The 72,089-nt window shown below is 40.2% G+C and overlaps 2 protein-coding genes across 3 annotated transcripts; one reads left to right on the top strand and one right to left on the bottom strand.

Annotated features, from left to right (window-relative positions):
- Nucleotides 1–17,795: 17,795 nt before the first annotated feature.
- On the bottom strand, nucleotides 17,796–40,514 carry LOC133461900 (RAS guanyl-releasing protein 1-like). Of its 2 annotated transcripts, XM_061742908.1 has the most exons (17): nucleotides 40,367–40,514; nucleotides 39,290–39,471; nucleotides 31,601–31,708; nucleotides 30,246–30,306; nucleotides 30,025–30,156; nucleotides 29,459–29,612; nucleotides 29,107–29,280; nucleotides 28,232–28,348; nucleotides 25,733–26,008; nucleotides 25,401–25,481; nucleotides 24,091–24,195; nucleotides 23,807–23,916; nucleotides 23,356–23,500; nucleotides 23,216–23,252; nucleotides 22,742–22,873; nucleotides 20,982–21,292; nucleotides 17,796–20,220 (listed from the first exon to the last, which is right to left on the bottom strand). In XM_061742908.1, exons 1-17 carry the CDS (start codon nucleotides 40,501–40,503, stop codon nucleotides 20,086–20,088), a joined length of 2,397 nt encoding a protein of 798 aa, XP_061598892.1. In that variant the 5' UTR covers nucleotides 40,504–40,514; the 3' UTR covers nucleotides 17,796–20,085. The 2 variants fall into 2 exon arrangements, with proteins under 2 accessions (XP_061598892.1, XP_061598893.1); XM_061742909.1 differs by lacking the exon at nucleotides 31,601–31,708 and having other exon boundaries at nucleotides 30,246–30,297.
- Nucleotides 40,515–46,191: 5,677 nt separating this feature from the next.
- On the top strand, nucleotides 46,192–58,215 carry exd1 (exonuclease 3'-5' domain containing 1). Its single transcript, XM_061743298.1, has 11 exons — nucleotides 46,192–46,321; nucleotides 46,414–46,479; nucleotides 46,581–46,617; nucleotides 46,708–46,784; nucleotides 47,770–47,840; nucleotides 47,950–48,036; nucleotides 49,491–49,595; nucleotides 49,685–49,771; nucleotides 49,895–50,038; nucleotides 51,703–51,894; nucleotides 57,595–58,215. The coding sequence occupies exons 1-11, from the start codon at nucleotides 46,192–46,194 to the stop codon at nucleotides 58,213–58,215; spliced, it is 1,617 nt and encodes a 538-aa protein (XP_061599282.1).
- The last annotated feature ends 13,874 nt before the right edge of the window (nucleotides 58,216–72,089 follow it).

A 72,089-nucleotide genomic window follows, 5' to 3' on the forward strand; every position in this document is an offset into this window, starting at 1 on the left:
AGAGATTTACTGTAACTTCCACACCTATAGCGCTGCTTTCAAGCCCTGTGTTTACCAGCTCCCCCTATTTAGTCCAATTCAATTCAATTCAATTCAATTATATTCAATTCAATTCATGTCTAGCAATGCTCCATCCATCCATGAATCTCTGTTGATGTGGGTTCAGATCATATAGCAGCCTAATCAGAGAGCCCCAGACTAATTAACAGGGCTGAAAAAAAAATAATGAAAAACTCCATTGAAAGCAGACTCAGGGAGGGAAGCCATCTGCCTCGACCAGCTGGGGGTGTGATGATGACGATGATCATGATAATGTCTAAAAAAGACATCATCTGGGTCGAAGCATATGTTGTTGTAAAACATTATATTTCAAGGCATAAATATTTCCTTCGCAGATGTGCAAGTTACTGGTGCCGTGTAAACGAATGGATCCTTTCACCATCTAAAATTACGCTTTTTAATGTAAAAATGGTTTGTTAGATCACAAGACAATTTTCTACTTTTTTCAGTCTCTCTTTAATGAGATTGAAAAGTTTAATTTCCTTGTTTTGTTTTTCACCACGTAAACCAAAAGGTTCAGCACTGACTAAATTTAAAAGGAAATTGTTTCGCAACTTTTCCAAAATCTGATATAAGACTCACTTGCTTGTTCACCCTAACATGGTCATGTTTTATTTGTTACAGGACTATTGTTATTCCCTTTCACTAAGTAATTGTTAAGCAAATCAACAATAGCAACAGGATACCAGCATAGTTATGAAAAATAAAACAACCTCATGATATTAAAAAACAATTGTAAAAGTGATTATTGAAATTTTCTGCATAAGTTGAGATCACTTAAGACAATTCATGAAAACATATCAGCAGCATAATTGACATTTCTTTTGCTCGTTAAACAAAATAATAGATGCCTTGATATGCACAATTCATTGTAATGCAGTGTTTGTTTGACTATACCCGTAATTCAGATTTATTGGTGTGTTATTTATTCTCATTGTCGAGAGAGGAGCAGAAGCGATCTGCAGGATGTTACGAGAATATTACAGGCACAGGTAACTGGAGCCTGTTGACCCACAAAGGAAGTGTCACACAGATTTTGTCCTCACTGACTAAAGTCTCATTTGAACATTTGTGACTTTTAGTCGACAAAACAGACCTGTGCACCCACTAAACACTTTATTGGGGATTTTAGAGAGGGAGCTGAAGTTAAGCCACTTTAAGACCAGGGCCTGCTGGGACTATACATATTTTATTGGCATATCCATATTTTATTGAAGTGCTCATTAAGGCTGAATGATGTCTCAGATGGAGATTTAATCAGTTCCTGTTTAATCTCTCATCCATTTTATAATAACCTCTTTTTCACATGACATTGAGTGTCAGGGGGTGGGGTGCTGTTTTACTGTGGTCTTGTAAACTGCCAGTAAACTTCTATTAGACACCAGCATGTCCAATTTGCACACAAAAATATCAACAAAAAAGAAGAAGAAGAAAAAAAACAAAGAACAGGGACAAACCCCAAGAACTTCTTCATTTCAAGGAAATGAGAGTCTGAATTTGGCCAGATATCAACAAAAAAGTTTGTTTTTTTCCAACTTAAACTATATTCAAGTAGCTTTTGTTTTATAGCGCTTTGGTTAGATGCTGTTACTATTTGCATAACCAACAAGTAGCATCATCAGGCATCACCCTTTAAAAATGTACACAAACCTAAAGCAGTTTTATGACATGTGCATGAGCTTAGATCCACACATGTTCACAGTGATGATAATAACATCCAACTTTTAGTCTTTGCAGTCATATTGTGAGTTTTCCATATTTTCCTGCAAAGTTTTCTTGTCAGCTGTGGTTTTTCTTGTGTTTGTGTTCCTGTGGCTGTGTTTCTTCTGCATCAATATAAAAATAGCGTAAGCATCACTTAACATAGAGTACGGCTGTGGCTGATCGGAATGTTATCAATTTTACATGTCTGTGGTTGCGCTGAAGCCATAACAACACATTTACCAAGTGTGTGATATTCTATTCAATAGTTGTCAATGCAGTTCTGTAAAAAATACAGAAGGGAAAGAGATGTAAAAAGCCCTAATGCTTCATATCCTGTCAGCCATGAACACAGTACAAACAAAGATGTTGCTATAATATCATGTGCTATACATGGTACTGTTATATCTTTGTGTCCACCAACTTCTGAAGGACATACCCATTCCTTGTTATGCCACAAGTGATAAAATCTGCATCAGAGCCCGAATTTTGACAGCTGTGTTTGAATTTGAAGTGTCATAATGAATAAATAAATAAATAAAAGGGTAATGCATTCTACCTTAAAGAACAAATCCATCCAAACATCCACCCATTCTCCAGCCATCTCCTCATCAAAAAAATAAAGAAAAAAACCTGAAGAAAATGGGATGATGTGCAAACAAAATCTTCAGTGTTAAATGGTAATCTCTGTGAGCGACATGTGCAGCCAGTGTCGCATGATGGGCATGTTGTGTTTACTCTGTATGTGCCATAAACAGATTATCTGCAGTTACATAACTGAAAAATCAGGATGACCATCTGAGTGGCTTCTTCTCGTGTAAATGTGTCACTGTATAAACAGTTTTTTGCAAAAGGTTAAAACAAAAAACAAAAAAAAACACGACACTAAGGTAACCGTAGTAACAACGAGGAGGGAGGAAGGGGTGAATGTGAACCTGAAGAGAAAGCCAGAATTCAGCAGGGATGCTTATATTACTTTGCTGATTGTTACTGCTGAGGAAATTAAAATCAAAATTAAAGCCACTTTATGGCACAGCTCCATGTAAAGGTTCCTGTAGCTTGCCAAGTTGTGATGCCAAGCAAGTATGTAAGAAAATCAGAGACAAGAGGCACATTTGTAAGTGTTGAGAGACGCAAGGACAAGAGTCAAGGGCAGAAGGAGGATGGCATGAAAATAAAATAAAAAGTATAATCGGGAGAGGTGAGCTGCTATGAAACTTGCTATAAAACAAAGAGCGTCATTTAATTTTCAAGTCTAAGCTATATTAGGGAAATAAAGAAAGTTGCAATTTATCCAAATGACCACTGGGGGCTATACCTTATGAGGTAAAACGCATATGAAATCCTGGCAGCTGCATAGGCCAGCTGAACCCAGACGTTCAGGCGCAGGCTTCGTCTCATAACAGGAACTGAGTGTACCGGTACTCATAAAGAACTCAGAGTGTGAGTGAAATAACAAATTTCCATCACGGTAGCTGAGGTAGGTGGGCACGTTCCAGCGAGGAATCCAGCCGGCTTGCTCTTCCTGCCCGTTTGCCCATTTCTTGATTAACCGGGGTCAGACGGAGTCAGCTTTTGCCAAAAGGGTGTCCTCCAGAAGTGTGGAGAATGGACTTCAAAGTCAGCTTTCAGGAGCCTATAAACACGTCATAGAAGGGTTTGTCTAGTTCTTTCTGTGCAGTCTGCAGCATGAACCAAGAGCAAACACGATGGAGGCCAACAAATGAAACCATGCATGATGCAAACACTAAAATAACATAAAGCAGTAAAGTATACAAAAGCTAAAGCAACATACATAAATCAACCTTGAAAAAACAAAGACAGAAACATCTGAAACATTTTTAAAATATATATACACCGGTATATATATTTTGTGCTCACATTTTTGACAAATCCTAAAATGGAGAATTATTTTAAAAAATTAAAAGGAGGTGAAATATAAAAAGAAATGATGTGCTATTTTGCAGAATAGTCACAAGTAGTATTGTGAATTATAGTTATTGTATCACTAATCAAGGGACATCAGACCTAACAATAATATGACAAGATGAGATTACATCTTTGAAAGCAATATCTTCTACAAAATAGAAGAATTCCCATCAAAACTTGTTTGAGAGAGGTGTTCGTACTTGTGTTATAAGCAAATATGTAATGAAGAATTGTGTGTCTGTTTACAAGTGACAATCCAGAGTTGGCTGCAGACTTCTGCAAATGCTGTTGTAAACACAGAGATGGCACTGTGACCTTGTTTTGCTCATTATGCTGCTTTTTGCTTCCTGTCCTTTTTACATTCCAGTTTGTTGCCGTATGTGTCAGAAATTCCTGCAAGTTAATTACATTACTGTGCATGTCCAAAGTTACACCCCTCCTAGAATAGTTATCGAAATTACAGCAGACAACAAATAAAAGCACTGCAATTTAAAGTAGGTAAGGATGCACTCTTTGCCCTCTCTGCCCTCGTGTCGGTGCATCAATCCCCTGATTCCACTGTGTGCTGAGAATTTGAGCTTTTCTGACATGACGAGAGAGGATCCTGAGCAAAGCGATTCATAAATGAAGAACTGCGGCAGCATTGCGCGGAGCTGTCTGCTTATATTGTCTGTGCACATGCAGTTTCTGAGGCACAGAAGGACTGTGGGTCTGTCACGTTTCTGAAGCGATATGTCCATCGGTAGAATTAACCTTGAGAACAGCTCTGTTAATGACAAAGATGCCTGACTGAAGAACAATATGGGTCCGTGTCTGTTTTATTTTCTGCTTCAAACCTAAACATAAAGAGATAAAGATGAACTTGTTCCCTTGTCACCATCCTGCTCTGACAGAAGTGGCACCGGTGCTAATGGACAGTCTCCTGGGACACCTATAGAGATGAAAGCATCAAATCACATTTATCCAAACAGTTGGCTGCTCCCTGTGGGCTGACTGCTCACAGATGGTGGAGAGTTTATTTAAGGTGTGTTGAACTTCTCTGTCAAGTTAACCTAAATTAACTTTCACAAGTCATACTGTAGACGTTTGGGCTCAGTGGGATAATATTTGATGATGACAGTGAATCATGGACCTACAAATAAAACCAGTCATACACTGTGGTGTTGCACTGATACAAGCTATTTTGGTCTTTACACATTAGACAGACAGACAAAGCGTATTATGTGTTCAAAAGTGTTGCAAATTCACCTTTCAACAGATGTACTAACACATTCTGAATAAATAAAAAGAAATGCATTTTACTAAAGCTGATTAATATAATGTTTTTCCTCGTAGGGAAAGCAGCACCACGAGCTTGACAGTAACTCTGATTCACTTCATTTCACGGAACAAATCGACATCCACCTGCTCTCTGAAATCTTTGTCGACATCTGTCTCTCAGTTCATTTGTTCCAAGGACACATAATAATGCAAAAGCTGGTGTTAAAACTAAAATTGCTACATTCCGATTGCACTTGGATTCATCCATCCTGCAGCAACGCGACAGCCTGCCTTTTCCACTTTTTCTACCCACAGGCTGACCTTTAAAGCAGCTGCAGAAAAAGAAATGATAGAACCATCTGTACTTCTGACCTTTGAGTGATGCATTACTTCTGCGCCGTAAGTGATATCAAGGGTTATGTGCAGTTATGATGTGTCAGGTTCATAAGTTGCTGCACCCTCCAGCCATTGAAGCGAAACCACACTGAGCTCATCCTTGTGTCTCGGATCATTGCGGGAAGCGATAGAGAGTTGTTGACCGGCAGCCGCTAACGGCCTCTTAAAACAGCCTTCTGGCCATCATTAAAGTCATGTGGCTGTTTCAGCCAGCCATGATGGACAGCTGTGGGCAACTGATGGTGCGAGTAAAGGGACAGTCATGCACTCTCACTGCAGTAGCAAACCGCTTTTTATACATACACCAGCTGTATTGGAGCGCCGTGGGGCTTCATTTAAAATGATCAAAACTCGCACATAGCGGTTGAGTTTCAAACGCTTTTCCTGATTGGAATCTGAAACTAGTTTGGTTTGATGGTGGCATTAATGCTCCATATGAACACTACAGGCCCAGTGGGGTTTCTAACTTGAAATTTGACATCAAAACATTATGACATATATCAGCCACCTCCATCGATATCAGAGAATAACAGAAACATAGAAAAATACATGCACAGTCTGCTCCCTCTATGTCCTTCCTCTAATGGTTAAGTGCTAAATCCAATTTATACGGGCACTTTTCAAAAAGGTGCATTCAGCCGGCGTTTAGTTGTTCTTGCGTATTATCTTTTTTTATGTGCTATCAAACTGTGCTTGACGTATTAATGTAAAAACCACTGCTCCAGCTATTAAATATATCCTCACAGTTTTAAGATTATGTCTACCTCTATAAAAATCCCATTAAATCTCTTCCTGCTGGAATGCACACATTTGAGCAAACTAAAATGGTTTGGAGATATACTGTGCAAAAGTGCCATCCATAAGCAGGTATATATGAATGGAGAACAGCAGATAAAGAGGGCTGGCTTAAAGAAAAACAATAAAGTCCTAACAGTACAAGAGTGATGCGAGAAGAATATTAATTTAAAGTCAATGTTCATTTTATTATTGAAAAAAACCTGGTCCCAAACAGATCAAAAAGTTGTGTCGAACATGGGAAGAAACAGAAATCCATTATTTTCAAATGATTGAACCCAACGATTAATCCACTAAACTGAAAACTAACATTGATTTTTCCTGATTTTCAGGCAGCAGAGAACAATTCTGCTGCCAAAATCTATGCTTAGGCTCAGAAGCGTGAAAACCTTTTTCCTTTTTTTGGGTCCAGGCGTAAGATTAACAGCAGTGACTCTTTCCAGAAAAAGTGCAGGCCCCCTATGGGACAATTCTGTAAAACAGGTCACAGAAAAAGACAATATCATGTCACCAGGTGACAATGAGGCCAAACAAGCTTTGAGTAGATGCTTAGAACAAATCAATGAGTGGACGTGCCATAATTGTCATCAGTTTAACAAAAACTAAATTGAAGTACCGGTAGTTGTTTTTAGACCGAAGGAAGAGCTTTTAAGAGTCAGCACACAGCTTTAGTTATCGTAGCCACAAACCACTGATAAGGCTTGAAATCTGGGTGTAGTCGTGGTCTCGGAGCTGAACCTTCACGCACATCAGGACAGTTACAAAGTCGGCCTTCTATCACCTGAAAAACATCTCCAGGATCAATGATAGGACCTTGAAAAACTAATCCATGCGTTTATCTTCAATCAAATTGATTACTGCAACAGTGTCTTCACAGGTCTGCCTAAAAAGTCAATCAGACAGCAACAGCTGGATCCCTGTACTTCCGAGAATATTAGAATAGAAGTGAATAAATCACTGAATGGTTTAGAAATAAAACACATCGGAAGCTGATGGTTGCCATGTCAACCACCCAGACCTCCCAGGTCTTCTGGTTCAGGTCTGCTCTGTGTCCCCAGAATCAGAACCAAACAGGGAGAAGAAGGATTCAGCTTTTATGCTCCACAGATCTGGAACAAACTTCCAGAAAACTGCAGGAATGCTGAAACCCTCAGTTCCTTTAAATCAAGGTTAAAAACTAATTTGTCTACAGCTTCCTTTCATTAAAATTATTGAAACTTTTCTGAATTTAACTAACACCTACAACTATTTCAACCACAGCCTTTTCTTTTTCTTCTTTTCTTCTCTTTTTTGCATGTGTATGGAGTCGCCTGAGCACCATACTCTCTGGTTGAAAAGATACAGGGACCATCCATCTTATTATCAGACAATAGTGGAGATGCATTATTGCAAATTACATAGTCCATCAACGCTGAGTGAGATATAAAAGGTTTTGAAGACTCATGCTTGTACTACAGCAGGACAGTTATGTAATGAAGCAGTCTAAACCTGGTGAAGGTGTTACTCTGGCTTCCCTGCAGTCCTCATTTATCACTAGCTGAAAACATTTGAAGCACCGGCAAAGAAAAAAACTGTTGCTAAGCTAATGTACCGACAAGCCATTAAAAAACATTTCTCTTTTAACGCTACATCTGTTCATATCCTCAGTTCTCAACATGTTAACAGCAGAGGTGAAGCAACGCAGCAATACATGAGCCCCTGCAAAACCTTTTAGTTAAAAAAAAAAACATGGTTTGCCTCAAGTTAAAAATGGCCACACAGTTTGTGGAAAACTGTCTGCAAAGCTGATGAACTGCCAGTTGTCCATTGTCTTTAGTGCTGCTAACCAAGGAGCCACAACGCCACAAAGCTGCTGTGGCCAGTCTTATTTACAATGTTTAAGTACTTCAAAATGTGCAACGTAAAGAGCATTTTCAAGTATTAAGTATCCTGCAAGTTTGCATGTTCTCCCTGTGTTTGCATGGGTTCCCTCCGGGTACTCCAGCTTCCTCCCACAGTCCAAAAACATGCATAGTAGGTTAATTGATGATTCTAAATTGCCCGTAGGTGTGAGTGTGAGTATGTCTGGTTGTTTGTATGTATGTGGCCCTGCGATGGACTGGCGACCTGTCCAGGCTGTAACCCCTGCCTCTCGCCTGAAAAATGAGCTGGGATAGACTCCAGCAGACCCCCGAGACCCTGCAAAGGATATACTGTAGCAGGTATGGAAAATGGATGGATGGAAGTATCCTGCAAAAGTTGGACAACATGATGTTTTTTTCAGATTTCAGTCACGTGTGCTGTATCTTCTGCCTTCATATGAATTGAAGCTTAACCAGCGAGTTTCAGGAGCAGGACCACGCCTCAACCACGCCTCTTCCGGCATACCTTCAAATACTAACCTAACCCTCAGTTCCTCTTCGCTCTCATTCTCTGCACCCCTCCCCCCCACCCCTTTTCTCTTCTCCTTCTTCCCTCTCTTTCTCTACCTCATAGATTCCTAGGGGGTTCGTCGTTGCCCGGGCGCTGCGGCGGATTCCCTACCAGCTTCCCCACAACGCATCGACCGATCCATAGATCATCATCGCCATCGTCATTATCATCGTCATCGTCATCGTCTGTCAAGTTCCACTCAGTTGACTCCGAAAAGGACACCAGGACAACTCGGATTTCCAATTGATCAACTTTATTTATCCATCTTTTAGGCTTGGTTGGTTTCTTTCCAGTTGATCTCCAAATAGTAATCAGAGTAATCAGGTATTTACAAGAAAAAAAGTTCAAATAAATTCAACTAACTCAAACAGGTATTATTTTTAAAGTTAAATCCGTAAACTTTTAAACCCCATTTTTAAACTTTTAAATTGTTTACTGTTCAAAATGAGTCTAAACAAGTAAATCAAAATGTAAAGTCAAAACCTTTTTATCCACTTAAGGGAAATCAAGAGGAATTAATCATTTAATTTAATCAATCATTTAGTTAATCACTTAATTAATAATAATTATAAGGTAAATAAGAGTAAAGGCAAGTCAAAGGGTAAGTATAATTAGCTTAATGAGAAAGGTGAGTATGAAGGCAAGTAAGAAAGGTAATTAAGAAATTTAAATTGAACTTAAAGCAAAAGTTTAACATTTGTATCCTTCAACTTTGCATTATCTTTTATACTTTTAACATTAAGATTAACTTGTTCACCATAATAATTATTCAATTATATAATTTAAGCTTTTAACTATTCAAAGTGAGCAAACAACCAAATCCAATCAATGTTCAATACTGGCATAAGTTTGCTGTGGTTCAGCTTGAACTCAAACAAACACTAACAAACAAATCAGGACAGGTAAGTAAACCAATCAAGGTAAGTATTAGCAAATTTAGCAATTCAAAGTATGTATTCTGGTTGCCTAAAAGAACAGATATATTCACCGACCATTGGTGTATTGGAGTCTTTTAAAAAAAGGATCTTGTCGATTCCTTCTGGCTGCTTTCCGCTCTATTCGTTTGCTTGGGTGTGAATGAAGTGAGACAGACTTCCATTTCTTAACAGCTGCCTTGAATCAGCCAATTGGCGGCCATCTTGCCCTTGGTGTTCTGGGAATACGTAGTTCTTTCTGGTACTTCATGTAGGGCCAAGGCAAGTAAGATGAAGGAGGAGTCAGCTCATCCCTTCCAGGTCAGGGACACTTGAGTTTTAACTTCACATCGTCATCGTCATCATCTTCGTATCAATAAATCAATTAAACGTATCCTTTTGATGGTGTGGTCCTTGCTAGTGAATGAGCAGCAACAGAAGGAGCTGTTGGATCTGGAGGGTTCAGATCCTGACCGGACCAGAACAGCTGATTTGGTCTTTGCTTCTAACCTTCATGAGGAATTCTCACCATTTCCTCCTTCCCTCGTCTTGTATCTGACCTTTGTATCAGTGCCTTTTCTGCAGCCATGATTTGCTTCACTTTCCTTGTTCTTGGCAGCGAGGTGCTGCAGAGGTTCAGCTGACGGTTAAGAGTATTCTTGTTGTTCCTTCATCTGTTCTTCTTTACGCTTGTCGATCTAGGCTTTTCCTTCTTTTTGTCACTGCATAACTTCTTCTTTTTTTCTTCTTTTTATCAGAAAGGCTGTCTATTCCACGGTCTGTCTTTGAAGCATTTTCTTCTTTCAGATGCAACAGTTAAAGCCACCAGTTCTTGGCTTGTGATGGTTTGTTTTAGAACTTCTAAACTTTAAGTAAGACTTACATCTAATATGAGCTGACATGAAGTGTCTATTTCAGTTCGGTAGCAGTCTTTAGACCTGCTTTTGGATTCTGCCTCCATCGCTTCCTTCAAAGTGCACCTTGAGGAGCAATTTTAGGGGAAGCAAAAAAAAATTTACTCATAAATCATTTCGACAGCTGCACTGGGGAATAGTGTATTAACATGAATTGTACATCAGCAAAACAGCACACACGTCTGAGCTGCATCCTGCTTCATTTTCGTGTAATGTGGGTTATTGAGACTGAGACTAACAAGTCGGAGGAGCACTGCACGCTGCTGGTGTGCATCTGTTTGTTTGTATGCATACATGTGTGCAACCATTGTCTGGTAAACCAACAACCTGAATAACATGATTCCACTTCACAGCATATTTGCAGATTGCTTTGCCATGAAGTTACAGCCAAAGAGGTTCACTTAAATTTCTACTTTGATTTGTAATATTTCAAACTTGTTGTTCATTTTCAGACTTTCTAAATTGTAGATTCACCAGGAACTTGTACAGTTAGGTCCACAAGTATTTGGACATACAGGGTTTTATGATTTTTTGCCAATATACACCACAACAGTCATTGAAAGGAAAACAATCAAGAACAAAGTGTAGACTTTCATTTTAAGAGGTTTCCCCAAAATAGGCATTTGTCATTTAGGAATAACAGACATTTTAGTTGAAGTAGCTCCATTTTCAAGGGCTCAAAGCTGTTCAAACAAAGTGACATAATTATAAAAATAACCATCATTGTTAATACTTGGATGAAAATTCTTTTGTTGTTAATGACTGCCTGAAAGCCTGGAGGACGTGGGCAGCACGGAAATCTGAGTTTCCGTCTCCTTCTCCAGAGTATTCCTGACTTCCCCTGATATTGTGGGTTTTTCATCTCTAAAGTAAGAATTTTACAATCATCCACTTCAGCTGTCTCCTCTGGTCTTCCAGGCCATCTGATATTGTTGACCAGCACTTTTATTTCTTTTTAAAAATTTGCCAGACTACAGATCTGTAAGCTTCACGATGCTCTCCTTCGCTTGCACTGAGATCTCCTTGGACTTGGTATCGGTAGTTCCAGTCACACAGCTGCAAAGTACCAGGGGGCCTCATTTGTAAAAGAGTGCGTAGGATTCATACTAAAAGTATACGTGCGCTGAAAGCCGAAAATGGTGCACGCACAAAAAATCCTGATTTATAAAACCGTGTGCACGCACATCTGCACGCAATTCTCTCTTTATAAATCACAGTCCACCTGGACGGTTGCGCACGTGAATTTGCCTCATATCCCGCCCTCTACACGCCCACTTTTTACCATGAATGGTGAATGCAAAATACTCGATGACTGTATTTGCATATGAATGAGCCTGCTGATCATGCGCAGCGCCACCTGCAGCCTGTTTCCTGCACTGCTGCGCGTCAGGATGAATGAGACATGTGTGGAGCCAGGCCACCGTGCCACTAAATTTCACGGAGACCGAGATAGAGATGCTTGTGAGGTGGAGGCCAAGAAAACCTCATTATTTGGTGGTCACAGTAGTGGCATCACTAACAAAAAGAAAGCGAGTGAGTGGCAGCACGTCGTTGCTGCGCTAAACGCTGTGAGTGCCACGGACAGATCTGTGGCAGAAATAAAAAAGGAGTGGTGTGATCTGAAGGTGGAGGCCAAGAGGAGAGTGGCCCGGCACTTATTTGTTATGTCTTCAGTCACTCTACAGCTGGAAGCGGTGGGTGATGAGGAGGTTCCCGGCCCGGCGTGTCCTGCACCGCGGCTGCAGCACCAGCAGCACCAGAGCGAACCAAGCGCATGGCGCAGCTGGAAGTGGACATGTCCTGACTGACGCTGTGCTTCAAACACAGAGGGACACGATCAGCGCTATTATATTACAAGTCTGATATGTGATGACATTAAAAGTATGACATGAATCTGGCTTCATTTCACCACCTCACCGCCTGCGTCGCCAGTTCCCTATATCTTCAAAATGTTCGTGCGCTAGAATCAAAGTTTGCGTAAAGATACGCACATTTTCCCGTTAGTTTTTTTTTTTTAATCCCAACCTTTGCGTAGAAGGTGGCGTGCACATCTTTCAAGCCCTGTTTTGTGCGCACGCAAGCTTTATAAATGAGGCCCCAGGTCAGTGCCTGATATACAGTACATAGATAGATGGATCACCTGGCTGCAACGCACTCTTTAATCCTCATGGTTCTTTCTGTTCTTTTTGGGTTTCTGTATTTTGTTCAATAAAGGAGGACTTGGAGAAAAAAAAATTTAAGGCTGTTAAATCCCACTGGGCTCAGATGATTTTACAGTTTTTCTCAGTCGCTTTGGTGCTATTCTCAGATCACTCTTAACATTTGCACAACACTTAGTGCATTTCTCAGAACAATTATCACAAACTGCAAAACCTAGTGGATGACCTGCAAAAGCGCGTCACTTGCTCAAAATGGATTGTCTATCCCTCAAAAGCAAGTACTCATGTCAATGAAACTGTCAGTGTCGTCAAAATGAGAAGTCCTGTCACCATCGTTTATGAGCATGATAGTCAAATGGCTTTGTCATGTTTTCATTAGGACACTATATTCTCTAAGAGTTTTCTAATGTAAAAAAAAAGGTCAGGACTTGGTGACACTACCTGAAAATGCTCAAGGCAGAACTATACACTACTTGTACAGCCATTTGAAAACTACAGTAAAGTTACACATTGCTGTAGTTAGGGGAGTAACTGAGTACAAGACACTGAATATGTATGTTTCACATTTTTACTGTATGCTCTTTGCAATTCTACAGCATTGTGCAAAAGAAAAATACACTACAGTCACTAATTTACTGTAGAACAAACATAAGAAACACCTTTTTGGTAAAGCTGTGCACAAATGTGAACAATACACTATAGCAGTACATATTCTAACTGAACATAGGTACAGTAAATCATTCTGGCACATCCAGACGTTCCTGTCTGTCTGGCCACATATTTTCATCTACATCACAACGGATATCATCCCTTGCAATGCAACGAGGAAAGTATCTTCTGGAGTGGCGAATCCACCCTCTGCATGAATCTGCTGTGATGTCGTCACATGCTGCATCCATGGCTGCTAGCAGGGCCATTTGTGTATGTGGACGCCGGTCATAAACCTTCCACCTCCAAGCAGAAAAAAACTCCTCAATCGGATTAAGGAATGGGGAGTAGGGAGGGAGATACTCGACCAGCATCCTGTCATCATGTGCAGCAAACCACTGCCTGACCAGAGGTGAAAGGTGAAAACGGACATTATCCCATACAACGACATAATTGCTCTGTTGGCCTCCACCCCTCTCATTCTCGGGGATTATATCCCTGTAAAGAGAGTCTAAAAAAGTGAGCAGGTGTTGTGTATTATATGGACCAAAGGTATTACAGTAAATTAGCTTGACACAATTTGATAACTTGTTCAACAATTTTGTATGTAATGACTAAAGCAATGAAATGAGGACTATTAGTTTTTTAGGAAATGACTATTCAGCGTCCATAAGTATAGTTCATTTTGACTGACATGACATAAACAAATGATAATGTTGTAAAACAGCAGAGAATTGTATGAGAGCAACTGATACATGTCCAAAAGCATTTGCAATTTGTTCAGAGGAAGGAGAAACTGCTACTATGATGTGGACAAAGGACTACATGTTGTGGAGGTTGAACTAATAGTTATGAGAACTTTCATTCTGATCTGAGAATAGCACCAAAGCGACTGAGAAAAACTGTAACATGATTTGTACACAACAAAAGCAGGATTAATAGAGGATGCAAACTTTACACATGATAGATAGATAGATAGATAGATAGATAGATAGATAGATAGATAGATAGATAGATAGATAGATAGATAGATAGATGGATGGATGGATGGATGGATGGATGGATGGATGGATGGATGGATGGATGGATGGATGGATGGATGGATGGATGGATGGATGGATGGATGGATGGATGGATGGATGGATGGATGGATGGATGGATGGATGGATGGATGGATGGATGGATGGATGGATGGATGGATGGATGGATAGATAGATAGATAGATAGATAGATAGATAGATAGATAGATAGATAGATAGATAGATAGATAGATAGATAGATAGATAGATAGATAGATAGATAGATAGATAGATAGATAGATAGATATTTTGTGTCACTGCAAGTCAGATCACTTGAAATCTTTATAATTGGATTTTTTTAATTTTTATCTGATACCTGAATTGGTACATATAATTCCTTATCATAACACAATGGACCCGCTAAAGCTACATTTTTATTAAACTCCAAAAAGGGTCACAGCTAATCAGAGGTGTTTCTCTTTGCTGAAGTCTAGCACGGCTCCACACTTCCCTGCTACCGTCAAGGTTAATTACATTCTTTTTCTACCATGGCTTCAATTTTCAAGCCTCCTGTGGAAATTTCAGCAAAGTGTGTGTGTGTGTGTGTGTGTCTCTATCTCTCTGTCCTGCTCCTCCACAAGAGTTTCTGTTCCCTGCTCTCCCAGAGGGGCCCTCCAGCCATCATTAGACTGTAACAAACTTTATTTAATAATCAGGGAAAGATCTTGTGTGTTTAGTTGGGCTGTTGTGTTGTCGTGTCCTACAGGTGCTCGGGTGGTGGCTCTTCTTCATGTTGCCTGTGTGGTGCTCTGTGTGTTTTCTGAGTCCCATTCCTGCTATCGAGGGAGCAAGATTCCTCCACATCTTTGTCTAATTAGTTTTAGAGTGTTCATTAGTCAAAGCAGATTTAGTTAACTTATGGGTATGTAAAAGTGACCCTTTTTCCCATGATACACTGACGTCTCGGTAATAAATCATAGACTGAATCATTTAGAATATACTGCATATGTCTTTCAGTCTCCTTCAGGCTGACATTCACTGCAATAAAACATGTTTTCACATTTTCTGTCAGGTTGTAAAAAATGGATTTTAGTCTGATATATTTATCTTAATGATGTCTACTTTAAACCGTGAAGGTAAGTACTTTCCTCTTCTGCCTCAATGGAAAAACAACAACCTTTGCAAGGGCATCTTCTCCTCAGCTCAACATGTGTTCTTCCTGTCAGTTTTTCTCAGCCAGCGATGATACTCAAAATTATTCAGTATTAGAAAGCAGGGATCCCGGTAGACCAGGGATGTTACTCCCCAGCAGCTGGGTGTCACATTCAAATAAAAGTAAATTAGCTGTCACCGAGGCTCTGGGCTCGGGAGCTGATGCTATGCCTCAGAGAGTATCCTTTTTCACTGGGTCTCTGTTCGCTGCCATCCTGACACAAGGCAACAAGTCATTATGGCTGCAAAGCAACAAAGAAGCACTACATAATTTCAGCCAAACGGCTTCCTGTACCTGACAGTGAATTACAGCTATAGAAAGATACACACTGATTCAGAGCAGCAAGAATATGCCAGTGCACATTTAATCACCTGCTGCTTGCAGTATGGCTTGAAGGAAATGTGAATTATTAGATGCCTGTTTTGAATCTTTGTCTCTGCAACAGCAGAAAGTCGCACTCTTATTATCTTCAGACAAATATGTATTATAGGGTTAGACTCATTAATTGAAGTACAGCCCAAGGGCGAAAATCCCGGGGGGGACAGGGGGGACAAGTCCCCCCCATTAGTAAAGCTGTCCCCCCCTAGAATAATTTGAGACAGAATTAATAATTTTGGAACAATGCAGTAGTATTCAGTAGTGATGCACCAAAATGAAAATTTGTGGCCGAAACCGAAATCGAAAATAATAATAAACAGTAAAATCTCATTACACTTAAAACAAGAGTCATCACCAGAAAAATAACTTGTTATTTGACAATTTTCACCTGTTTCAAGTAAATTTTCACTTGAAATAAGTAGAAAAATCTGCCAGTGCAACAAGATTTATCTTCTCATTACAAGCTAAAAAATCTTGTTCCACTGGCAGATTTTTCTACTTATTTTAAGTGAAAATCTACTTGAAACAGGTGAAAATTGTTGTTTTTTCCAGTGATGAGTCTTGTTTTAAGTGTAATGAGATTTTTTTTTAACTAAAAATGAGACATTTTAACTAGAAATAAGACAAATATTTTTGTTAAGATTTTGGGTTTTTGCAGTGTATTATGTCATTGCCACCTTCCACCTAATACCATTGTTTTGTATTACTCTAAGAAAGGTCTTCTGCCTGTTTGCGAGATAGAGTTGAAAATGTCAAAATGCTGTTATAAAGGAAGGCTAAAACTTTTATTCCTTGTCCCCCCCTGGATTTATTCTCTAAAATTTTACTGTTTATTGTCCCCCCCAACTATGAAACAGGATTTTCGCCCCTGAGTACAGCCCAAGGGACACAGCGGATTGGCACAGAGTCAGTGACACAGGCTGCCTCGAAAGCTCTCACTAACCTATAATACCAGCCAACAACATAAATATTTCGTAAACAGAAGATCATGCTGATCAGAATTTAGTCACTGTGTACATTTAAGGTTAATATATTAAAAGTAGATGGCAGCACGGTGGCTTAGTGGTTAGCACTGTTGCCTCACAGCGAGAAGGTTTCCGGTTCGAGTCCCTGGCCTGGCGGGGGGGTCTTTCTGTGTGGAGTTTGCATGTTCTCCCCGTGCTTGCGTGGGTTCCCTCCGGTTACTCCGACTTCCTCCCACAGTCCAAAAACATGCATAGTAGGTTAATTGGTGATTCTAAATTGCCCGTAGTGTCTGGTTGTCTGTATATCAATGTGGCCCTGTGATAGACTGGCGACCTGTCCAGGGTGAACCCCTAACTCTCGCCTGAAATTGTCTGGGATAGGCTCCAGCAGACCCCCGTCACCCTGCAAAGGATAAAGCGGGTATATAAAATGGATGGATGGATGGATATTAAAAGCAGTCTTGTTAAAGTGAACTACAAATGGGACAAAATGATCCACATGTGCGTCTCTCTTCCTGTTTTAATTGAAATAAGAGTAATAAATACACAAATAGCAAATTGGATAGCCAAATTTAAAAAGCAAGCATTCATGACTAATTCAAAATCATCAAATATTAGAAGAAAAAAAAAGGCTGAAAGGTTTTTTTCTCACGTCGCTTTGGTGCCCCCAAGTGGTGAAATAGTGTAATGCAAGAACTATTTTCTAAGGAGCGCACTTTATTATTATCATTACAACAATAATAAAACACTGAAAGGAAGAATACACCTTTAAATAACTAAGATGAAATTGTGTATACTCTGTATTTAAAGTAGAATATGCACATTAGAAACTCATGTATCTTGACTTGTTCACAGTACAACCCTGCTACAAAAAAAACACTGTAATACGATTACATTGCTGCACACACACACACACACACACACACACACACACAAAGTTATAAAAGTGTATTAGTATGAAGCCAATACACAGGCATAAATAGTTCAGTAAAAGTACCACTACTGTATACAAAATGTCCAGCCACTCATATGAACGGTGTAGTGTTTTACTTAATAAATATGAACAATACAAACAACAAAGGGAACAACTATTACAAAGCAACAACAGTTTTATAGATCTGAGCGGCCCAACTTTTTCCTCTGCGGATAAAAATCAGCGGGCTCTTATTTCCTGTTATAACTCATCTTTCAAATACTTTCCAAAAACCGCTTTGCTGCACACATTTTCCTGTAGCATCTGACACCCATTTTATGTTTAACATAAATACTGATCCTCATTAATTGACCCAAAAAAATGATCAAACACATTCTGCTGTACATTTTACACGACAATACTGCACATTTTCATTCAACAGTGGCTTGTTTTTGTTTTGTTTTGATGCACTACACCTAATGTTTCACAATATAAAGTGAAGAATGGCGATGCCTGTGATTTTCATCCTGTTGTGAGCTGTTCAAGATAGTAAACTGGGTCACTCTGAACAACTTTTAATGCAGCTCTATTACCTTTATACGCTATACGTACTGTAACGTATGTCTGAGGAACAGATGGCATGATGTTTTATTGCATTCTGGGCTCCACCCAGAAAGGAAAATACATACACACCTTGAGAATCTTAGATAATACACATGCCAGCACGTCTTGACTGATGTACTCTCAGCACATAATACACATCGTTTGGGCTTGTGGTTGTCGTCTCTGGTATGATTTCATATGACACTCAACCCCGACCAGCATTCACACGTGAGGCCATACGGGTTTAAAAGTAGGAACATGTGGGTCCCATATATTTGGCCCACAAAGGCTTCCAATTTGGAGCGCATAATACTAAAACCATATAGGACCCATGCCATAGTCCTATTTCAAGCCTTTCCTTTACCCACAAAGCTCCCCTTTAAACGGACTGTGGTCTACATGTGCACGCAGTGGTGGACAGTAACGGAGTAAATTTACTTGAGTACTGTACTTAAGTACATATCCAGAGGATTTGTACTTTACTTGAGTATTAGATTTCTTTGGTACTTATTACTCTTACTTGAATACATTTCCAAGACAAATATTTTTACTTTTACTCGAGTAAATTTCTAGGAAGGCTGAAAAGTACTCGTTACTTTCACGTCTGCTCTTTTTTCTTCTTCCCTAAAATCCCATTGGACACAAGCTGATTTGTCAAAGGAGGAGACCTATCACAGTGCACGCTCTCCACTGGGATGTAAGTAAAGCGGAAATACGTCAAGCCTCCTCAAAACGATACCGCCAAAGTAGCCTGCGTTTGTCAAGACAGAGCTGCAACAATGGCTACGCCTGCGTCAGGAGAAGAAAGACAATCCGCTGAGTCGTCTGAGTCTGATAATGAGCCGGACTCGGAGCAGGGACTTTCACAAAATCCTTGGCCGTCTCTTAACTCAATGTTTGAGTTCGACCGAGTAAAAAACGAGGGCACAGACAAACCACAGACATTTACAACTTAAACTTTACAACTTAAATTAATTTAGAAAAAATATAGTAATTTACTGATGTGGAAAATAAGAAATGTACTCTTACTTACTTTTACTTAAAGTAAATTTAAAAGCATTTACTTTTGGATACTTAAGTACCTTTAAAAGCAAGTACTTTTCTACTCTTACTCGAGTAATATTTTGACTGAGCTACTTTTACTTGTAACGGAGTAAATTTTGACCAGTAGTATTTGTACTCTTACTCATGGGGTCGAGTACTCTGTCCACCTCTGTGTGCACGCTTATACTGTATGGCTCTTTCACCAACTGTTTTGCCCAAAACCTTTATGCATTCTGCCACATGGGGGCAGCACCAGCCCCCATGAAGCAGGCTCGGCATAGGTGTGACGCTAAACACCCTTTCCTGGCTGCAGCTCTTTTAAAGACGATTATTTAGGCCAACTGGGAACGTCTCAGTGTTCACCGGAGGAGCTAGAGGAGACGGCTGAGGAGAGGGAGCGGCGGGCCAGTCTGCTTTAGCTGCTTGCCATGCCACCCCACTTTGGTCAGGAGAAATGAATGGATGGATCACCCTAAGGTGGAACGATGGGGCCCTTTCATTGGCCCCTGTTCCGCCTTAGGAGGAAGTAACAGAAGTGAAGCAGACAGACGGCGTGATTTGCGTAAAAGTAAGAGCCAGCATGATGAAACACTTCTACCGCTCTACCAACGATGCCCCTGTCACTCAGATGATTCCATGAATCTGCCATGCTGCGTCTAATCACAGAGTGATGCGGTGTTGAGTGGCGTCCGCGTGAATCTCAGTCTAACAAAAACAGCTTTTTTTTTGTCCTGGAATGACACAACCAGTGTGTGAAACAGCTTAAGAGGAGGAGTCCTCCTCAACGGGGTGGAGAGCATGCCTCTTCAACAGTTTCTTCAGTTCATCAATCTCCCGCTCTGCCTCTCTTAGCTTCCTGCGTAGTGTCTCATTTGTTTTGTGGAGTCTCTGGTTGTCCTATTAAAAAAAAAAAGAATACATTAGATTTAAGTAAAATACGGTAAACGTGGGGAATTCACGGTGTACGTAGCAGCGATTCAGCTACTCACAAGGGAGTAGGTTTGGTCTCAACATTGGTAGGGACGATATAACAGCATAACCTGCATGTACACTTTTTGCTGGGGACGGGACATTAATAAGACCAAACAGATTGGATGAACGGGGGTCAGGGCTACATTTGTCACAAATATGAACCTAATTAATTGATAGGCTACATGATCAATGCAAAATAAATCTGTATCGACTTATACTAACTGTCATGTGTATTGGTTCACCTGATACACGGTTCGATTCAAACCTTTGTTTTCAAGAACTACTAAAGAAACATTTTGAAAACTTCCAGAATATTCCAGGATGCAATTTAAATTGCAATATTTGAACATAACTTAAATTATATTAACATACACAATAAATACAAACGTATTAATAATCTCTTAACTACTACTTAACCTATATATGGAACTACATGTTAGCCTCCTACATTGTCCTTCACCACAAGAGTAATACATTGCTTTAAAATAATTAACTTAATAACTGTAGGGTCAATTTTATCCTTACAACATTTGGGAAGACAATCTAAATTACTTATATATCTGAACTCATTATATAATGCAAATAAGGTTGCTTAAAAGTGGGTGGGGACAATTTGAGCCTCCTGAAAAGTTGGTAGTGTTATGTCCCTACCGTCCCTATGCAAACCTACGCCCTTGGCTACTCACCAACTCCAGAGAGTCATCGGTGGCTTCTGCCGATTTAGGCTTTAACAATATAGAGGCTTTGTTTTCCCACTTGGCACAGTGTCGTTTTCGGTGGAGCACTGGGCTCGGGCACGGGTTGAGGGCGGGCGGCGCTGGGACTATTAGACTGGGCTGAAGGAAGGGGGCCTCGGTAGTAATAGAGGATAGCTGAGGTCCCTCTGTCTGGGTGTAGCTATGCACTCTCGTAGGCCTCAAACGGGGGGTGACGGGGGAGTCTGGGCTCCAGTCTTTCCTGTTGTCGGGCGGGTAGAAGAAAGGACATTCTTCTGAACCTGAAGAGAATGACATGATTAACTATTTCAAATTTGAGAAATGGAAAATGTTTTCTAAATTCTCTACTTTCTCACCATCATGTTGTAAAACACTTCAAAGACTTATGTTTCATAAAGCTCAAAACAAATCAATCATATGACAACATCGAAAACCATCCGGAGTAATTTTGTGATGCACCACGTACATCGAACAGCTATATTGTTAAGGCGTTCCACAGTATGGTAGTCTATATTAAGTAAAACTGAAAGTTCCTCGGTTTCAAATATAGTTGCTTTCTGACTCCAGGTGGGCAGTTTGAGTTTTACTGTAAATGAAACAGTGACACAGACCGAGGGAAACCACCCCAACAGCAAACATCATACACAAGAATTGTTCTCTCTCAGCTGCAGAAAGCAACATTTAAATGATGTCAATTGTGACTTTTAAGCCAGAGGTGGGTAGTGACGAGTTACATTTACTCCGTTACATTTACTTGAGTAAGTTTTGGGAAATGTTGTACTTTTAGGAGTAGTTTTGAATCACTATACTTTTTACTTTTACTTGAGTAGATTTGTGAAGGAGAAACTGTTCCTCTTACTCCGCTACATTAGGCTACGTTGAGCTGTTACTTTTCTTTTATCCCTTTTATCCGCGTACGCGTCAATCTCATGACATCACTGAGTGATTCTTTGGGAAAAATGTTTGTTTTTGCATGTTTTGTCACATTTACACAGACTCAAACACACACACAGTTTCTATGAGTTCATGGGCTTGTTCTAGTTCTGCCTGGTTAAAAAAGAAAAGTACAAAGGCTTGAAATTTTGTGCTACTTGTGCTTAATTTATTTTTTTATTCTGTTATTTTATTTATTATTTATTAAAGTACTTGAATTTACTTTAAGATTATTTTAATTTAAGCTATTTTTTATTTTTATTACTTTTAATTTATTTTATTATTTTATTGATTTAATTTGCCTGAAGATGATAATTTTGTACTTTTGTCTGTTTGAATGGTTGTGTTAAATAAATCAGACGTTACTCAACAGTTACTCAATACTTGAGTAGTTTTTTCACCAAGTACTTTTTTACTTTTACTCAAGTAATTATTTGGATGACTACTTTTTACTTCTACTTGAGTCATATTATTCTGAAGTAACTGTACTTTTACTTGAGTAAAATTTTTGGCTACTCTACCCAGCTCTGCTTTTAACTTTCTCTATAATATGGCAGGCAGTGATTAGAGGAAACAACACTGCTGTGCAGATGAACAAATGACCCGCAACTTCTCGGCCAAAGATGTGCACATGGCTCAAAACCTATGTTTGATGGTAAATATTTGTCAATGTCCGCATACGTCAGGCGGCACCTGTGGGAGGAAACAATGTTTTGTGGCTGTGTGATGACTGGCAATGGGTTTGTGACTATGTGAAACGTCATATGCTGAAAATGAACGCTGGTAACCCGACCCACCCTCTGAGTTGCTGGTGGGGATAGGCGTGGAGCTCGGTGTGGGACTGTCGGTGGCGTTGGCTACTCTGCCGTTCTTCTTGCACTCGAACGCCACCTGATCCTTGCACAGCTTGTGACAGTTCATGCCGCAGTCTGCAGAGGCCACAAGAATGCACAACACGTCACAGCAGGAACTAGTCTTGGTTCAAAAGGCAGTTCCCCACCTCGCTTTGAACATTATCTGTTCTGCAAATGCAATTCTCAGACCTGTGCAAGCAAACAAATACTTCTTAGATCGTGTGACGGACGGGGGAGGGGAAAAATTGTGGTTCCTGGTGCAGATTTTTTTTTTTCTGCAGCAAGCAAGCAATGCGCTGCTCAGAAAAACCACATCTCACCTGCTCCCCACAAGATAGTGCATGCTCTTTTCTTCACTTCTGTGCACGACACTTGGTCAAAGATAAACAGTTCAACAAGTGAAAGCACATGAATTACCCCTGCATTTGTAGCCTTGCTTGATGACGCCCCACAACTGAGAATAAACACCAGAGAAGAAGACAGTTGACAGAATTGAACATCGTGAAATGAAAATAAATATTGAGTGTTTGGGGACGGGAGCAAAGCAGTTTACTTACAAATCCTGAGCAGTTGTCGCAGAAGGTGGGCTTCATGTAAGTCCACTCCTGGAAGTTGTGAACAAAGCCAAGCCCAAGTTTGGAGCAGATGACACTTGCCCGCATGAAATAAGCTGTGATTTCCTCTCTGCTCACGAGGCCCTCCCTGGACAGCCACAAACAATATCAAATGTATTTAAGGTTAATAGAGGAAACAGAGCCGTGAGAGCAGAGTGCATCTGCTTCACGGGCTAAAAACTATCTATCACTTCATTATTGTTTAATGTGGAAACACATTAACTTTAGTTGTTCTATTTTTCATGAGAATTGTGAGGCAGTTTTTGGGCTCCTTCTGCACCCATTTTATATTTCCTGTTGCTATGTTTATCACTATAAATACCACATTTACTTCCTTTTCTTTTGAAGTCACAAATGAGCTAAGAGTGAGCGTGTGACATTTTCAGATACTCACTTCTCTTTGTCCATGACACAGAAGGAGAAAGGAAAGCTAGAAGCAATTTTCTCAAACTCCCCTTGAGAAATAAAGCCATTCTCATTGAGATCGTAGTTTTTAAACACCGACTGTGAAAGACAAGAAGCACAGACCATTGTTACTCAACTATTAGTGAACGATAGCTGCAACTAACTGCCCAAATGGCTGCCTGCATAATAATGGTTCAAACAGATCATTGTGGTTACATAATTGCATTACTGAATGCTATGTGAAGGCTACACTCGAAAAAAGGGAGCACTTACATCCACCATTCTCTGCACGTGTTTGCTGATGGTTCGAGGATCCGGTTTAGGAGCCACTCCTGATGCCCAGTCCACACAAACTGGAGGTCTGGAGGGGGTGGACGGCTAATAAAGGGGAGGGGGGGGGGTTGAATTGATCATAATGTTACAGCAAGCAGGAAATAGTCGGGACAACTGAATCACTGCACCTTTGCCGTCATCTCATTTTTCAAAAGTAAGCAAAAACGAGTGAAATGTAGATTAATACATGTATTTATACTTTAAATGATTTATATTATAAAATGGCTGGGATAACTCTAGATGGGCACACTAATTATGAGCACTTAAATCACGACAGTGGTCTTTTTTTTGTACATTTTGAAACACAAAATATTCCCAACTGAACAAAAATGTACTGAACTCTTACTAATACGTTATCAACAAGCCACTATTTTATTTTGGGTAGCTTTGAAGAGCCAGTAGGCAGTTTCCCACAGCTGTTTCCACTCTTCATGCTAAGCTGACCTAATGCATTCACAGGTTAGCCTTTCTTCAAATCAATTCTTCGCTAAAAACAAAAGAAAACAAAAAAAAGGTGACGTGGAGTGACATTTAAACTGCAAAGTGCAACCCACGCACAGCAGCCCTTCGAAATGATCTGTGGAGACTTTAGTTACAATATTCCCCTAATGAAAATGCAAAGATTCTTCTCTCTTTATTCAATTTTCCATTAATGAAAACATGAAAACAGTGTAACATAGTTATAAATATTACATTACATTTTTACAAAGAAATCCGACTAATCAAATTAATCTGGATTGTTCTATTTGCCTAATTTCCAGACTAACTAATCCCTAAACTGTGTCAAAAGTAGCCCAGATTGAGTCAAATGTGTCCACGAGATCCATGATCCCACATGCTGCTACCGCAATCCCCCCCATCACCAGATTTTGGCTTTTGTCAGTTTTTCTAACAAACAAAAAAAAAAAAAAACATTTTTTTATTGACTTTCCACAGGGAGAGATTTTATTCCATGGTCTCTCCTCAATAATTAAAAATTATTTTTTTTAAGTGTATATCATATTTACGTAAAAGTGCACTGTCCCTCTCCACATGGCAGGGTCGGTTTCTAAATCACGGCAAAGCAACATGTTTTTATTTCAGGTATGTTTTAGTTTGCTGGCAGATAGGTTTGATGCCTTCTAGCACAAAACATGCACAAAAGATGAACTTACTCAAAAAGGTTAAAAGCTTAATTTAACAGGAGGGATTCTTTAAACTATAATTTCCCTTCCCACTAGTGTTGAGCTGTCTGTGTTTCTTCCACTTACAGGTGCCTTGGAGTTCTTGGGCTCCCGCGCATAGGACAGTTCATAAATCTCATCCTCAGTGTAGTAAAGATCCAAGGATAACTGTGAGAGAGACATGTGGTACATGGACACAGATTGCAGGACAACTGAAAACACTCCACACAAGTAATATGATACACAAATCTGATCTCATTCACATTCAGTTTGTCACCCACACACTCAATAGATCAGATTGTCATCACCCCCACACAAGACAATTCGCTGGCTGTAACCTGCTCATTTGCATCTACGTTTGCATTCACAACTTGATGAATCAGAAGAGGCTACGCGATCATTCAAAGGGAGTTCACTACCGTCAACAGATGAACCAGGTCCTTGTTTGCATCCAGTCTGGGCGGGATCTGCTGGAGCTGGATCAGCTCATTGATGTGGTTGTAGAGCACCTGCAGCTTCTGGACGTTCACCTTGTCGTTCTCCACGTAATCCGACATGGCCTCATTGACCGAAATCAGGTCTTTGAGGTAGACACCGAGGATGGGGATTTTAAAACCAGTACACCTGCTGTAAGCTTGTCTATAGTTGTCAAAGTTTCTGCAGGAGGACAGCAGGTCTGTCATCTCATTCAGATCCTGGGAAACAAATTGAAACTTTTGTTATGCGAAATCTTTGACCCCGACTCTTAAATTAACTAGATATTAAGTGTTTAGAAAGGGGCGTCAATTGGGTATGGCAAGATATGGCAGCCGCCACACCTTGGCTTCAAGGGAAAATGTAAATGTTTGTTTTTTAAATACATTTATGGAATTACGCTGTGTCTATTTGTATTGATTATTCTATTACTTAATACATATAGAATAAGTACAAATGCAAATCAGAACAACATGATCGATTTCGCTAGTTATTATACACTGCAAAAACTCAAAATCTTAAAAATCTCATTACATTTAAGACAAGACTCAAAAACAACCATTTCCACCTGTTTCAAGCAGATTTTCACTTAAAATAAGTGGAAAAATCTGCCAGTGTAACAAGATTTTTTTGCTTGTAATGAGAAGATAAATCTTGTCCCACTGGCAGATTTTTCTACTTATTTCAAGTGAAAATTTACTTGAAACAGGTGAAAATGGTTGAATAACAAGTTATTTTTCTGGTGATGACTTGTTTTGAAATTGGAAATTGTAAATAAGTCATACTTATTCTCACTACCTCAAACTGCTGCACCTTAAAATGTTTATAATTTTTGTACATAGAAATTCCACATTTGTTCATTTGTTTATTGTTTACCTTTAATACCATAGAGAGCGAAACTACCGGAGTCAAATTCCTTGTTGGACAATGTTCGAACCTGGCCAATAAAGCTGATTCTGATTTTAAGTGTAATGAGATTTTTTGACTAAAAATGAGACATTTTAACTAGAAATAAGACAAATATTCAAATATTCCTGGTAAGATTTTGAGTTTTTGCAGTGAGCGAGACTGCATTTGAAAAAGTTCCAATTTTCTTGACCACACGGATAAGCTACATAGCAGACTTCTGTGATGAGTATTTGCTGGACGTGTTGATTGATACTCTAGTTAAGTTCTGTGACTCGTAACCTTGCTATACCTTAGCTTCGACTGAATTGACGCCACTGTGTTTAGATCTAGACGTCTTGTTCTAAAGGTCTACTAGAACACTTTGATATGCTTGTTGTGTTGAAAAATACACTGCACGATATCTGAGGCTCCTCTTGTAAACCCTTTTCAGGAATGGTTTCTGGTGTCTTTAAAGCCCCCTCGACAGTAGGCCAGTCTGTTTTAATTGGTCAAGAATGAAGGGAGGGACTGAATCATCTTTTATGTTTATGAAGGTTGCTAACTGAGTGGAAAGACTCGGAATCAACTAAGTAAAGATAAGAGCTGTTTAGTGTGTTATTATGGCTGCCCTTTGCTCCTTTTACGAGTGGTGTTGTTATAACAAGACAAGAGTGACATGGGAAATACCTCTAATGTGCCTTCGTTACTTCCTGTTAGTGCAGTTGGATGTTCAGAGAATTATTCATTTTTACTTTTTAGGTTCTTGTGAGTTCTTCTTCACATCTTTAACTGACTTAAACTCCTTAGACCTGGCATACTCACATCACACATTTTTGTGTCATAATATTTCATTTCTTATCAAGGGGCCAAAGTAACAAGGAAAAATTGCACCAGGTCAAAGCAACCCAAGGTCCAGCATTAGATGGTAAACAGCACAAGCTTTTGATGGGGATTGAAATGACATGAAGCTTTGGACTAAAACAGAACGTGTGTTTGCATCATTATATATTTTGAACTAGAAGTCCATACAAATTATTGTCAATAGACACAAAATGATGAGAGTTCATGGCCTCTGCTTCCACAGAACTGGATCACTACTTGCAGAGGCCATAAACTCTCCTTCTAATGTCACAGTCCTTTTCATGCACTTTTTGTACACTTATAAAGTCAAAATGACCGTTAGCTTGTTGATGGGGACCCTATCCACACTTGATGAGGTGAAATTACATTATTGAGTGTTGTCGGAGGCTTAGAATATGAATTTATTTTGATATGGGTCTATTGCTCCCAGGGCTGACAATTGTAATTTTGCTGTAAACACATGTTCCATTCTTATTTAAACCGGTTCGATTCACATTGTTTTGAAAGTTTACACTCCTTACTATGTAATAATGGACCTAGTGAATAAATGGTATGCAATACCCTGGACTACAATCAAAATATTTGAGGCAGTACAAAAAAAAAATCACATAAGGGAAGTACATTTTTTTTTAAAGTTTCCACTTTCAAGGAAAGGGGGGGAAAAAAATATTATTTCTGTCTTTTTTGACTGTTACCTTGGTGACTTCATTGGGCACATTCGAAGTGGTGTCTTTCAGTCTGGAAATGGAGCTGTGACATAGTCCTCCCACCACCGCCATTAGTGTGTTGTAGTTGTGCATAACGTGAAGACACTGGTGGACAGAGACAAAGGAAAAAAGAAGAAAGAAACCAGTTGATTTACATGACAAAATCTTTATTAAACCTGTTCCAGGTAGGTAGTTATATAACTCCCAACACTGACGTTACATAAGCCACTTATATTGCTATCATTTTCTTCCTGGGCTCTGATATCTCACTCTTCTTTGAAAGTGCTTTTCCCCCTCTTTTCAGTTTTTCTAATTCGTGCTATCACTGGAGCATGATGGTGTGAAATTCGTTTCCACACCCGTGGGTTCTGAGGTTGACAGCAGTGAGCAGCAGCAGTCTGGTGCATTCGTTTTTCTGAGCAAAAAAAGTCCCCCAGAGAACAAGTCTGCCTAACGACTCCCTGAAGCCAGTGTATCGCTTCTCAGCAGGCTGCACCGAGTTTCACGTTGGAACGGTTTTAACAAATCGTTTCTTTCTTTTTTCACTCCCACAAACCCCTTAATGTTTGACGATGTTTCACTTGAGGAGTTCGTACATGTGCATATTCTTTTGGAGAAATACTTTAACACAACAGGATGCCTGCAGGAGAGCCGTTAGAAGTGATAACCGTCTCTCTTTGATTTTTCATGAAGCTGCAGCCTATCATGCAGCATGTAGGGATTTTCGGAGCTTAGCAGTCGTTAGTTAAACAAGTCACATGAAGAACAGCATGTAGATGCATGCAAGAGGAAATGTGTTGCGTTTTTCCTTTTTTTTTTCACCTCGGCTGAAAAAAGACACCGTAAGAATAGTTAACCACTACCTGTGCAACGTGGATAAACTTTGTGAAAACCTCCGCTCTCAGCTGAGCAGTTGGCCGGCTCAGCACCATCAGCTGAACCCACTGGGAGATCCCGTTACACAGGGTGATGGAACGCTCCAGCACGGGGATGTCCTTCACACAGCAGCTCTTAATGTAATTCAGAAAGTCTACAAACTGACAAAGAGGGAAGAGAGAGGAGCATAAACCGCTGCACGGAAACTGCAAGGTGACATGTGCAAGGAGGAAATACTTAATGGTTTTTACTTCACACACACACGCAAAAAAAGGATGAAACAAAGACGAAAGAAGCTGACAAAACAAATTGTACATATATTTGTGCAAGTATACTCACTGATATTCTGCAAAAGGATTTAAACTCTAGGTAGGTGAGGTGCTCAGCCAGCTCACTGGGCTCCAAATGATCGAAAAGAAGAGAAACTTTTCTCTTTTTACTGTAGCTAACTTTTATCTTCTGGCTGGCCTTCCACGACCAATCCCGTTCATTTCTAGAACATTTCATGCAAAATAACACGACAACTTTAGAAAAGGCTTGGCAGGTGCTCTTGCAAGTGTCAAAAGTATCACTCTAGCCACAGCATATAAAAGAACAAAAAAAACATTATTGTGGCTAGGATTTGTGTAGTTTGAAAATGACTGAAACAATCTGGCAAAGGAAAATAATCAGAAAAAGTTTTCTGATATATTTTTTTTAGTTCAAGTATTTGTCTGATTATTGAAGGCCAAAGTCTGCCAAGCTTTTTAGAGATTTAATAGCAGCTACAAAGTGAAATAGTTCTGAGCTAAGAGTGTGCGTTCTCGATCGTAACTGATTTCATTGCTTTCCATGACTGAGAACTGTCTGAGAGACACTTAGGCCTTGTGTCTCAGTAAGCCAGCTGGCCAGAGATTAACACTTACATCCATTTGGTTTCTAAGAGGGAGCAAAGATGCTCCTGTCCTTGCTCTCGGATCGCATCCTGGAACTCGCCCAGGCTGTCGGACAAGCTGTCGCGCAACTGGAAAATCATCCAGAACTCTCGGATCCAGTGCCTAGAAGTCAGAAACAATACCAATGTGACTGATTTAGAAAACGCAAGTGAAATAGGACTTTGAAGTTGTGCAACATGTGCGACACTGACCTGATGAGGTAGCATATCCTCTGACACTCTTTTGGCTGCTCATTGTCCAGTGCTGCATTAAATGTAAGGACTAGTTAAGGAGCTGACTAAACATGGATATTACCCCAATTTAAGTGTGCCTTTAGCCTTTTTAGCTTACTGGCCAGTGAATCTGTTGTAAGAAAACAAGCATATGGTGGGTTTGACTTCTCCCTACAAATAACGTGTTACTAAAAACTACTGTAACTGAACAAAAAAGCAAATGCATGACATTTGATGATGTGGGAGGAGGAATCTGCATGAAGCAAAGCTCTGATGAGCATCACTCAGTGAATCATTCTTGATTATAATGGGTAACTGAATACCAAAATACACAAAGGCAACATATTCATAATTTAAAAACCAGCAAAACAATTGTTAATGTGCATTTCTTTGGTGGCAGGATATTATTATTTCTGTTGTCACAATTCCCTCCATTTTGCACATGCTGCTACAAACCCCCCCCCAACTTCCTCCTGAATTTATAAAGACCCAAAGCAGACACAAAGCATTTCCTTATCACACAAAGGAGCTTTTATGAATGAGGATGACAGTATGGCTCTCAACTGATGAAAGTAAGATCGAAAGTGATGGACACAAAAAAGTGAATTGCGTCATGGGAAGAGAGGAACTGCCCACACAATCCCAGAGCTAGACAGCGAGTGAGGACTGTTAATGGCCGCTGTGTCTCTTTTGTGATCTTAACCTGCAGTCAGAATGTATTTGATGCATCCTTTTGGGTCTTCAGCTCAGAACAGAAGGGTTAAAAATAGCATGGAGGGGCCATTTGGTTGTGCGTGCACTGACGTGGGTTTATGCGGCCAGGGACCTCAGGAAGCACAACAGTCCGTGTTTATATATAGGTGAAGTGGACTTCAGTGAGAGAAAAAAAAGTAATTAACACCTGAATCCTCAAAGCTCAAAGCTTTTAATTGGGCCAGTGCACTCTTCTGTGAGGTTTTGTGATGTCACTGCTGTCTTTCTGAATTTGAGCCTAGATTTGAGGTGTTTCACTTGAATTATAAGGCATGAAAAAAACCTTCCTAAGTGAGAAATTAGGGAAATTAAATATATAGAACATCTGATAAAGATAACAGACTCTGAGCTGAGGTCAAGTAAAACTGCACACAGAAATATGGCGTGAACACAAAGTGCCACTTGCCTATCACCTTCTACACTGACAGCCAAAGGATGCGCTGTGAGCCTCATATGACTGTGCGTTGCTGTTGGCAACCAAACGGAAGCAGCACAGTTTGCTCCTGAAAACTGTTGCCATTTGGATGAAGTGTCTAAGCTGCGAGAGCAGTTACATCTTTTCTGATGGACTACTGAAGGATATATATTGATGAATTTGTCCAGAAGGTCGTTGGAGGACATGAGGAGACGGTGCATGGTCAGAGTTATGTTGAGCAGGTGGCCGCTTTCCCGTACACAACCCTCCGCATCTGTAAAGCAAAACGCGCATGGTTGAATTCACCCTCTTTGGTTAGGGAAAAAAGATGGACTGGGGAAAAAAAGCAAGAAACAAGACAGGATTTCATCTGAGACATGATATTTCCTGTTTTTTTTTCCAAACCAGAGTTAGACACAGGTCTGTCACAATTATGTTATCAAAATATCCAATGATAGCGTAATTATGAAGGCATGTTTATATAGTGAGTCATGGAGTGAATTACCCTGCGAGGCTAGGTGTTTTTGTGCCAGACCGCAGCTCCGGTGTGGATTAGGTTTTAACTGATTCAGAGGAGAGAACTCACTTAGGCGAATGAATAAATAACCTCCTATAACTTAATGCTAATTATTTGCTATTGAGGTGTAGTCTTTGATTACAGAATCAAACATTTCATTTGTTTATTTATGTTGTATAAACTGACAACAGTTTAAAAAACCTCCAACCCCACTGTCTGAATATCATTACATTTATGGCATAAAATGATCGTAACATAACAATTTATCCATCCATCCATATCCATCATTTTCAATACCTGCTTCCTTCTGTTGCAGGTCAGGCAATGATGACAATGATTCCATTTATCATTATTATTTTTAGAATAATAAATGACCATCCAAACAAAGGCAGTTAATGTAGCACATTAGATCTGTGTGTTAGTGTGTGGATGTGTCTCTGCGTGTGTTTAAGAGCTGCTTTAATGTAAAAGCATTACTGAGGCAACGAAAAAAGCTAGATGGATGTTTTTGTCGTTTTGATGTACAGTATATATCTTTTTGAAGGGCAGAGTAACAAGTAACCTGACTAGGCATTATAATGCTTTACCTCTTTGAAACAATGAATTAGTTTGGTTTATTTGGATTCAACCTTGATTTTGGGGGGTACCAGACCTATTTCATGAGAGAGAATCACTGTGAAGTTGATGGGTGTTTCTGGCCAGGCCAGATTTCTAACACTAACTGTTGACCAGTTGTGGTCAATTCACATTTTAGCAGCTAATCAACAGCAGGACTAGCATTTATGTCATTCCTCTACTATTACAGAACTTCAACAGCTCATTATGTTAGCTTATGTGATTGATAAAAATAGGAATCATTTTTACAATTAACCATTTGTTGTATTCCACGACCTCCAATCATGTTGTGCTGATGGTTATATATCACCACCCTATTTTCTCAAGTTTTTCAGAAAACAGAAATAACTAAACCAAATATTTGATTCAGCTGTTTTTGCTTTTTTTTAAAACTTGAATAGAATCTGACTTGGGCTATTATTTGTAGAGGGTGGTGATATTTCATATTGATCCATATTTGCCTATTTAGGCTGAGGGACATATTTTAAAGGTGATTAAGTGATTTATTACACCCATTGTGAAACCAGTCCAAATTGATTTAAACTGATGAACTCATAGTACAAATTATTGCCAAATTACACTTAAATAGACATATTTAACTGCTTATATTTTGCAGTTCCTGATCACGACCTGATGATGATGGCTGATATTTTGACCATTTATTGTTTTGTCATTTAAAAATGGATACAATGAAGTTGTAACTGAACTTTGTGTCATTCAGTTTTGGTCTGAAATCATACTTATGATTTTAGATCAAATAAGCTCAATTTTTTAAACAACAGCTATGATCTCAAACAAAACTGCACTTCATTCAGTTTTATTTTCATTATTAATAAAGGAAAATAATACTATTATTAGATGAAGAATATTGTTACAAAAAGAAAGACCCACATTAAAATGATATGATTTAGAAACCATATTAAAAGCTGGGTTGCTTTTTGTAGATGTTGAAAAAATCTGTACAAATCTTTCAGATTTTTAAAATAAACAAAAAACCCATCCTCTTTCCTTCAGGCATGCCTCAGAAGCCACACCTCTAAAGCACACAAGCATGGGCCGCACACTTATTGAATGGTGTTTTTACAGCCCAATATTCTTTGTTGCTTTGAAATGTTTTAAGGGTTTGGATTGTAGATATTTTACTATGTTACCTCAATTTCTTTTCACACACTGAGAGCTACAGTATCAGTACAGTCTTTTAGCCTTTTGTTCAGAAAGCCATTTGAAGAATACCGCCAGAAAATGTATGTTATCTTAAATGAGAGACAAAGACAGGGAGAAATTTCCATCAATGTGCAAAATACACTAAGCTTAACTGAGCGAAACAACTATTGATGTTCACACACCTTTATGTCATTTTATCCACAGACCCTGCTGTGGAAGATTGACCTTTTCCTCCGATTGTGTGAACCTCTAAGACTTGCTTGTCTCACTACCTTTTTCACTTCCTTTTTCCTTGCGTGTATGTAACTTCCTCTCTTTGTGACCAGACTACCTTTCCTTATCTTGGTTGTTTGAGTCAGTGCTACAACTGACACCTTGACACACACACTACTAGAACAGCCCTTGCGCGACCACCTCGAACGGTTCCACTACATGTGTGCAAAACATTAAATAGCACTGCAAAACCAGATTTCAAACAGCTGTAATTAAATATACTTCCTCTTTCTGTCAATCGCTAATTTATGGCCTGTTTCAGCAATGACAAAAGTGCTATGCTGCTTGAAATATGCAGTCAACTGCATTTCCCTCAATTAACGGTCAGATCTGGTGCAGCAACGCTATTAAATGAAACATGAAGAATATGTTTGGGCTTTGTCCCTTCAGGCTGTGAGTGCTATGGTTTCTGTGCATCTCAGCTGTTCCTCTCCCTGCAGTCTTCTGTTTTGACATCTAAGATGTTGGAATCTGTTGGAAGCTTTTCCTAGTCCTTAGGGGGTTACAGCTCAGAGTAATTTTCAATTTATTCAATTTACTTAGTTATGGCCTTTCACATCTCCCAGACATGCTTCATCTTACCCCCTGCTGTCGTGTGCTAGGTCGTATCTGAAGCATCTTTGCAGTTAAACAGTCTTGTTTGGTGTGGTGGACATGCGGTAAGCCTCTACTGCTCTTGTACTCAGGGCTTCTTCTCCACTAGCACCTCCATGTTGTCTTTCAGACCACCGATTTCTAGCTACTGGTAGGACATTTTAAAATCAGCTACTCATAACTACTAGTAACTCTAATGGCTCTCTCGTCTTTCCCCTTCTATTTATTTTCTGCTGTCTGAGATATCAACTCAAACAGGGGATGTCTTCCATGTGCTCTGGATCTTTGTTCTGTGTTGTTTTCATGGTGACTTTGATGCCCACTAGTATCCCTTCTTCCATGTATATAATAATTTCAGGGCACTTGCCTTCAACTGAAACTCGTTAAGCTGAAGAGCTTCCTTGACATTAGTGACTAGTGACATTAGTGATTATTGACACTCAGGTACTGCTGAGTAAAATGTTGTTTCAATTCATGTGGCTCTGGTTGTGGCTGAAAAGTGCATTTTGCTTGCGGACTCCTGAGGTATTTCTAACTGTTATAAACATCAGCTAATTCTACCTTCTATTTTACCCAAGTGATGATCATTTGAATACAAATTACTGACATTAACCAGTTTAAAAATCTTTACAACATCACTGCTGTACTGTAGGTAGGTATGTAGGTGCCTGATGATTTCTCCACTTCAAAACCAATATCAGCAAACCCTCTGTGATGATCTGTGATGATCTGGCTGCAGACGTCCAAGCCTTTGGATCTCCTTGGTATGCCACCGCTGAGGGTGATTTGTGTACTTGGCTGCGAATTGCCCTCTAAAGCTGTCCTCCAGTTTCATTTAGGGCTTTTAATGTCTTATTGATGTTGTAGATTTACAAGCTTCACAGTGTCCATATATGCTGCATTAAGTTATAGACTTTATTATCAACCCCTGGTGCACAGATTCGTTTGTTTAATCTTATAGTATCCAGGACTATTTTGTTTATCATATTTAATCCTTGCCTTTTCTGACTTTACTTACAATTACGTTATTGGTCCATCTTAATGCACAGAGACGCAGCCCTACTTATCTCGGGTGCAAAAATGGGGCCAGGTTAGTCTCACTGAAGACCAGTCTAACAGATCTAGACAGGAGTTTTCATCTTGTGCAGAGAAAGGTTATTGGCTGCTAGTTGGATCGAAAAAAAACTCCATCCTGAGGGTCTTTCATAACCAGGACTGTATGGTCTTTGGTTAATCTCTCCACCTGAGTCCCATATATGCACAATGTGTTCATTCATGCTGCAAGGCTTTTATGAAGCACAGTTAGATTCTTTAGACGGTAAAAGTGTATTCCTTCATGGCCTTGCGCTGTCCAACCTTACATACAAATGCCAACTACTTGTCAGGTAGCGTAAGCTCTGAACATTGTTTGGATGTTTGTAGTGTCTTTGCAGGTATGAACAGGACTGTTCATTTTATCTCCTAGGATTGTTTTTTCCTTTTTTCACCCAGAGTCTACAGCTCCAAGTCCTAAGCTCAGTCATAGGAACAGCAAATGATTGTGAATAACAGCTTTGCCCGTATTTTGACACCAGCAAGGACAACAGGCATTCAAGGACCTAATTTTAAACCAAATCACCTTGGAAGTACCTCAAACACCATGGCAACATGCTTTCTTATCTTACTTATCTGTAAACACCTTGCCACACCTGCTGCAGCTGACTAAGCCAGCCTAACATATCCTATATCAGGAGTGTTTCTGTCTGTAGCGTGCAGCCATTGCCATTTAAACCCAGTGACGGCCGATGAGCTCACCATTCACGTCAATAAAAACGTACAAGAGACAAATTAAACAATGCCTAACTTGCACAATGAGAACTGATAAAACATGGCTTTGCTGAACTTATGACAGAGAAGTTGGAATTAGTCTAAACATAAACTTGTTTTAATCTAATCAATTAATGCTCACGCTGTAGTTCTGAATCAGTTAAAGTTAGGAATATAGTAAATGCACAACAGGAAGTCATGGCTTTCCATCAGGTAAACAATTGCTTCATCCTTCTTTTCACAACATTCCAACCACTAACACTCCCTGCGCAGGGTTAATTGCAGCAGGAAATCCCCTACGAACTGTCTGTTAGTGACTGGAACATTAGGAAAGCTGCCGCCCAGCACACTGGAACTGCAAGATACTGGAGGATGATAAACACTGCAGAGGGCACACTGTGCCGGGCTTCTTTTAAGGTTATCTTAAACATTCATCAGCCATTCCAAATCTGCACGTCACTTTTCCTTGTTTTGGAAGAACTGACTGGATGATCCTTTTGTTTTGTTTTGTGCCAAGCCAGATACAGGGTGATGAATATCTCTTTGTAGTCTGAGTAAAAATTCCTCCTACCGACGAGGGTTCCTTGTAACTGTGTGATTATACCACCATGTGCTAGCGATACTCCATAAGGGGTAAAAAAAGGTTCAAAGATAGGCAGCAAAAACAAGTCAATAAATGTTACAAATGCTATAAGAATAATAGTATTAATTATGCATGTGAAGCCACCAAATACAAGTAACTGTAAAGTTCTAACAGTCAGGAACTGCTAAGAGAAGGAAACCAATAAAATAGCTCCAAGTATCTACGTATCTTAAAGTTAGTTTAAAATTATATCCAAAAAGTTGCTATAGCTAACTTCATTGGATGAAAAAGTTAACACTGTCATACGGTGCAATTGAAAAATAGTTTTAAGAAATTAAACATTAATAGCATTAAAATTCAATAGTTAGAAAACCCATTCCAAAGCCTTCATTCATTTATTTTTACAGCCATTTTGATGTAGATTTGCTTGTGTGCTTCAGATCGTCGTCCTGTTAAATGACCCATGTGTGACACATCTTTAAACTGTTTTACAGATGGCCTCATTTGTGTCTATAATACTCTGGTATACAGAAGAGTTCACAGGTGGCGCAGTCACTGCAAGGTCGTATGGCTGCAAAACAACCCCAAATCATCACCCCTCCACTGCCCTGCTTCACTTTGGGCATGAGGTGTTTCCGTTCAAATGCTGTCTTTCCAAATATAGTTGTGGGAGTTAAGGCTGAAATAACTTCTTAGGAAGTTATTCTACTTTTCATAGGAAATTGCTCCAGATATATTGTGATTTATTCAAACCATCCTATTGAGTCTTTTCAAACTCGCCTGTCTTGGACTTAAACATTTAATATACTAAAAGAAGCCTGTAGGGTCTGAGATATGCAGCAACAATTGCCATAAATGTCTAAAACATTTGATTTCATAGAGGTCTGCACACCGGCTACTGATCAGTTCATCAATAATTAGCAGCACCTGGCTGCAGCGCACTCTTTAATCCTCATGGTTCTTTCTGTTCTTTTTTGGTTTCTTTATTTTGTTCAATAAAGAAGGACTTGGAGAAAAAAACATGTAAGGCTGTTAAATGTCTGAGGTTGTATTTACCTAATACTAAATCCCACTGGGCTCAGATGATTTTAACATGATTTGTACACAACAAAAGCAGGATTAATAGAGGATGCAAACTTTACACATAGATAGATAGATAGATAGATAGATAGATAGATAGATAGATAGATAGATAGATAGATAGATAGATAGATAGATAGATAGATAGATAGATAGATAGATAGATAGATAGAGCAAGTGATGATGTCAGTTATTGATTCACGCTTCACAGTGTTCTGCACTTCAAAGGTTAGTCACATCTAAGGACCACTGTTCTGGGAGTTGACCTTTCAGCGTGAACCACCATCAGGTAAGCTTTCAAATAGCTCTTACGTGCATTCTCACATTTGAAAAGGTGGTAGGTCTTGTGGACCGTAGGGGTTCACTTGTGATGTGAGCCGGGAGGAGCGGGACTGTTTGCCATTTTAACTCAACTCACAACACAACATACTGATGGATAGCATCTTGGGTATGTGTGTGCACGTCTACAATTTGGCATAGAGTAGTGACAGTAAAAAATAAATGTGTCTCCACAGCATTGTCTGGGACTAATAGAGATTTCCTCCATTCATCTCCCAATTCATTTTCCCTCACGGACGGGAGACAGCCTGTCATTAGCCCTCATTTCTACCACTCTACTGATAAATGTAGTTACGAGATGTCTTTTTTTTGTACAACCTATTGTAGTATTTCGCCACTGCTCTCAATGCATTTGCGTAACCAGGCAACAGCAGTTTGAAAGCCGTCTCTTCAGAGATGCAATCACCATAACTCAGAGAGCACTCCAGACAACTTGATGGAGCCAATGATCTTTGTTCAACCAATCCAGCTACAGCCTACACAATCGCGGCCGAGCTTTTTCATTTAAAAAAACTCTCTCCCTGGGCCTATCCTTCATGCAGTGGGAAACATTAGCAATGATCAAATCAGCCATCATTGGATTTTTTTTTCAACATTGACATAAAGAAAAAAAAAGTATACATGAGTGGGATTTTGTCTATAAACCATATACACAAGAAAGCCAGAAAATTTTATTTTACTATTTAATACAATTGAATCTTGTCTAAACTGGCGTAGGCTATAAATCTGAGTAAGTGATGCAAAAATCAAACTGTCTACAACTGAAAAAAAAAAAAGAATACACAAACAGATGAACCAGAAACGTCTCTGCTCCTACAGTTCGTTTCACAACATGCTTTCATTTTGTAAAACAAAACATTGGGGGAAAGTTGGCGTGAGCTCACCGAACGACTGCAGGCAGGCCTGGATGAGTTCTTCCCAGCTTGCACCCTTGGTGAGATGCCCCAGAGACATGATGGGTCTGCCCAGGGGGGCCGGGGCCTGGGCCTGGGTGGGTTTGAGGAATCTGGGGGGTCGTCCAGGAGGAGAAACTCTAGACTTGTTGGAAGTACATCCAGCCGCCCTCCTTGAGACACACCAACACAAGAAGAGTGAGGGGGAGCGACAGGGGACTTGTTTTAGTGAAAGTGTGGGCTGGCTTACCTTTATTGCCATGAAGGATGTGTGTGTGTGTGTGTGTGTGTGTGTGTGTGTGTGTGTGTGTGTGTGTGTGTGTGTGTGTGTGTGTGACTGCACACACAGTGTATTTGAACAAATAGATAGATACTTTAAATTTATATTAAATTTTTAATCAAATGGTGCCATAAATAGGTAACATGGTTTCAACTGCAAACAACCTGATTAGATGTTGATAGTCATTGTTTTCATTTCCTTCCTTTAAATTTGGGAAATACCGGCTGATTGCGGACATCCAGTTAACTGTTGCGCGTCAAGTAAACACAAAAAAATCGGTTTCCAGTTTCAGTGAACCAGGTGGATAAATAACTATCCAGGTTGAAGTGCGTTTGCGCGTAAAAGCACTTGCAGTGCGCACAAGAAATTCTTTATTTAACCTTTATTTCACCAGGAAACAAAACTCATTGAGATAAAAAATCTTTTTGATTTGATTGAAATTATGGTTTTTGGCACAAATTCGGGCAAACCTGTCTATTTCTTACCTTCTTTTCTCATAATTTTATCTAATTTCATTTGTTATTTACTGTTTAATTGTGTCTCGCCGCTTTTAATGTCGATGTAAAGCACTTTGAATTACCTTGTGTTGAATTTTGCTATATAAATAAACTTGCCTTGCCTTGCCTATTTCCCAGAAATAAGGTCAAAGTGGCCACTCTGATAAGCATGTGAATGAATGTAGACTACTTTGTAATATCTGCGCGCATCGCAATCTGTGTGCCTAAACCGCTCCAGAGACGCGTACCGGAGTAGGAAACAAGAAAAAGAAGATCACACGACTAACTTACACGTCGTCTTTTCCCTTTTCGTCCGAGGTTACACTACTGCCATTCTGGTTTTCTTTAGGCTGATATATCCCCAGGTACTGGGCGACGAACGGCTGAACGAGGCTGTCCATCTGCGTCCTCTTCGATGATGGCAGCATGTCATCGCTCAGCTCGGCTCCGTGCGCCTCCGCGGTGCCAGCAGCGTCGCACTGAACGCTGATTTATGGTTCCGCGTTACACCAACGCAGAGCCTACGGCGTAGGGTACGGCGTAGGCTCTGCGTCGATTTAACGCAGACCATAATTCAGGCTTGACTCGTCGGCGCTACGCGCAGAGGGAACATCCCGTCCGCCTGTCGGCGTGGGCGGCCTGCAGCTGTCCGACATGTCACTCACTCTCCCAGCCGGCCTTCTCCAGTCATTCTCATTTGCGTAACACATCGTGCACTTTTAGAGGCAGTTTCACTTTAATCGATGGGGAGGTGAAGTCTCTTCAACAATCAGAATCAGAATCAGAAAAAAGTTTATTGCCAAGTAGTTTAACACACACAAGGCATTTGTTGTGGTGATTGGTGCAATACAAAAGAGCAAATAATATCAAAGGAAAACATGTACAACAAGTTTAGTTTAGTTTAGTTTATTGTTTTGCACAGTTTTAAAGGTATACAAGAAAATATCAGATATAAATAATATACGGTGCAGGAAGAGGCAAAAAACCCAATGGGCTTATTTGAAGCCTCCACCGAAGTTATTAAAAAAAATGTATTTAACCTTTATTTAACCAGGTAGTAGCCCATTGAGATCAAGGATCTCTTTCACAAGGGTGACCTGGCCAAGAAGGCAGCAGCACACGTCAAAACAAATAAAATCACAAGGTAAAAGACAGAATACAAAACAATAACAGAGGAACAAAGTAGCAATAAAATGATAAAACCACGTCTTATAAAGTGCAGATGCATAGGAGGTCACAGCCAGTTAACAGTAGGTAATCATATCAATCATATAAAGTGCAGATGTTGAGGAAGACATAACTACCATCAGGTACAGAGACACTGTCCAATGCTTTCAGGCTCTAGGTCCTTCAAGATCGAACCAAAGTCATTGAAGGATATCAGGTCCGTCAGTTTTAAAATTTCACGTTATAAAGAACACAAGATTGACATACAAAAACAAAAAGGAAAACTACACAAAAGTGATGGCAAACTAATAATGTAATATATAAAGAATAAAGAAAAAAATAAGTGTGTGTGAGTGTGCATGGGATATTGTTTTAACAACTTGTATTGACTCCTGAGCAAATTGACTAATGGTAGAAATTATCATGTTACTATGAGTGAAACACAAAAAAAAAACAAAAACAAACATGGATACATGTACAACAATACATTGGGAAAACAGTTACAAAACAGCAGTCAAGTGGTCCTTCAAACGTCTTTTATAACATTTCAAAGAGGAAGAGGTCTTTGCCAAGTAATCATTCCACAATTTACTGCCCCTAAATCTCAAATTTAGGAGGATGAAGAGTTGGTTCTAAAGAGCCGGAGTAATGAGTCTGTAGGAAAAAGAAATGTACATGAGGTGACCAAAATGAGAACCGGTCATGTTAGTTGACACTGTAAACATGCACTGCAGCATATATGGCTGCACATGTCTGATGTCACCTATTGTACAGCAAAGAAACAATACTTCTGGATCTAATGAGGCTTGGTGATGTTTTAAAAGGCAGTTTTTTAGTGGTAGAGTTTGTAGTCCTCCACGTGGAAGGTTGCCAGATCTGTCCTCGGCTCCACCGAAGTTTCCTTGGTTGACACTGAGCCCCATTTTTTCATCTATTAACCCGGCCACAAAGAGGTTAAGAGGTTGATTTAAAATGAAATACTATGCCAAATCAATATACATGATCTGCTGTGCAAACCCCCAAAAAGTAAAAGGCAAAAGAAGTTGCTTTGAGTTGGCTTTTTTTTCTTCACTTAGTATGTTCTCTAAACAAATTGTATATTTACTTTAACCTTACCTTTGCCTAAACATAGCTGACAAGAACACTGCAAAACACTCTGGAAATAAGATATAATATTTGTAAATCTGGTCAAAACCGTCTTATTTTAAGCAAAATATATCAACCAATGGGGTAAAAAAAAAAAAAAAAAAAAAAACTTGTTGAGAAAAAATCTTAAAAATAAGCAAAATTGTCTAAAAACATCTTCTAATTTTCTTTAAACAAGACTTTTTTTGTTGTTTGTTGAACGTCTGGCTAGTGTAATTTTGAAATACTTAATCAGCATTAAAGCAGCACAACACAACTTCTGCTTTTTTTTTTTTTTAGCTCAACAGGTTCATCTAAAAGCCAGGAGGTCAAGTCAATGTTTTGTATCTTTTTTTCCTTCCTAACTATGCAGGATTTGCTCATGGTTACTGTACATTGGTGGGGTTTTGTCAATGACACAGGGATTTGAGACCACCTGAGCTGGTCAAAACAGCAAGAAATCTTTGAACAATCCACCATTCGGCAGGCCAACAAGATCGTGTCTGACCCATCCCATGTGCTGATCCCTGAGTATGAGCTGATGAGCTCTGGTAGGAGATACAGACTCCCCCTGTGTAAATACAATAGGTACAAGCACTCCTTCATTCCACAATCAGTCAAACGTATTAATAAGCTCCCCCGAATGGTTGGGGGGGAAGATAGGAGGCTGAGAGAAGCCGGCCCATGTGGATTGATTAACAACTGATTATGTGATCTTGTACAGTGAAGCTAAAAATACTGATGATGCTAGCATTGTCTTTTAACAATTTGCACTTGTTTGCTGTTTTATACAGTGCTGTTGCAAGTGCTGCATATGCCTCCGCCGATGTTGATGGTGTTGTTGATGTTGTTAATGTGTCGTCTGTGTCTGTCTGTACTGCAGCTTTGTGGCCTCTAGACCAATTTCTCCCGTGGGAGATTAATAAAGTAAACCTTGACCTTGAGCTAAACAAATATTCCTTCGAATGAAACTGATATGGATATTTTAATGTGTCTGTCTTAAGTGCTGACTCAGCAGACAGGAATGACACAACTCAAGCAGTGGAGCTAACAGTGAGGGACGAACACATTACTATTGCCAAAGAAGAGTTTACCACACTTGTTTTAAAAGGTATAACTATGATTTTGTTTCATTTTTTAAGTCTGTAATCAATAAACTCTAGCTACAAGTCCATGTATGCACAATGCTTCATACAGTAAATTACTGTGCCTGGATTAGTTTGAAATGATGACTTAGAAAATCATGTTGTGGTTAAAGAAAAAAATAAGTGGAAGTGTGAGAAACATGTAAAAGCCTGTCTTGCCCAATTCAGGTCTTGGACAACTTTTTACAGTCACAAACCCAAATCCACCATCCAACTCTTCAATCTTGGTACGTCTTTGCTTTCACTGAAATGATGCAGTCTGGAGAAAACAGAGAAAACCTCTCAATGAACACAATCAAAATGTCCAAACCTCCAAATTACACAAGACTGTTAAGATCACTGTGGATATCTGAGCTACAAAGTGCAAATATGTATGGACTTATTACAAGTTACAGACACACGTCCCTCCAGCAATGAAATCAAAATTCCACCCGTGCCTGCAGGGTCCTAAAGATAAATACATTCTGGAAAAGCGGTGTGATGTGATTCCTTCTTTGGTTTACAAAAACGTTTTATTTGTTCAGTCTGCGGCGCAGGAAAGGGTGGATATTCCTTTAAAGATAAAAGGGGTTGCAGGTTCCGTTCCAGCTTGTGCTGCAATAATTGTGCTGTAGGTGGTCCAGAGAAGATGTTTCCTGAAGTCTAGCAGCTGCTTTTAGAAGCCTGCTGAATGTTATCGTGTTCATTTAAGTTTAGGGATTTACAGTACACAAATACCATGGCAAAGAATGGTAAAACCACCCTGAGCACTTCACTGAAGGAACACTCTGAACTGATCTGTGTGGTCCTGCTCTGGACCTAATAAAGCTCGGTATTGTTTTGAAAGGTAATTTTTATGGCAGAACACCCTGGACAAGCTCTTGCCCAATGGCAGCTGGATGTGACTCCAGCTCACATGCTGACCACAATAGAAAATAAACTCAGGAATGTGCTATGGACTCATGTTTTACAGCTAGTTTGACAGTTAGTCATACACTCTTAAGAACATCAATTCTGACCTAACACAAAGTATTCTTTTTGTCACAGCTTTTCTCTGAACATGAAAGAATCCACATGAATGCTGCTGAAACAGCTATGGATGGTTTGACTGTGCTCTGTACTTGTCAACAGAAAGAATACAGAATCAGCACATAGTCCGTGATCAAATGTCCAGCACATCCGGGGCCTCGGGGGATCTACTCCTGGATTACATGTCTCCAGGCTTGTCTTGTGTCAGATGAACTGTAATTAAGGTTACATCCCTTCGCTGGAAAAGTGAATTCATGAGGCTATGTAGTTGCTGTATCCTACAATAGAAATGCTGTCCTTAGAATTATTAACATTTGTCTGTGGTATGAATGTACACAATTCTAATAAGTAAAAGCCTTGTAAGTCTTTATCCATAATTATTCTTGGAGAGGAGTTACAGTCTGTAGTCATTTGTGAGGGTAATATTTGCACCTTTTCTGTTGATATGTACCCTGTATGATAATATGAGTGAATAGCAATAAAGAGATAGTTGGGGTTATGGTGATGGGATGCATTTCAGTGCTTTTTGTGAACTTATCATATATTTTCTTCTTGGCCCCTCTTTGGATGCACTCTGTAGGTCAGCATAGTTCCATTACATAATGCATAAAAAAACACTTGCTGTAATGTTTAAATCAAATCCTTGATTCTTTATATTCAAATTGAGGGACATGGATCGGTTGCAGTCAGGTCAGTACTTGAAGTGAGGTCCCCCCCTGGTGGATATATTGAGTCATCTCTTTCTAAAACGAGGACAAACTGGATTTTTGCAGCTGAACAATGATTACGTGTGTTCGGTGAATGAGTATTGAGGATTTTTTGTGCCAAAATTAAATAAATAAATACATAATTAAGTAATTAAAATGGGAATTAAATATATCATTAATTAATTAAATGTGTCATTAATTAATTAAAATTAGAATTAAATATGTCATTAATTAATTAAAATACAATTCATTTTTAGTAAAAAACTATATTTATTATTTCAGCATATAATTAATTAATGACACATTTAATTAATTAATGATATATTTCATTCCCATTTTAATTAATTAATGATGTATTTATTTATTTAATTTTGGCACAAAAAATCCTCCATAAACGAGGAGACAATAGCGTATTTGCTATGTATGGTGCTGTTGTGGACATCCAACAGAAATGTGAAGATCACTCCTTTCTGGATGGAAGTCAAACGCTGCCGTAATACAAAAGTCTTTTACCTTTTATTTATTGACACCAGATTTGTATCTAATGTTTAATTGGCTTTAAAGAGTAATTGGCAGTACTTGTATTAGACTAAGTTGCTTTAACATAACAATATTAAATTTGATAGAAGAAAACAAATCTGACCTTCATGTCAGTCCCTAAGCTACGACTTTACTGCTGACACTTTTTGTTATTTTTTTTTCCAGTGAAGACAAATATAATATTTCCCGTGTTATTTGTCTCTTCATTTTAACTTTTATTCTTTTTAATATCACATTTATTGCAGAAGGCATCAAGGGTGGTAAAATAACGCGGCGCTTTTGAACGCAACACAATTCCCGAGGGCCACGCTGCAATAACTAGCTCTCCTTCTCGCTCTGCCGTTCTGTTTACATTATTTTATTTAAAAGAAATTGCGTTAAACGCTTATTTCTAAGTGTAGAGCTACACTGTGTTATTGCTACAATGGATGTCGAGGACGTGGAGTTCCTGAATATCCTGAAAGGAAAACGTATCAAACTTTCCCTGAAGACTTCTTCGTACTTTGGGGTCGTCCATCGCATCAATCCAAACAAAACCTTGGTTTTGGCAGATGGTTAGCGTTTTTATTTGTATTTATTTACCTTCACGTGTATTTATTAGTCATTATAAGGACTATAACACTGTTTCCTCTAACATTTGTTGCAGTTACTGATAGAAATGGGTCAAAAATACCTGGAACCAAACTGTTCTGTGGCCACGAGATTGTTAATGGTGAGTCCACTTGTTAAAACTGATATAAAGTTGTTTAGACTGGATTTAGATTTTGTTGTGAATATTAATATCTGATATGACTATTTTGCACAATTGAATAGTTGAATTTGTCAAGGAATCAAACGATGACAATGATGGGTAAGTTTGTAAGCAACGTCAACCAAGTCACACTATTGATTTCTTGACTCTGACTTTGAAATTAATAACTATTTTGAAAATTCTGCGCAGAAACATTAATGTGGACGGATTGGGAGAGCAACTGAAAGTTGAAAAGTTTCAGCCATACAGGAAAACCATCACACTGGGTGAGTTAAGTAAAATCAGTGCAGGTTTGTGGTTTAACTAAATCTACATTTAGTTAAGATGTCATTTTTTTTCTTAGATCAATAAACTGTAGGGGTGGGTATTGGGAAGGACCTCACGATACGATACATAATAATAATAATGATGACTTGGATTTATATAGCGCCCTTCTAGGCACCCAGAGCGCTTTACAGAAATCATTATTCATTCATACACATTCTCTCCAGTGGTGGTAAGCTACATTGTAGCCACAGCTGCCCTGGGGCAGACTGACGGAAGCGTGGCTGCCATATCGCGCCTAACGGCCCCTCCGACCACCACCAACATTCATACACATTCACACACATTCACACGAGGCAAGGTGGGTAAGGTGTCTTGCCCAAGGACACTACGACAGCAAACTGGGACAGAGCGGGATTCGAACCGCCGACCTTCCGATCATTGGACGACCCGCTCTACCACCTGAGCTACTGCCGCCCCAATACGATACGCATCACGATACTTGAGCCACGATACGATACAATATGCGATATCCCGATTATGCGATATATCACGATATTCTACATAGTTCACTGAAAAATGTAAAAATGCATTACACATCTTAAAATCCAAGTTGTATATATGTACATCAGATGATAGTGATAATTCATTGGACAGACTGAGTCAAAACAATGTAATTCAAACTTTCCATTTTAATATGCAACATATTTGCATGAAAAAACACACTGAAACACAATAAAAAGTGCAGTGTGCATTATTCTTAGATACAAAATACTCAAAATAAAATGCAGTGTCTCACCCACACTGAAATTGAAATCACAAAAATACAGTACAGCTAGGGGTGGGCAAAAATATTGATACGGCGATACATACATTGAATATCGATATCGTATCGGGAGACTATGTATCGCGATATATTGCCGTATCAATATTTTTGCCCACCCCTAATAAACTGTTATTCATTATTGAGAGGTTCCTTTCTTGCAGATGATGATGACAATGAGGAGTATATCAACTTTGTAGTCATTGATGAGTTCCATGAGAAGTTTGGACCAGCTGTAAGTCAAGCTGGCATCTTTTTATTTTGAATACATCACTTTGATGTCTAGTAATGTACACATGTTATTGTGCAAATTGAAAAGTTAAGTGTTGTTTATCGTGCTTTAGGTGATGCACATCAAAAAGCAGCAAGTGATTGGAGTCGGAGCTGAAGGTGTTGAAACGTTCAAGAGTGGACGACTGTGTTGGCTGCAGGTGTGAGAGCCCTGCACGGAGAGGCTTTGTGTGTTATGTTGAAGTGGGGTTGTGTGAAATATGAAGTTTTAGTCAGTATGATAGCATGCAGTGGCTATATCTCCACTTTGAAGGAAATCGACTGACTGACCAAAGTATGTCATATTCCAACAGCAGTTTTAAAGCAGCACTATGTAACTTTTCCACCTTAATATCATATTTCCAGAGTCATAGTAATGGTTTAATGACACCTCTGTCATGGTCTGAGGGGTCTGCATCGCCTTCACTGGCACTATGTAACTTTGAGGAGCATGGTAGGAACCCTGCTACACTAAAAAACTACAAGTTTTTACGGCTTTGACTGCTTTACGGCATACGTCGTACGCATACGTTTTCCCCCTCCTTCCCGATTCGTAGTCGAGACGAAAATGGGCGGGGCTTGGAGCGCAGAGTTCCGCAGAAGCTGGTTACCCGTTGCTGCGTTGTGGCTGCAGCAGCTCCACACACAACAGACGTGGGGGTCGGATCAAAACACGGGTTTATTAAACCACAAACAAACAAACAAACACACAGACCGGGGTCGGATCGGGTTTTATTCCCCACTTCTCCAACTAAACGCAGCTGCCGGCCAGCTCTCTGCGGTGCCATTAACCCCAATCTTCAGATAAAACTAGTTTGTTGAGGAAAAGATATTAACTCTATTTGTAGCTGCAGAGGAAAAAAATAATCTCACGAGGAAAACAAAAATATTGCTCACGCCTCGGAGCCTCTTCACCATAATATAGCAGTCACAAAAAAGAAAAGAGAAGTAAGAGTGATACAAAACATGTACTGTATGTTATACTATTATACAAATTTATTGAAACACATGGCGAGTCAAACATTTACCAAAGCAGCTGCAAAACACTCCTAAACAAGGAAGCCTAAGACGTGGGTTGTGCAGAACTGCGGCAGTAAGTCCTCGTCGGAGCTCCACTCTTTGATAGGGATTTCATATGGATCCAACCCGTTAATAATCATTATTTTCTCCATATACCGCTCCCTGGCTCCCTTGTTTAATGTATCCCGGTAAATTCCAGTTCCTTTCCAGCAGTTTAACATCTTTTTTTTTGCGTTCCGTCTGTTCACTTGGTGAAACAGAAAAGTAGTTTTGAAAGTCCGCCCCGTCTTCATTTGCTATCAAAACAAATGCACGCGACGGGGACACGATCTTTCCGAAAGTACGCGCTGGTGCTCATGGGAAACGTAGTGTTCTTTCTGGTAAAGCACTACCGCTTTTGTCCAAAGGAGCCGCCAAACTCAACAAAAGCTGAAAGTTACATTGTGCTGCTTTAAGTTTTTTTTTTTAATTTCTTTTCTTTTGTGTTTTTTTTTGTCCTTGACATCCTTCCCGTTTTAAGTATCACACCTGTCTATATTTTTCTAATCACAGAGGTGAAAAAAAAATAACTCAAACATATGTGTCATCTGCTTAGATTGCTACAAAACAGAAGGTGTATTTATTTGATGTCCTGCAACTTGGAACACGGGCATTTAAGAATGGTCTCTCCATGATCCTGGAAAGTAAGCACATATTAAAGGTGAGGAGCATGACCACGCTAGAAATCCTAATTAGGCACAGCGATGGTTACTGGTACCTTACCGTCTGATTTTTTTATTGTTGTCATAGGTCATTCATGATTGCAGAGCCATCGCTGGAAGTCTGATTTCTCAGTTCGGAGTAAAGATGACCAATGTCTTTGACACTCAGGTACATGTACTAAATCCTAATGGTTGCCACAATTGTCTTATTATCTTATCTTATTTGTCTTAAGTAGGTTCAGCTGAATTTTGTCTTATTCTTTGATTTCTGATTTTTTTCATTTCTGCTTGTTTTCAGGTTGCAGATGTCATGTGCTTCTACTCAGAGACAGGTGGTTTCCTTCCTGATAAGGTTTGCACTCTCCAGGAGGTGGTAAGTCTCCACCTGAAGGTGCCCTCCTCCAAGCTCACATCTCTCCAGATGAAGTCACAGATCACTGAGGTGCAGCATTTCATCTCATCTACAACAGTTTTATTTAGTGTCTAAGTCTATACCGATGAGTCACAACATGAAAAGTCTTACTTGATAAAGTTTAAGCCCAGCTTGTGTTGCCATAAAATCTCTAACATGTCATGGTTTATGGATATGTTACATCTGATGCTGTCAGACAAAAGGACTTTGGTCTTAATTTTATAGGTGGGATCTTTGTGGATTGGTGCATAGCTTGAAATATTCCATAGATTCACTTTGAAAAGAGTATGCTTTCTATTTGACAATCTTTGGGTCTTTGTTTTGGTCCCTGTGTTACTCCAGAACATTTTTTGACTCGGTCAGACTCTGTCTGTTTGTCATATTGGTTTCAATGCTGCTGCTGTTAAGGACATCCGTTGCTACGAAGTGTGTGCTTGTTCAGCAGTGTTTATAGACTGATGATGCACATCAAAGTAACATTTCCATGAACCAAAGGACACACGGTCTCCCACCACAATAAATACACTTGTCGGCACTCATTAAAGAAAGAAAAACCCACATGGGTCACTGAAATAACTTGAATTGGTAAAACTAATAACAATTAACTGAAATTTGTCTTATGAAAAGAAATTTCAAATTTCTATTTCTTTTGAATTATGGTCCCAATGATTTAAAAAAAACGTACTAATGAAACAGGCCAGCAGAAATGCCCCTAGAAAAGATTGAAAATAATTTGACCATTGTGACATATGAAACTAAAGTGTGTCCTGTCATTTATGTCAGAAGTGTCGTCAATCCTGCTCGCAGCCAGCCTGTTTTTTTAAAAGGGTGAAAAGTTGTCACTCTGCAGGTTTGGTGTCCTGGTGTTCAACTCCTTGAGCATGGACCAGTGGAAACGGAGAGAAGAGTTGTCTCAGATCAAACAGAAAATTGTCGATAAGTCTGTCAAAAGTAAAGGCTGTATGCAGCTTGATTTTCCTGCTCATACTGGCTTCAGTTAGTTTTTTTTCTTAAACAATTCTGTTGAGCCACAGTTCAAAATGATCATTGATTTTCATTAGTCAGTGTTCACTGAATTATTTACTTTTATCAGCTTCAAATTATCTCATTGATCATTGTAGGGGTTTTCTTATGTTATTGAAGGATAGAAAACAAATATGCCCACATGTGCAATTGTAATATGATGAACCAAGTTTGTTTATTTTTGTTTTCACATATAAAAAACATTTATAACACAATATAAAAGTAGAAAGAAATGTGAAGGAGAAAGCCTAAAAACCCTCCAGGGGCTTGAGAAGTGGCTTTCTCCATTTACATACATCCAGAGCATTGGAAAGCAGATACAATTTATAACAATGAGGGGGGGAAAAAAACAGTATAACTAGATACAGAAACATTAAATAAAAATGATAAGATTGGGTACACCTGGTTAAATTGGAAGACCGTATGGGAAGTATTTATTGTTTAAGAGAGTTGATTTTAGAGCATTTTTTAATTGATTGGATGAGAATTGCCATAGGTATGAAGGTAATGAGTTCCATATTTTTGATCCTCTGAAACCAATATTAATCTGAGATTGTGATGTGCGAGTCTTTGGGGGTCTGAGGTGATTTGAATTGATTCACACTTCACTTGTCAGTTTTCTGTAGTTTATTAACCTGGTACTTGTAGTAATTGGTGTATATCTTTTACAGAAAGAGAGGGAGATATGGTTCAATCGTCCTTGCCCTGTAGCCCTGCTGAAGGTGCTGGTTTTGTCAGTGATCCACCTGCAGCCTCTCAGACTGGTGCTGCTGGACTCTCTCATGATGGACTACATGGCTGTGGTGGATTCCTACCTGAGCAGCACCCACTACGAACCTGCTGCACTGGAGCCTCTAACTATGGTGAGCAGTGCAAAAGAGAGGCATTTTCAGTTGTTACATGAAGCAAAAATCTTTTGTTACACCACTAATATTTCGTTTTTAGGATTTACTCAACAGTGTATCTTGGGTAGAAAAATAAATGAAAAAGAAATGAGGTATCATATTGATCCATTACAATTATCATCATAATATGGATTAGGTCCAAATTTAGGGGCCAGCTAATTTAATCAAGCAGACTTTGCTGTTGACTGTCAGTGGCTCTTTGTCGGCTCAGCAGGTCAGTACGCCTCCATGTGGTCAGAAGGGGTTTTGCCACATTGTCACATCTTCATCTTCCCATTTTCTGCCACTTATCCAAGACTGGATTGCAGGTTCAACAGTCTGAGTAGAATTTCCTTGATCTCCTTTAGCATCATATAGTCATTGCCTGCATTATGTTAAAAGACTATGTACATTTTTTTTTCAAATTGGTGCTAAACAGAAGTGTTTAGCAAAACAAGTATAATTGTAAGCAAAATCTAAAATGTCCTTTTTAATTTCTGTTGCTGTGCTTTATCACTATTTGTTGTGGATTTAAATAGTACATTTACAATTCACTTTAGGCTTGTGTGCACACATCCTAAGCATTGCTAATTTGTTTATTCCTTAAGACTATTCAAATGTGTTTTGACTTTCTTTATGAGATAACTTTAAAGTTAAAACAATTGGTATTGAATTGTCAAGTCTCTAATTCAGAAGCTTCCGGGGTCTGGATGCATAAACTAGTTGTAGTTCCATCTGTAAGAGTGAGTCTACTGTGATTGGGTCTATTTTTATTATTCTTATTTAGGATAATAGGATGTTGGGGGGGGGGCACAGTGCAAACATAACTCCCAATGCACCTCAGCCAAAAGCATCAGGTTTTTGGCAGCTTTTTCTTCAGATGAAGTGATTGCATGTCAGTTCAGTTGTTCAGTCTTCCCAGGAGAGGATCAGGAAGGAGGCACAAATGTACAGATGGAGCATAGTTGACTGTTCCACGATCACCTCATTCCAAGAAATCCGAATGATCTCCAAACATGTATCTTTAAAATTGCTTTAGTAGGGTTTTCCAGCCTAATTCACAACATTTATGCTAAGATGTAACTGTTTTACAGCCAGTTCATCCTTGTGAATGTGTTGAAAACTAAATTATTGAAAATTATTCAGTCAATATGAATAACCAGTTAATGAACTGTCTTTTGGACTGCAGGAGGAAACTGAAGTATTAATTAAATTGAATATATTATTAAAAACTCCTGAAAAGGAGAGAAAAAGCAAATATCAGTATTATACACTACTGATGAATTCTGTTGCATGTCTTTCCATTTACACTTTACCATATCAGGCTCAACTTGGTCCAGAAATGTGTGAACTATGCAGAGGCTTTGATTCTAAACACCAGGGGCCTCATGTACAAAGAGTGCGTGGATTTCAACGTGAATCCGTGCGTGGAATTCTTGCATACGCAAAAATAAATTCAGATTCTAAAAACTGTGCGTACGCCCTAATCCACGCACGTTTCTTTGAACATGACAATCAACTTAGTTTTGAGCGCACATGCGGGAGCACAACACTCCTCCCTGTCTCCTCCCTCAAGTAGATATATTTGAATATGATAATGAGGATAATTATCCATTAAAAACCGCTCATCTTAAAAGGGAACTTGCAAAAACAAGTAAAATGAATTAAAAAAAACCATCGGCTCTGAGCTGCAGATAGTCCTGTCAAAAGTTGAGGCCTGGAAAAAATAATTTATTTGGGGGCATTTTTTCCGATTGAAGCTGCATTGCATTATGGATATTGTTGTTCTTTGCTTTGAATGAATGAATTAATCTCTATTTCGGCTTGTACACACCTTTTTACAAAACAAGATGAAAAGGTAAAATAAACATTTCTTTTGCCGAAAAGGTTTAGGCTGAAGCCGTAGCTTATAGCGCCTACCCTTTTTGTCTTATGATCAGCTTAAATATGAGACATTAGCATTACTCCGTGGAAACAAACAATGCATAAAGAAGACAAAAATAAATAAATATAAATAAAGTATAAATAAATATAAAATTGACGTTTCACATTCTAGAATGTTTTTGATAATATACTTTATAATTATAGTGTTTTATATTTATTTACAATATTTTCTTTAAACATTTCCTTAAAGTTGAAGATAGAACTGTAAATTTTTAGGTCGTTGTCACAACTATTCCATATTTCTCTAGCCTTAATTGATGTACATCTCTTTTTAATATTTGTTCTTGCTGTCGTCATCTCAAACATGAGTTTTCCCCTCAGGTCATAGCAGGTTTCTTTTATTTGGAACAAATCCTGAATGTAGTTTGGAAGCAAGAAACTGCTTGGGGTTTAAAGGCAAATAGAACAGTTTTCTGCTCTGCTATATCATGGAATTTTAGAGTATTATATTTAATAAAGAGATTATTTGTTTGTTTATAATAGTCAGATCTATTAGTTATCCTTAAAGCTCTTTTCTGTAACAGGATAATAGGGTTTGTATTTGTTTTATAGGTGTTACCCCATACCTCCACACAATAAGTCATGTATGGAACTATGAGTGAATTATACATAAAAAACTGTGCTCTTTGACAGAAAAAATCATTTGTTTTACTTAATATTGCTAGGGATTTAGACATTTTTGATTTTACACTATTTATATGTGATTTCCCGATAGGTTTATCATCAATTATTACCCCCAGGAACTTATTTTCGTATACTCTTTCTATTTCCATACCACTAATTAGGGCCCGAGCACTTACAGTGCGAAGGCCCTATTGTATCTGTAGGAATTGTTATTCTTTATTCTTCTGACAAAAGGAGGGCCTTTTTGCCCCGCTAAACGTGACAAAAAGTCACCAAATTTTGCACGCAAGCCAGGCCTGGCGAAAAATTTGATATTTAATGGTTTGCATTAATGGGAGTGGCAAAATGGCTCAACAGCGCCCCCTAGAAAATGTGTCTCCTCCTTCGACATTCCTGAAGGCAGTAGGTCAAACAGGTCAGAGCCGGGTGGGAGCTGTCTTTTTTTATTTTTGTGGCTCTGCTGAGGCAGCTGGAGGTGTAAATGTCCGTCGGGGGGGGGTGGGGGACGCAGATGATCTTCTGCGCTGCTTTCACCTCTGGAGCCTTTCCAGAGGTGCAGCTGCCGTACCAGACTGCAATACAGTACGTCAGCAGGCTCTGGATGGATGAGCGGTAGAAGGTCAGCAGCAGTTTGGAGTCCAGCTTGTATCTCCTGAGGACTCTCAGGAGGTGCAGCCGCTGCTGAGCCTTTTTTGTGATGGCGGTGACGTTCTCAGACCAGGAGATGCTGTCGGAGATGAGGAGGCCAAGAAACCGGAAGGAGTGGACCCTTAGTGGACCCGAGTCTCACAGTCTGGGGCCGGTTGGTGAGAACGTTTTTGATCCAGGCACACGTGAGAGGGGGTAGGCCGATGGTGGTCAGTTTTGTAATGAGAATGTCTGGGAGTATGGTGTTAAATGCAGAGCTGTAGTCCACGAAGAGCATCCGGACATAGCTCTGCTGTTGCTCCAGGTGGGTCAGAGCAGAGTGTAAAGCTATAGCGATGGCGTTCTCAGTGGATCTATTTGCCCGATAGATGAACTGGAATGGGTCAAAGTCCGCGGGGAGGTGGTTCTTGGTGAAGAACTAGTCTCTCGAGGCACTTGGTGATTACCGGGGTGAGGGACACTGGACGGTAATTGTTCAGGCTGGTGGCGGGAGACTTTTTCGGCACCGGGATTATGGTAGCTGATTTCAGGCAGGACGGGACGACTGCCTGGGCCAGGGAGGTGTTGAAGATCCTGGTGAAGGTGGGGGTGAGCTGGTGGGCGCACGCGCTGAGCACCTTGCCTGTAACTTCGTCTGGGCAGCTTTCTTGGTGTTCACTGTCAGGAGCAGCCGTCTGACATCATGCTCCAGTGAGTGGAGTGATGGAGGATCCTGGTGGGGAGGTGGGAGGGGGTGGAAAGCGGCGTTGCGGGCCCTGAGGAGTGAGCGGACCTGGTTAGTCATCCAGGGTTTCTTGTTTGTTTTTTTTGTTTTTTTTTCTCCTTTCTCCCTCAAGATGGCGTCGCGCACAGACGCAGCGGCTCACAGCTCTCCACTTCAGTGCTCTTTTTTGTTTTATTTCTACTTATTTTTTCCACGTCTTTAAAAGACAATTTTACAGAACCGGTTCTTCGCTGCAAAAAGTATTTTCATGTTTTTTTCTGTCCAGACACAGTTATGGGATGTTTTAGTATCTGGCGTTTACCTCGAGTAGTCGTCCCATACGGTCGTCATTGCGACAGAGATGTCCGACCGGTCAGCAGCTCCAGCTGAAAGCATCATGTTGGTCTGAACCGGAGCAGCTGGTCCAGTTCAGGTCAGAGATCCAGAAGATCCTCTTGGTACCTAAACCAGCTGATGATCCAGTCTTCATCCTGGACCAGCAGATCGCTGTGATCTGATGCAGCAGGTTCCTCTAAAGGAGCCAAAGCTCCATCAGGGTTTTTCAGGTTCCATCGTTGAGCTCCTGCCTTTAGTTGTTCAGATCATTTGGTTGATTGTGAGATTGTTGCAGCTCCACTCTTGTGTAACTTATCTGGTGATATCGGGACTGTCATGTCCTTCACGTGTGGTCATGAATTTATTGTTGACGTCACGTTTCTTCATATTCTGGACTTCATTGCATCACTAGTGAGTGTCGCCAGTACTCGAGTTGTAAAAAAAAAAATCAGGGGGGATGGTGGATTTTATCATATGGGGACAGATCATTTGTGCTGATTACAAATAATATAATATATTACAAATAAAAGCACTGACCAAAACACCTGCAGAAATACTGCAGGAATGACATAGCAGCAGTTAAATGCAGCCTTCTGTAAGCTTTAAATATCCACTGGGATTACATCAAATACATCAAAACACAACAATAAAAAACAGTTTTCTGAACTTATCAATATGACTCTGTCCTTCACAGGATAAGTAAAATGGATCACTGCAAAAACTCAAAATCTTAAGAATATTTGTTTTATTTCTAGTTAAAATGTCTCATTTTAGTAAAAAAGATCTCATTACACTTAAAACAAGACTCATCACTGGAAAAAACAACAATTTTCACCTGTTTCAAGTAGATTTTCACTTGAAATAAGTAGAAAAATCTGCCAGTGGAACAAGATTTTTTTGCTTGTAATAAGAAGATAAATCTTGTCCCACTGGCAGATTTTCCTACTTATTTCAAGTGAAACTACCTGAAACAGGTGAAAATTGTCAAATTTTTCTGGTGTTATTGTTCTGGTGATGTTTCTAAATGTTGAAATAGCAGTAAAACCACATTCATTGATGAAATGACATAAGGGATGGAAAGGTGGGGATGGCATTTTTACAGGGGGGATGATTTGGACTGTTTTTATTTCAGGGGGGATGCCATCCCCCCTCATCCCCCCTCAACTCGAGTACTGAGTGTCGCCAACAGACAAAACCTCAGAAGAGTGCGTACGCTAGACTTGGTGTGTGCGTGAAAGACTTTCCACGTTCAAATCACTTTTTGAACATTCGACCGTGAGCGTAGAAAGTGGCGTACGCACGTTTTTTTGTGCGCCGCACGTTTTGTACATGAGGCCCCAGTTGTGTGCAGTGTGTCCCCAATGTTTAAGCATCTAGCCCCTGTGTAATAAGTGAACCTCCCTTCTACACGCCTGCATCTACAGGAAGACCTGATGGAGTTGCCCAGAGAGCTCCAGCAGCTGAGCGAGATGCAGCGTGAGCGACGGGAGCGGGCTGCTGGGCGCTTCCCTGTCACAGAGCAGGGACTGCTGGCTCGCTTCAATCCGCATCCTCAGCAGCAGCCACCCCAGATCTCACCAGCTGAAAACCATCATACCAGCACAGAGACTGAATCCTTTGAACCTGCAGTTGTAAAGCCGCCTTCCTCAACAGAGATGGAGCCTCTTGGTAACCAAAATACCCCGATCCCATTGAGCGTTACCAGAGTTTCTCCAGTGGATGACTGCGCCTCTTTAAACCAACCATCGCAACTCCCGACTCCAGCCATTGGGTCAGATGTCATAAAAGAAATGACTGCCAGCCATCCACTATCTACAGATGTGGCCAGGGGATGCAAAGAGGCACCAGTTATGGGGAGAGGAAAGCCATTTGGAAAAGAGCAGGCATCTTTCCCTGCCTTACCCTCTATAGGAAGAGGTTTCTTTTTACAGTTACCACCACCTCAGATTCCTGGAGAGAGTGCCAGGAATGTGAGCGCTCCTGACGGGCTGGGGGCGGTTCCCACGTGTGGCAGGAAGACACCAAGAAACACTTCACTGCCATAACATTTAACACCCTCTATACAGTATCTGCACTTTGGAAATTTCACAGTTTGTAATGTTCAAAAGTGACCAGTGGATGGCAGCATTTATGCTTCTTGTGCAAAAGTTTGGTATCGGCTATGAATGAGAAATTGGTTTATAGGTTTTGTTAAGTGGACTGAAGAGCAAAACGTTTGTGTTGTTTTCACTAAGAGGTGTTTCAGTCTGTTTTTTTTTTTGTTTTTGCCCTAAATATCCCCAACTTTTGAAAGAGATTGCATTCTGAATAGTTACACTGAAAAGTAATCTCAGTTAAAAACAAACACTGTTGATTATTTTTATCTTGCCATTTGTTGACTGGATTGCACATTTTGTATTGCCAAGTAAAAGCTTTTGCCCATAAGACACAAAAATAACCAACTTACATATCGATAAGTGTGTTACGTTCAGTTTGATTATGTGTAATGTTGGTTTGTGTTTTGTAGTTGATTGTGAGAGACTGTAATCCACTGTCAAACGTTGTTTACTGCAAAACTTGTTTTGTTAATAATAAATAAAACACTTGGCACAGGCTCGACTGCAATACTCCCCAGCTTAACTCATGACCACAGATCAGATGTACTTGATCACAGGTGGCAGACACCTGCCACGCTCCACAAAGGCCGATCTTATCCAATTAATTTGCTGCTCGAGGTGCCGTGCAGATTTTGGAGGACGACACTGCAGCCGCTGAAGCCTGGCTCGTCAGAGGAGGTGCTGGAGATCAAGGCATGAAGAGGACAGCAGTGCATTGCTGCATCCTGCAGGCTAAACGCGTCTACAAACACGTCTTATTGCTCTGGCTGTGTACATGCAGAGGCTTGGGCCCTTTCCAGAGCTTTCTAATTGAAAGCATGAAACATAATGTAGTATTTTAATTAACTGGAAGGCAGCCAATCACGAGGCATTGCATCTCTCCTCCTCAGCTTCTGTTAAACACAAGTAGGGTGCAGCCCCCTCCATATGGCTCCTTTAACCCTTTGAAGGACTTGTTTCCCTGTAATGAAAAGGGCAACTAAATGCTGATTCACGAGTTGTTGTACTGAAATTTTACAAAAGTTAGTTATCCTGCACCAACAGAGCACAGGAGCTTAATTATAGCTAACTTTCCTGTAACAGAATGGGATCCTGCTTTATATATCTGCGTCACTCAGCAGTAAAGTTGTGAGCAGGAGGGGGGCATGTGTGATTTGTCGGGGGGGGTGGTACAGGTCTCTACGGGGCCATGGAGGACAGGCTCCTGTCATTGACGACCAGATTGGAACTCTTATTTTAGAGGACCTTGCATTTCCTCTCCGTCACAATAATGCCTTATGTGCTCCACTTCCTGTTTCTCAGGCCTGAGAGGAAGGAACTGTGTGCTTGTCACACGGTAGTCACCATTTCCTCCCTCCCTTCCACCCCCCCACCCCACCCGCCCGCCCTCCCTACCCCCAAACTTCAGACAGTGTTATGTCCTTCAGAGGGGAAAGATGTCTGCACCTTCAGCATCATAGCAGGATGCGTCCGAGTTATTTTTAGACCCAAGTCGGAAAGGTAGTGCACAGACATAAACACAAACTTTGAGGATGTCCAGCTGTGTTGATCTAGCATCCGAACATGGGGGGCTCTAATGTAAGACCAATTATTGTTTTGACTGAGCAGTAGGCTGATCATCAATAAGTAAAGGCCTAAAGCACGCTTTTAAACTTCACTCTTTTAGATTATACAATCAGGAAGTGTCATTATTAAAAAGCATTTGACAGAAAAACATGCAGTGTTGCATCAGCGATCACCTGCACTTGTGGCCCTCCTAACATGCTGTGACCCTCCCACCCCACTGCCTTGCAACTACAAAGCAACACATGCATAGAAAAAGCCTGCGCTTCCAGGGCCCCCTCCCTGCTCCCAGTGAGTGTTAGGCTACTTTTCTTTTTTACATAATTAATAGGCTTTCATTAAATATTTACAAAAAGGGATAATTTACAGAAAACAATTCCCTTTTAATAGGACCATGTTAGAATTTACATGTCAGCTGGTTTGCACTCCTAAGCACATCATTAAAATTAATTGAGTTTTGCTGACTAACTGCGCACTCATATTACGATGCATTTTCAAGTAATGCTGAAGAGTTGGAAACCTGCATCGACTGTATTAGCATGATTGTTTGTAAGCCTTTTAAATTTGTCCTCATGACTGAGTCCTGCCACAGAGACATTTTCTTGCAGCTTGTACTTTCCTTTGGGACTTGGTCTTGCCTTAGCTTGCAGACTTGTCCGGATTAAGTGACCTATTTGATTGGCTTGCTGAAAGTGTATGATCTTTTGTTCTTACTGTGGCTCTAAGAAACTCTAAGAGACTGAAAGGCTGGATGGTATGAAGCAGTTTGAGTCATGCTGCAAAATCAAATTACATGTATGTCAACAAATTAAACTCAGCTGCATTATTCATGAAACCACATATAATTAATTTTGTATCTATAACGAGGAAGCATAACCATATCAGGTTTCATTCAGAAAATTAACTTTATCTCTGCAGTCACTTTTCCATCTGCTCGTAAAAACCTTTGTGTAAACCATATTCCTCAACTCTTTCTTTTTCTCGCATTACGAAACAACCCTCTTTTGATCTGTTCGGGTCATGTTCAATGGAAAATGAAGATTTCATGTGGGAAAGATTCACCTATCCAGATGGCTTTACAAATTCAGTAAAAATGAGAACAAAACACAGCATTAATATTTCAGCTGGCCTTACTAACGGTATGCACGTATCCATGGAAATCTTACTCAGGAAGACCCCTCGCACATTTATTCGAGCACACGTGCAGATGCAGATCTTATATGGATCTTTATGAACTGCTGTGCTATGTTTACTCAGGCGGCATGGAGCATCAGGACCTGGAGGGCCTCTCCGAAGGAATTAGCCTGAATGTGACCTTCAGCTGGGACTGACAATCACAGGGAGAGGATGAGTGGCAGATGATGGAACAGATGATGACAATGCTGTCAAAGCATTGAAAGCAGGACTTAGGAATATCAGCCATCATTTGCCCTGAGTTCACAGTTTTGATCAGCTCATCAGCTTGTTTTAGACTAAAATATTTCATGTCTCAATGCATGGTTTTTTTAATTGGAAATGTATAAACTGGCAGAAAAAGAATTGTCATTAATATGATTCAAAACAACTACAAATAGATTCAAAGGAATATACTCAGGGATTGTTATAGATTACAAAAAGAGTAGTAATTATTTAAAACTTCTATAAAGACATACAACTAATAAGCTTCAAAATATCTGAAAAGACTAAAACGTACTCAAAGCAACTACATAGACCACAGTCTACAGAGACTAAAAATTACTCAAAACAAATACCCTCCAAATATATTATAGACCTAAATACTAAACCAACCTCAAAAAGATGTAAAAAAAAACATGGAATTGCTACAAAACAAAAATTACAAATACTCAACTACAACTACAAAAGGTCTACACAAAGGGGAATTACAAAAGGTTTTCAAAACAACTACATAGTGATCCATAAATGTTTAAAACCACTAGCCAATCAGCAACAAATAATAGGACTAAAAACCACTACAGAGACCAAAAACTTTCAAAATAACTTCAAAGAGACTAAAAACATTTCTAAACAACATTAAAGAGTCTAACAATTACAAAGACTCAAAACGATCGCAAATAGCCCCAAATGAAACCAATTACAGAATAAAAACCTCTACAAATTTTAAAACAATTACCATGAGCCCATAAACAATTACACAAAATGGCCAGAAAATCCTTTAAAGCAAAGGAGTGAAGGGAAGGGCGCTACAAAGACAAAAAATATACTAAAATAGCTCAAAACAACCCACTTTATTATTATTACGGGTCAAATCCCAAATCTAAAACAAATGTGTAAAGTGTCTGATATTTATTGTTATTTCATTCTTTTTATTTTTTATTTTAGTTTTTAAATGTTTACTCCTTTTTTTATGTTTGCACAAGAATTTCTATGTACTTTAACAAATGTACACATGGCAAATAAACTTATCTATCTTATCTACAAAGATCAAGAACAATAAAATACTCAAATTTAAAATAAGGAGAAGTACACAGGTGCAAATAATCAATAAATATCATATTTGGATAAATTAAAAAAGGTTCTATAGCCATATTAATTAACATCCCATCTGAAGATATTTCCATTTCATGAGATACAAAATTCTGAATGAAGTAAACTGGCTGAAACAAAAAAAAACCCTCAGTGTACACCAGCTATCGCTAATTATCAAGTTAAAAACTGAGGCACTGTTCAAAGATTGTTGGCACAAAGATATATGTTGGCCAAAACAGAAGGTACTTTTTAAAGGTTTGGTTACAATATTGGAAACCCCCTCAGCAACAAATGTCTTTGATTGAAAAGATGGCTGAGTGGGTTTTGGCAAGTCCCCCATAATTAAAGCCTGCATTGTGTAATGTGTGGGTGTGCACACAGATGAGGGATGGTTGTGGACACGGAGCGGGCCTGGGAGAAGAAGGGGTGGAGCAGGTTCCCTGTGGCTGGCTGAATTAGTGCCCCATAGATTGGCCTGGCAGCTGCTCTGCTCTGGCACCCAAGCAGCCCAACACGGCGGCGTCGGCGTTGCCAGGGCCAACGAGCAGGCAGTTAAGGAGGTGGCAAGGCCAAGCGCACCAAAAATACTCTTTCACCACTGCAAGCTTTGTCCTCATCAGGCTTTGCCACACTTGGGTTCCTTATTACGCCAGCGGCATTGAGTTAGCAAAAAATTAAGTTTGGTAATTAAAAGGGGCAAACGTAGTTCAAGTCACTAGGGGGGGAATTGTAAAAGCCACACTAAGCTGATTTAACAGTAATGTAAAATGTGATCATAATATATATCTTTTAAAACCCGTCAAAAACAGTGTATTGCCACAATTACTTTACTGTGCCTTGATCCCCTTAAAATCTAATTTAATCTGCTTTATTAAAATGTGCTCAACAAAAGCCATCAATGGTAAATTAAATGTGAAACTCAGAGTATTGCCATCTGTCCAACACCTGCTTATACAGTCATATTTCAGCCAGTCATGATTAAGGTGAATAAAACAGAACCATAGTATAGTCAGTACTCGAGTTGTAAAAAACAATCAGGGGGGATGGTGGATTTTATCATATGGGGACAGATAATTTGTGCTCATTACAAATAATATAATATATTACAAATAATAGCACTGACCAAAACACCTGCAGAAATGACATAGCAGCAGTTAAATGCAGCCTTCTGTAAGCTTTAAATATCCACTGGGCTTACATCAAATACAAAAATAAAAAACAGTTTTCTGAACTTATCAATATGCCTCTGTTCTTCAGAGGATAAGTAAAATGGTTCACTGCAAAAACTAAAAATAAGAATATTTGTCCTATTTCTACTTAAAATGTCTCATTTTAGTAAAAAATCTTATTACACTTAAAAAAAGACTCATCACTGGAAAAAACAACAATTTTCAGATGTTTCAAGTAGATTTTCACTTGAAATAAGTAGAAAAATCTGCCAGTGGAACAATATTTTTTTGCTTGTAATGAGAAGATAAATCTTGTCCCATTGGCAGAATTTTTCTACTTATTTCAAGTGAAAATTTACTTGAAACAGGTGAAAATTGTCAAATAAGTTATTTTTCTGGTGTTATTTTTCTGGTGATGACTCTAAATGTTGAAATAGCAGTAAAACCACATTCATTGATGAAATGACATAAGGGATGGAAAGGGGGGGTGGCAGTTTTACAGGGGGGATGATTTTTACTGTTTTTATTTCAGGGGGGATGCCATCCCCCCTCATCCCCCCTCAACTCGAGTACTGAGTATAGTATATTTTGTCTATATTGAGTATAAGATGACACAAGTGTGAAAACAGGCATTTATAATGTTTTTAATGCCACATATATGTCTTTTTCCTTAGTTTGTTACATATAGACAGCATCATCATGTATCCACTGCAGGATGCTAAAGGTGGTAACCGAATCTTTGAACGCTCTTGTATAGTAGGTGGGATTTTAGTCAGATTCCGGGCCTCGCAGTCCTGCCAGCGCTGGCGGGGTCTGTCTTGGCTCAGATGGCCCGGCTTCTCTCCAGGCATGGCACTAGGACATCTACGGGGCCCAATCTCACCAGCTGCTATCTCCTTGTCACAGACAGCTGTATCTGAATATTCATACAAAGCGCAGATTAATGCGTGTTTGTTTGGCCCCACATGGTGTGCAGACAAACAGACCTACATTTGAATCATCCCACAAAAGTAAGTGTAAAAGAAGTGTGAATGGAAATCTTTCAAGAACTCCTACATTCTTAAAGTCCTCTTAAATTAAATTGACTCTGTATTTTTGCCAATTCATATCTGATTAAGGGTGGGCTGGAGAACAGCTGCTCATCTTTTTCGTTTTTAACCAGTGGCTACCCCTGTGGCTTGTGTTTAATCCAACTTCTCCTTTATCAGGCGGTTCTGGAGACAAGCGGCTCACTGAGTAACACAATCACATTCAAAGCAACAGCGACTGCACCGAGCCACGTCTCCTTCAAGCTTGGCCCCCTTTGAGATGTGTGTTGGATGGAGCTTTGGTCAAATAAATTTCTGGCTAGCAGTAATGGAGCTTTTGAATGTTTCGAGACTAAACTTGTATAAAATGAGCAGATGGTCTTTACTCGCCTGCCTGAATAAGTGGAGTGAACCAGTGGACACACAGAGGGAGATTTGTGGGTAAACTGTTTTACCTCCCATCTCTTTGTTTTGTAATGAGGAAGGCAAAATGGTTGCTCACTTCTGACAAACAATAGCTGGGCTTTAATGGGAGAAAAGTGTTTTGCTTCTGCTTGTATAATGAGGATGAACCCCAACAGCTAATTATGAGAACAATTTGAATGTTCCTAGGCCAGATGAGCTGATAGTATATTTTTACTTTAATAGAATACACTCAGATATGTTAAATTCACACTCAAAATAATTTTGAAACTGTATCCTGAATACTAAACTGAGGACACTTAACCCATATATAGTATTTACCATACTATGTATAGTGTGATGTGACTCCTAGGTAAAGAAAAACAATGTGCCATATCAATAAACATTCAAATGTATGTAAATCCATTACCGGACTGTAAAACAATCAGGTAACATCGTTTATTTGGTGATTCAGATGCATTGTAGCCCTCATCTTCAAGGCCCCGTTTTCATCCTAAGAACTTTTGATGTTGATATATTAATATGAATTGTAAACCTCACAGGTCACAAAAGCTTGGATTAAAAAAATCTGTGTTCATACGGTGGGCGTCTGAGTATGTGTGAAGGAAGGACGTGATGTGGATGCTCATCTTCTGTTCTCCTAGTGTGCCTCTTATAGCGATGGTATGTTGTCCATCCATCCATCTTCTACTGCTTATTTGACATCAGGTCGTGGGGACAGTAGCTTGTTTTACCATCTTGTTCTTTCAGTCACTGCCCACACCACAGGTGAGGGTAGGAACATAGACTGACTACAAAATCGATTCATGACGACAGCTCAATGCAGCGTGGGCATCACTGCCAACACTTCACCTGTCAATCCCCCGGCTCTATTATTCCCTCACTCATGAACAGTATCTGATCCCTGACCTGGAGAGGGCACTCCACCCTTTTTCAGCTGAGGACCATCATCTCTCATTCGCGTGTGTTGATTCTCATCAACAGCCGCTTCACATTCAGCTGTGCACTGCTCCAGTAACAGTTGGTGATGGCCTGATTAAACCAACAGAACCACATCATCTGCAAAAAAAAGACCCAATTCTGAGGTCATCAGTATGTGGTGCAAACTGAAAACATTTGCAGAATGTAGTGATCTACAATTAATTTAAACTTTATATTTACTGCAACTATAGTACAAAGACAACATATCATTCCACAATTAATCAGGTAAAAGTTGCAGTATCTAAAACAGAGAGTGGGACTGACAAATTAAGTAAAAAGGGAATCCTCATGTTTTCATCTAGGGGCAGCATCTGGTCTTCAAGTTTAATGCAAAAGTGTGAAAAGTTACAATTACTGACAACAAGAGGATGTCTCAGCTGATGCCCCCATGTCACCATGTTCAACTTTGCAACAGAAAATAAAATATTTTAAAGCCTGACTCAAAAACAAAATTCTCCATACCTAAAATCTACACCCACAACATCTGTACAAATACATTTATCAAATCGTTTTCATCCTATTTTCCTTTAAATTGAGCTTTTAAATGAAATCACATCTGTTTGGAAATCACAGATGTAACTAATAAGAACAGCTTAGATTTATATCAACATTTTTTAGGACACTCAAAGCACTCACAATAGTTCCATTACTCATTCATACTTGGTGATGGTAAACTGCATATGTAGCCACAGCTGCCCTTGGGCAGGCTGACAGAAACATGGCAGCCACCAGAACATTTATAAATCAGCGATGCCGGCGCTGGAGGCAAGGAGGGTGAAGTGTCTTGCCCAAGGACACAAATACACAATGACTGGGGGAGCAGGGTTCAAACCGCCAATCCTTTGATCATTGGACAACCTGCTCTACCACCTGAGCCACTGCCACCACTGTTACAGAATACATTATAAACAGACTGGATTTCCATCATCAACAACAAGAGCTTGCCTCATCAACATCCCGACATATTAAAGTTGGCATTGATCTTCATCATGCAGCACACAACTACCTCATATACAGGACTGTCTCAGAAAATTAGAATATTGTGATAAACTCCTTTATTTTCTGTAATGTCATACATTCTGGATTCATTACAAATCAACTGAAATATTGCAAGCCTTTTATTATTTTAATATTGCTGATCATGGCTTACAGCTTAAGAAAACTCAAATATCCTATCTAAAAAAATTAGAATATTCTGGGAATCGTAATCTTAAACTGTAAGCCATAATCAGCAATATTACAATAATAAAAGGCTTGCAATATTGCAGTTGTTTATTAATGAATCCAGAATGTATGACATTTTTTTTAATTGCATTATAGAAAATAAAGAACTTTATCACAATATTCTAATTTTCTGAGACAGTCCTGTATAAAGCAAAGCAGCAGTCTACAGTATTCTAATTGCAAGTGGCCTTAATACACTGCATAGGAGAACAGGAAAAAAACATATCCATCCATCCATCTGTACTTGCTCTTCCTAGTTAAGGTCACAAGGTTTGCTGGAGTCGACTGGGACAGACTTGAAGCAGGGATGGACAGAGCAGGGGTACACCCCTGCCCTGTCCATTAGTGTCCATCAGTGCACGTGGCACCAGGACACCCTAGGCCAGAGGTAAATGATCGACTTTGTTGTCGTTTCATCTGACCTTCGGCCGCATGTCTTGGACACTCGGGTGAAGAGAGGGGCGGAGCTGTCAACTGATCACCACCTGGTGGTGAGTTGGATGTGCTGGCAGTGGGGGGGCATGCCTCCATTGTCGATGCGGCGGCTCGAAGTTGTGGTCGCAAGGTCTCCGGTGCCTGTTGTGGCGGCAATCCTAGAACCCGGTGGTGGACACCGGAAGTACAGGATGCCGTCAGACTGAAGAAGGAGTCCTACTGGGCTATGTTAGCCTGTGGGACTCCTGACGCAGTAGATGGGTACCGGCAGGCCAAGCGAGCCGCGGCTCGGGCGGTCCTGGAGGCAAAAACCCGGGTCTGGGAGGAGTTCGGTGAGGCCATAGAAGAAGACTTTCGCTCGGCCTCGAGGAAATTCTGGTGGACCGTTCGGCGCCTCAGAAGGGGGAAGCAGTACTCTGCCGACACCGTTTATGGTGTGGGTGGGGAGCTCTTGAACTCGACTAGGGACATCGTCGGACGGTGGAAGGAAAACTTTGAGGATCTCCTCAACCCGACTGACATGCCTTCCACTGAGGAAGCAGAGAGTGGGGACTCTGGGGCGTGCTCATCCATCACCCAAGCCGAGGTCACTGAGGTAGTTCATAAGCTCCTCAGTGGCAGGGCACTGGGGGTGGATGAGATTCGCCCTGAGTACCTCAAGTCTCTGGATGTCGTAGGGCTGTCTTGGTTGACACGCCTCTGCAACATCGCATGGAGGAAGGGGACAGAGCTGCTGGAGTGGCAAACCGGGATGGTGGTCCCTCTCTTTAAAAAGGGGGACCGGAGAGTCCAACTATAGGGGGATCACACTTCTCAGCCTCCCCGGGAAAGTCTACGGCAGGGTACTGGAGGGGAGAATACGGCCGATAGTTGAACCTCGGATTCAGGAGGAACAATGCGGTTTTCGTCCCGGTCGTGGAACACTGGACCAGCTCTACACCCTCCGCAGGGTGCTCGAGGGTTCATGGGAGTTTGCCCAACCAGTTTACATGTGTTTTGTGGATCTGGAGAAGGCATTTGGCCGTGTCCCTCGCACCATTCTGTGGGGGGTGCTTGGTGAGTATGGAGTCCAGGGCCCTCTACTAAGGGCTGTCCGGTCTCTGTATGATCGGAGCAGGAGTCTGGTTCGCATTGCCGGCAGTAAGTCAGACTTGTTCTCGGTGCATGTTGGACTCCGGCAGGGCTGCCCTTTGTCACCGGTCCTGTTCATAACTTTTATGGACAGGATTTGTAGGCGCAGGATCTCGTCTCTGCTTTTTGCGGATGACGTTGTCCTGTTGGCTTCATCAGACCGGGACCTTCAGCATGTGCTGGGGCGGTTTGAGGCTGAGTGCGACACGGCAGGGATGAGAATCAGCATCTCCAAAACCGAACGTCATGGTTCTCCACCGGGAAAGGGTGGCATGCCTTCTCCGGGTGGGTGGAGAAGTCCTGCCTCAGGTGGAGGAGTTCAAGTATCTCGGGGTCTTGTTCACGAGTGAGGGAACGATGGAGCGTGAGATTGACAGACGGATCGGTGCAGCGTCCGCAGTTATGCGGTCGATGTACAGGACCGTCGTGGTGAAGAAGGAGCTGAGTAGAAAGGCGAAGCTCTCGATTTACCGGTCAATCTACGCCCCTACCCTCACCTATGGTCATGAACTTTGGATAGTGACCGAAAGGACGAGATCGCGGATACAAGCGGCCGAGATGAGTTTCCTCCGCAGGGTGGCTGGACGCTCCCTTAGAGATAGGGTGAGGAGTTCGGTCCCCCAGGAGGAGCTCGGAGTCGAGCCGCTACTCCTTCACATTGAGAGGAGTCAGCTGAGGTGGCTTGGGCATCTGTACCGGATCCTCCTGGACGCCTCCCAAGGGAGGTGTTCCAGGCATGTCCCACCGGGAGGAGACCCCGGGAAGACCCAGGACATGCTGGAGAGACTATGTCTCCCGGCTGGCCTGGGAACGCCTCGGACTCCCCTCGGAAGAGCTGGAGGAAGTGTCTGGGGTGAAGGAAGTCTGGGCATCTCTGCTGAGGCTGCTGCCCCTGCGACCCGGGAACGGATAAGCAGCGGACGATGGATGGATGGATGGATGGATGGATGGATGGATGGATGGATGGATGGATGGATGGATGGATGGATGGATGGATGGATGGATGGATGGATGGATGGATGGGGTACACCCAAGCACCGTCCATCTTACTTCTGCAATGAGTCTCATGGAACTAAAGTTCATTGCAGTTCCTCAACTGACCAATTGCTGGTGGCAAAAGTGAGTCAATCTCCATTGACTCCCATGTTAAAATGTCCAACTTTAGAAGAGAGATAAACATATTTACAACTAGGTTCAAAAACCCAGTTTGGTTTCAATCGTTTAATTTCACACCCATGACAAATCTGAAGGACGTGATTTTTTTTTGTACCACGCCAAGAGAGTTTATATAAAACAGTATATGTCTATGGGTACACCTATAAACTGTATAAAACAATGGACAAAGCATTAAATTAAGTGACTCATTGGTTTCTGAACAGTGGTTTGGAATCCTCTCAGTCTTTATATCGGGCACAGCCATGTTGCTCAGCAAACTCACGGAAACATATACACCATATGTCAATCGTAGTTAGCTTTGGCTGTCAACTCCTTCTGCAGATCCCAGGAAGTTAGATGGCTACAGTTGACGTACACCCAGGACAGGCTGCAAGTCCATGCCAGGAACATTTTACCTATGAGGCAACCTTACTAATCACTATTCCACCATGCTGCACGAGTAACTTCATCAATGAAATAAATACATGATTTTGGACTGTGGGAAGAAGCCGGAGCACCCGGAGAAAACCCAGGCAAGCATGAGGAGAACATGCAAACTCCACACCGATAGACTACTGCCGAACCCAGGAGTTGAACCAGGAACCTTCTTGCTGTGATGTAACTGTACTTGCCACTAACCCTAATGAACAACATAGTAGCTATATAAATAAAAACAACGTATCCACTGATTAATCTATAAATGCACGTCTGTGCGCATTTTTCACTGCAATCTTGGCCTCTGGTGGTATTCACATGAGACAACTAACTATGAAGCTATGAAACTTTTGCTTTTCTTTTGAATTAAATTATAAAAAATAGTTTTTAGTGGTTTCTTTCATGAGAAATATGGCTTTATAGACTTTTGAGGTCATTTATTTTCATTCCTGCTCAGAGTGAAAAAAAACAACTTTATATTGTGTAAATAAAGATAAGAGCCACATGCTATTTCATCTTCTGAAATTTATGCTTCTAGAGTGTGGGTATAACAGAGCTCACAGAGCCCTAAAAGGAGGCATTTGTGCAGAGGCTTACAGTTTCCCATCAAGCTTGTGCCTTTGCTCTCTGAGGCATCAGGGCCAGAGCACTTTCCTGTCATTATGAGGGCTCAAGAGGAAAAAGAGAAACAAAATGGTTTCCAGGTTTTACTTTAATCTAAGAAGGAAGGAGTGGCAGGGGGTAGGGACTTTGTCACAGGTAGCTGCTTTAAATTGACAAAAGACACACTCAGCTGTGGGAAACTTGAACACATGAAGGGGCATTTTGGGTCACAGTGACATTTCTTAATGACGCAAGAGAAGCCCCTTCTCTGGCGAGTCCCCGCCTGGCACATGCAGTTGAATACACCCTCCGTGGTTTGTAACTTAATGTATTTCACCTCTGAGATTATCGGTCACGCATCAGTCTTTCATGCATTATTCTTAGGCTTTCAGCCATGAGCAGCTATTAGAACAATGCGCATTGTGATGTCTGACAGAAACACACCATTGCAATTCTGTGAGTTATACCAGGGGATGATACCCACATAGGGGTGGAAATGGGTGTAGATAAGGAAGGAAAATGACACAATCTCCAAATTTAATTGTCACAGTCAAAACTACAGCAGGGGTCCTGAGTTTCAGATCATTGTGACTCCTTTGCTTTCTTGTATGCAGCACAGCCAAGACAAGATGTTCCATTGTTTAGAAAATAATCAAAGAAAGTACTTATTAAAATGCTATTGTTTATATTTCAGTTTAGCAAACTCAGCACACGAGGATTTTAACATTGTCCCTCGTCCAGGGGATAGCCTCATTGTCTGAGGAGGAGCCATGTAGTCTACAGAGGGTCGATTTCTCCTGTGTGCCTTGATAGTTTTACCAGCAGCTGCAGACTCAGGAGCTACTCCCCCATTGGACGAAGAGGAATCAGCCTTAATGTGGCCCTGATGATTATCTGTTTCTACCATGACTACTATCAATGTATTAGAAACCAATCAGAAGCGTGTGATAATCGCAACAGAAAGGCATTGCCACAAACTCAGCAAACAGAACATGATCAGGTTGGTTAATATTCAATTTCAGGCCAGCTTTATTTGTATAGCACCAAATCATGTCAAATGTCATCTCGAAGTAGTTCAAAAATACAGTTCAGCTTATTCCACATTAATCCAATTAATGCAAAAACAATAAAAAATAACTATTCTCTAGCTAATAAAACTAACAGCTGGCATCAAAATGTTTCTTCGATA

Source organism: Cololabis saira, chromosome 16, assembly GCF_033807715.1.
Source record: "Cololabis saira isolate AMF1-May2022 chromosome 16, fColSai1.1, whole genome shotgun sequence".
Classification (NCBI taxonomy): Eukaryota; Metazoa; Chordata; class Actinopteri; order Beloniformes; family Belonidae; genus Cololabis; species Cololabis saira.

Bases quoted from the DNA above. Each gene is read 5' to 3' on its own strand.
- exd1 (XM_061743298.1), top strand. From the start codon at position 46,192: ATGGATGTCGAGGACGTGGAGTTCCTGAATATCCTGAAAGGAAAACGT. The intron at 46,480-46,580 runs GTGAGTCCACTT...ACAATTGAATAG, and splicing joins TGGCCACGAGATTGTTAATG to TTGAATTTGTCAAGGAATCA. The intron at 48,037-49,490 runs GTGTGAGAGCCC...TCATCTGCTTAG, and splicing joins GACGACTGTGTTGGCTGCAG to ATTGCTACAAAACAGAAGGT.
- LOC133461900 (XM_061742908.1), bottom strand. From the start codon at position 40,503: ATGCTGCCATCATCGAAGAGGACGCAGATGGACAGCCTCGTTCAGCCG. The intron at 29,613-30,024 runs GTAAGTGTTAAT...GAAATGTTCTAG, and splicing joins CTCTTAGAAACCAAATGGAT to AAATGAACGGGATTGGTCGT. The intron at 22,874-23,215 runs GTAATTCATGTG...TGGCCTCTGCAG, and splicing joins GCAAGGCTACAAATGCAGGG to ACTGCGGCATGAACTGTCAC.